The following is a 72,089-nucleotide window of genomic DNA, read 5'->3' as shown; positions in this document are numbered from 1 at the left end:
GCAAGTGGAGAGCGGCCGTTCACACAGCTACGGGTCTGGGAGTGCCGATGGTGCTCCAAGCATCTGCTTACATCTGTAGAAAACAAGGCAGTCGTCTTTTCTTTGGTCAGCCTTATTACACTGAAGAAGCCAAACATACATGACTGAATGTGGCTTTTCCAAACCAGGCATTAACGATACATAGCAGTAAGCTGCTGTGAAAGGGGAAGTGTGTGATCAGCCGTGGAAAGGTAAGCTGTACCATGAGAAAAGCTCTGCATTGGGTAGTAATCTACACACTGAAAACCACCAAGGAACTCTGGATTAAGTACAAAGGTGGAGAAACAGGAAAGAAGCATATCAGCCAGCATCACATTACAGAGTCTGCATGCTCTGTTATTCAGTTTGGTGTTTTTAACGAAGCAAATATCAACACATTTGTTTTGTTCCTGACTGTTCTAATAAATCCCAACAGTGTGACAGGAGTTCTGGCTTCTTCTATTCGTTACGTTATCCTGAAATTCACAATGATAAAAGCTCTGAAATGGTTGCCTTTCCATATAAAAAAGCATCACGGAGACTGATTGTGAATTTACTCCTGTGAGAGTTGAGAAAGAAAATTTAAGCAAAAAAGGCTTCCAGTTACAAGGCTAGGAGTATAATGGGATGATTTATCATGACAAATTTTTTGTTCTAATACACCTCAATATTAAAATCAATGGTTACCAGAGATAAAGATGTTCACTCTCCTTTATTTCAGAAATATGCCGAAATAATATCATCCATTTCTTTACACACCCCATCCTCTTAAAACCGTTTAAAAGGAGCTGTTGTCACAGGGTCTAGTGGCTGCTTTCTCTAGCCAGATGTTTTGTTCTGTGGTGTTATTGCATGACGACAGAGATCACTGCTATTGCATCACTGCAGAGATCACTATTGCTGAGTCTTCATAGCAGAGACAAAATTCCCTTATTAACCCCAGCACTCAGTTTGAATATCAAGTGTCTATAGCTTTGCATACTTGATTGCAGGAGCTGCTGGCTCCGAGATCTACAGGTGCAAGGAAAGTTATTAAGCTCAGGACTACCAGTGGAGTCACAAGGAAGGTTGAAATTAGCCTTCAGCAATGACAGCCAGCTGAAGGAAGTAAGGGACCACATGTTCTCCAGATGTTTTCTAGCATAAACCCACAAAGTAGAGTCTGATGGTGGTTCAGCAGGAGGGGGGACAAGAGGTGGCTACCAATTAAAGATATATATTCTACCAATTAAAGATATATATTCTACCTACCTCTATGAAAGTGGTTGAATTATTAGGTAGAAATTCAGTATCTCCTTCATCTGTTCCTCTTAAAAAACAGCATGTTTTCATTATAGACCTACGCCAATCTCTGTACATGGAGCAGAATAGAAAAGTTCAACAATGATAAAAGAAGTCACATGGGGCCTTGGCCAGAGAAGAATAGATATTTGATTTAGCAACAAGTAAGGGCAGAGAGAGGTTAGTCTGGGATGTGTGATGCATATCTTGCCATGCTGTGCCACCCTAAATCACTTAGTGCCTCAGTTACCTATGTGTTAGAACAAAATAACAGAGCCTTTCCGCTTCGTAGGGAAGAAGCAAGATGTGCCTCTCTCCCTGAAAGCTCTTTCCCTAGATTTGCTCAGTAGTAGAGCACCACAGCTCTTGGTGGGGAGTCCCATGAAGGGTTTCAGCTTGTTGGGAAACTGGAGGGTTTCTTTTTTAGGGTAATTTAATACAAAGGGAAAGAAAAGAGAGGAAAAATTCTCGTTGTTAAATACCAACCATTAAGATTCTAGCTGCCTATTCTGACTGGTCTTTTCTACAGGATTTGTGAGAATAACCATGCTGGGACCCAGCAGTAAGTAAATGTGCCAGGAGAAGGCTGAACTCACCCATGCCATTAACACCTCTGAGCAGACCTCTGTGAACACGGTGATGGGTGATGGTGTATTTCAGAGTGTGGGAACAAGTGACGTGTAAGAGGTAAACAAGGAATTTCTCTTGCAGAGCTACGTCCAGAGTGCAGCGTGTTCAGGCCAGCTGCAGTGAGGTAGGAGCTGGCTTGGGAAACCACATATAAACCATAGCCTGGCAAGTGTTACTTGCCAAAGGGACTCTGCTGTTATCCCCTTTAATGGAAATGACTGAATCTTCCTGATTTTTCACTGAGAGATGCACACCTAACCACTGAATTTACAAACTAGATTAGGAGATTAAAATACCTTCTTCTCAAGAAGAAACCGTCATAAAACTGGAGGTTCCCATCACCTACCTCACTGTCCAGTACGGAACAGGTTTCTGTCCTTTAAAGGAAGGATCTCCAGCAGTGTGGACACTTCTCACTTGGGGCAGTAATGCTATTTAGCACTGTTACTTAGGTAACTTAGCAGTGCACATGGGGCTGAATGACAGAAAGAATGTGACGGTCCACCTGTGCGCATTGCCCCTGCTTCAGTGGCAGCACCAGAGGCTGGCCTTTAAAATGAAGAGGGCATCAGCAGCTGTGACCCAGGAGCCCAGCAAGAGTCCAGGCTTTCTGCTTCCAGCTCTTTGCAGTGGGACCAGCAGCATGGAAGGCACCAGTAGCACAAAAGGGACCAGCAGCACTTCTGTGGTGGGACGAGTAGCACGAATGGGATTTGCCTGAGCAGCACAAGGGGCCTGTAGCAGCGGTACCCACCTGCCAGTGGCTTTCCTTTGCTCCATCCACACCGCCACGTGCCTGGGGGCTGACTTCTTCCCTATGTGTGCCCTGCTGCCGCAGCCGCCAGCAGCAAGGGGGGAGGCCACTGCGGTATGTTATTTATGGTGAATTTGGGCTTATTATTGCATGGCATTCCAGCCCACGGACTCCACTGCGTCTTGTGGGGAGATTGCTGCGTGATGAATAGACTGAGAAAGGCCAGGCAAACGGTATTATTATAACACTACATAAATATGTTTTTTTCATTTAACATTAAAACACCTGATTTCCTTTAACATTGTAAACATGTCACTTTATTAGGTCTGGGAGAGCTGATGAATTTAAAGTCATTTTCAGCGAACAAGTGGAAGCCTTTCTGCTTTTTAAATGGAGGTGAAGGAAAGAAACCTTTATCATGAAAACATATGGAGGAATAAAAGGGACAGGAGAAAGCTGTTGCCTGCTCTGAAGTTTCCTATAGACAGGGGAAGAGCCACCCAGGTGGTATTTGTGGAAAACAGTTAGAATATGGGGGAAATACAGAATATAAACTCCTTGAAACAGTTGGCACAGTGTCTATGTTTTGTAGCCAATAAATTTAGCTTTCAGGAGGAAATTCAAATAAGCTGCATTTACTAGGTTTAAGAATTAAAATGAATGCATTAATTACGTACAATGTTGCCATCTGCTAAAAGAGGTAATTTTGGCCAGGGCTTGGCAATTTCTTCCTGGACATGAAGTTTAAAAACAAGCCTTTTCAACCATAAAATTACTGCCCTGTAAAAGGACAGATAAATGTCTAAGCAAGCGCCTCATTACTGTCAGAGCAATGATTTGTTGTTACATTTTACTGTTGTGTTTTCCTGGTTATTAGAGTGAAGGTTGAGTCAGCCTTTTCATTATAAACTGCTTTTAAGGAACTGCAGCTTAACCAGAGAAGAAAACTTGCTCTGAGCATTTAGGTAAAGTGAAAAAATAAAAACACTAGCAAGGGCTTGGATACCCTTTGGGCTGAGTGGTTCTTGACTTCTTGAGGGCCCAAATTACACGGTTTTTTTTTTCCCTCTGCGAATAGGTTCCTCCCAGCTAGGACCCCTGTGCCATTGAGAACCAACTTAGTCTAAGGAGGGTGTAAAAACAACTCAGAGATAATCAGTAAAGCACCGGGAGCTGCACTCCTTGCTCCCTGGGGGCTAATCCCAGGGGCAATGCTGCCCAGACCATTGCCTTGTTCCCACTAGGATGGTGGCAAGCAAGGTTTCAGTGGGCAAGGCGAGGGGCCAGGTGAGTAGGCTGGGCGCCCAGCTTGACAAGGGACCTGGACAGGTTCGGCTCTTTCCCCTCTCAGCTGGCCGTGGGGGTCGGGTGGCTACACAGCCTCCAGTTTGGCCACCAGGCAGTTCAATGTTGAACATGGATATGTTCTTCATCAAGACTATTCAGGGCTTGCGATAAAACCCTCGTTTTAGCTTCCAGGGAGCAACAGGAGCAGTTAGGCTTTGCTAATTACCGTACCTCCATCAGCCACCATGTGTCAGTGTTCTGTGGTGATTGCTGAGAATAGGATCGCATTTCATAAATCAGTGTCCATATGCTGTTTGAGCGGAGCACACTTGGCTGTATTCCCCCCCCCTTTTTTCCCCCTTGTTGTGTTTTGCTTTAAGTCTGAGTGATCGTGAGGCACAGATGTCATTAAGGGTTTTTGGTAAATATCCCTTTGCATGGGCTGCAGAAGTGTAACACATGCTCCACTCATGGCTTGTAAGATAAAACCAAATCAAACTAAAAGTTTTACATGGGAGAAAGATAGCATTTGAAGCTGATGCACTCTTGTAAAGATAGCATTATCGGCTGCTCATGGGTTATGCTGGTGAGATATAGGCAGAGGTCTCCCATGGCACCAAACCTCCCCAGCACAGAGATGTGCAGCTTTGCTCTGGCGAGAGAGCTGCCCCTGGGCATGCTGGGGAGGGCGGCAGGGACAGCCTTGAAGCCCTTGCCCTCCCTGAACATGGCTCCTGAATAAAGCGGGTGGGATCAGGTACTGCAGGGATACACCGAGCTACACCAGCAGCTCCTCCACCCTGAGGCTAAAACAGGAAGAAAAAAACATTTCATTTGTGCTATCTCATTTCTTGCCAGCAGAAATGAGTTGTGTATGGAAGGACTAAGCTGGCAGCTTGACCAGCACCTCTAGTCGTGTCCAAAACCTTCCCTACGCAAAGCACAGTCCCAGGGTGACGAGGCAGGACTGCCTGAAGGAGATGGCACAGAGAGAGCCACGCAGGACCAAGAGCGATCCTGCCACCAGAAGCAACAGCTTTTATACTGAAGCAAGTTTTACAGGGCAATATGTATGCATTTGTCATCAAGGGGACAGTACTCTGAAGGGGTGGAAGAGAATATTCATACATTGTTAAAAACCACACTCAGAAGATATCCATTTCAGTTCCTGTTCACTACTGCCCATTCCCACCAAATAAATTGTTTATTCCAGGAGAAAAATAATATATATATGTATACACAAATAAATAAATGAAAACCATCTTTTTAGCTCATTAGTATGTTGCAATAGCAATGGATTAAATAAACTGCAGCTGATTGTTACTAAGGTTTCACCATAACAGCTAACTGTTTCCCAGAGAATTAATTTATTTAACTGTCCGCATGTGGCAGACATCATGAGGCTGTTCATTGCCAGGCCCTCATGGGCTGCTAAAAGCAAACACCTCAGTTGCCAAATGGCTGGGATGGCTCTTATGCACTTGGGTGGCACTTTTCAAATGGCCTGCGAGGTTCTCTGCTAAACACTCAGATCTGATGCCCTGGAGGTGGTGCAGGGCATGAGGAGTCTCTTGGGCACATGGGCATTTCAATGGGACCTCAGGCGTGCCTGGTGTCTCGGGGCAGGCGAGGTGCTCCTCTGCAAGCTGAAGCTGGTCTTGAAGGGACTGGGAGTGGGGCTGGGGCTGGGCTGGGAGATGGAGATGGGATGGGGATGGGGCAGGTGAGCAGGAGGCATGCATGGTGGGCAGGAGGTGAAAAAGTATGGCCATGCCTCACGTAGCCAGAGATCAGGAGTTAGACCTGCTGAGACCTAATCTGGCAGTTCTCCAGCAGCAGGTTTAATATAGCTCTGGGTGGTGGGCAGCAGAAGAAAACCCTGTGTCTCCCTTTGCTCTTCTGCTTGCAGTTAGGTCTGCGTGTCTCCTCCTGCTAAGACTTGTCCTCTTCCAGCGAGCTTCTGCCATTAATGAAAACCATGCAGAACTAGAGACTTGACATTGTGTCGGGGTTTTTTGAGATACACCTCTCCTCCCACCCCATTTTGGGTGCAAGGTGCCCAGGAGCTGGCAGTGGGGATGCTGCAGGGTGGCCTCCATGAGGAGAGGCCGGGGCTGCCCCGTGCCGGACCCAGCCAGTTCCAGCCAGCTCCAACGGACCCACCGCAGGGCACAGCTGAGCCCCCCAGCCAAGACGGCAGCGCCTCTGGGAAAGCGTGTGCAAGAAAGGACAGAAAACACCACACAGGCAGAGAAAGAGGGAACAAAAGAAGTGAGAAGCAGCAGAGGGAACGCCAAGGCCAGAGGAGGAGGAGGAGGAGGAGGAGGAGCTCCATGGTACAGCAGATATCCACACCGCAGCCTGCGGAGGACCCTGTGCCAGAGCGGGTGGACATTCCCTGAAGGAACTGTGGCCTGTGGAGAGGACCCCACACTGGAGCAGAGGAGGAAGGATCAGCAGAGAGGAACCACTGTGTACTTACTGACTGTAGCCGCCATACTCCCCTGTCCTGCCTGTGCTGCTCGGGGGATGTAGAGGAGTTGGCAGTGAAGGAGTGAAGCTGGGCATGGGAATGGGGAGAGGCAAGGTGCTGTTTTAACGTTTGCCTTTTTGTTTCCCACTACCCAATGTAGTGTTTAAATATTTATTTTAATCAGCAATAAATTAATTTTCTCCAGGTGGAGTCTGTTTTCGCCATGACAGTAATTGCTAAGCAATCTCCCTGTCTTCATCCCCACCCACAAGCTTTCTCATTACTGTTCTTCCTATTTCCCCTGTCCCACTGAGGGAAGGAGCGAGCGAGCGGCTGGGTAGGAGTTTGGCTGCCAACCAAGGCTAGCCCACAATGCTCCCCCCCATAAAAAACCCTGCAAAGAAGTCCTGCTTAAGTTCCAGGAGTTTGCTGAGCTATCCAGGAGGCTTACAATACTAGGCACGATCTTCTTACACTAACCCGGCAAGCTGTACTTAATGTGTTGCCCCCAGCTCCACAAAGGGGCACATCCATTCTTCCACAAACCCCTTACATTTATCTTTGTGGACAAGCCTTTGCTGCCAGTTTTCTGCTTCTGCTCCCACCCTGGAAGGACAACTGTGCTTGCCTCACGTCCTGCTGCTCTATAAAAGCATATTGCATCTCCTGCCTGCTCTTACAAGAGCGACAGCTGGTCCCTATCACGCTGGCTGTAAACAGTGGCAGAGGGAAGCGTTTGCAGCCCTGCCCACCAAAGGGAAGTGGCACGTCTGGCTGGGCTGCTGCTTACGGCTGGTCCCCTGTGAGGATCTCGCTCTCCTATAGCCCTGGTATCCCACGTGGGCAGGGAAGCAGGGCTGCAGGGACTCGCTCGCCTCTGTGGCCTGTGTAGCATAACACCACTGGAGCCCTCTTTCTTTTTCCTGTGAAAGCTGGAGCTGCTACACTTGAAAGGCTATTCAGGATCCTAGTCACAGACAGCAAAGGGCTGCAGCTGCAATGAGGTAACAGAAAGGTGTAAGACCAGAGAGAAACAAGGAAGCAAAGAGATCAGCCTGCAAAAACCCATGGACCAGAGTTGGTGGGACAGTTGGAGGGGGTAGCTGTATGGGGTAGGAGTTCAGAGCACAAAGAACACAAATGAGGCTGTGCTGTAAAACCAGAGAGGTCCACACACACTGTCCAGGAAAAATGCCCTTTCTGGTTGCTGGTCTTTTCCCATGTCTTGTCTGCCCCCCTCACCCTGCAGCCAACTGACCAACTAACCAGAGCTTCTCAGTTGCTAAATCCTTTCTGGGAAGATTTCTTTTTCCAGAACCCTTCACAATGGGCATAGTGGTTTCAGTGCTGGATAAGGAGGGAGATTTTTTTTTTTCCATTTCTTCTTCCCTTCCTTTATCTTTCACTCTCGTTTTTTTTTTTTTCCCTGATTTCAGAAACATTCCTCTTCACTATTGGGACCAAACTGGGACTTTTTTGAGTCAGAAAGCTAGAAACCAAGATCCTAACCCAGACAAGTCGAAAGAAAAGAACAGGGGCTTGATATGGCAGCTGAAAGCCATAGTCACCAGACTCCTGCAATGGCTCAGACTTTTCTTCTGGCTGATGTGTTGGGCTCCTGATTCACTCTTTCTCTAAACAGGACTAGAAATGTTCCATTCATCAACGTTGGTGTGTGCAGTCCCAAATCACATTTTGGTTTCAATGAGTCAACAATTCCTAATATTTTCCAAATAGCTCCAGTTGTTTTCCTTATATGTAGAAAAAGTGCGTTCTTCCTGGTGAAGGGCACAGTAGGTTGTATAGTAGCCTCGGAAACATAAATCACTTTCCATTTGCCTCTCCTCTGCAGCACTTCATTTTCCCAGACACTGAGAGCACAGCAGAAAAATCAAGTCTAATTAACCTCATTCTCCTCCTCATGACTCCTTGATATGATATAGTTCATTTAAATTCTGTCCTTCATGCTTCTCTGCTCTCTTGCTTCATGTTTATTGAAGTGCATATGTGAATTTCTAATAAGCTTGATGGATGCTTGATGACTAATTATCAGGCAAATTGAGAAATAGTGCTTTGTGCAACAAAGGATTTTCTTTGCTTGTCCACTTAAAAATCAATTTGTGAAACTTCCTGATGTTTTCTCCCTTTTCTTCCCAACCAGAAAAAAAAAATTCCTTCTTCATTTTTTATTAGTGGTTTCAAGTCAGAAATTCAGTTCTTAAAAAATCAAGCCTTGAAATTGGTAGAGAAACTAACATGCAAAAACAAACTATTGAGATGTTTTGACTTTCTCAGCATTCCTCCTTCTGCCTGGGCTTTTGGCAACTGAAACAATTCCCCCAAATTTATAAACATTTGCAAAATGTTTCTGAATCCATTATTTGTTTGGAAAAAAGAAAATGGATTAAACAAGTCAACCCTAAAAGTGCATGCCCTGGAGATAATATGTCGGCAAACAACGGACACGCAAATAATTCCATTCCGGTTTCCCTTGGGGATTCACTAGGTAATGGATAATGAGGAAGAGGTGTTTTTGCACCCAAATGAGGAAGAGTTATTTCTCCACCCATAAATGCTCTCGGTATAATGTTTTTACTTTAGTTCAGTGCTGTGAATCGTCATGTGCAGAACATACAGACAGACATTTCATAGAATCATAGAATCATTAAGGTTGGAAAAGACCTCTAAGATCATTGAGTCCAACCGTCAACTCCCCACCCACCACCATGCCCACTAAACCATGTCCCTAAGCGCCTCATCTACACGTCTTTTAAGTACCTCTAGAGATGGTGACTCAATCACTTCCCTGGGCAGCCTGTTCCAAGGCCTGACCACTCTTTCAGTAAAGAAATTTTTCCTAATGTTCAATCTAAACCTCCCCTGGTGCAACTTGAGGCCATTTCGTCTTGTCCTGTCGCTAGTTACTTGGGAGAAGAGACCAACCCCCACCTCGCTACAACCTCCTTTCAGGTAGCTGTAGAGTGCGGTAAGGTCTCCCCTCAGCCTCCTCTTCTCCAGGCTAAACAACCCCAGTTCCCTCAGCTGCTCCTCATAAGACTTCTTCTCCAGACCCTTCACCAGCTTCATTGCCCTTCTCTGGACATGCTCCAGCACCTTAATGTCCTTCTTCTAGTGAGGGGCCCAGAACTGAACACAGTATTTGAGGTGCGGCCTCACCAGTGCTGAGTACAGGGGCACGATCACCTCCCTGCTCCTGCTGGCCACACTATTTCTGATACAGGCCACGATGCCGTTGACCTTCTTGGCCACCTGGGCACACTGCCGGCTCATGTTCAGCCGGCTGTCAACCAGCACCCCCAGGTCCTTTTCCTCTGGGCAGCTTTCCAGCCGCTCTTCCCCAAGCCTGTAGCGTTGCCTGGGGTTGTTGTGGCCGAAGTGCAGGACCCGGCACTTGGCCTTGTTGAACCTCATACAGTTGGCCTCAGCCCATCGATCCAGCCTGTCCAGGTCCCTCAATTGAGTTTCTCAGCATTTTGAGTTTTCTCAGCACTGAGTTTCTCAGCAATGAGAAATGAAGCTAATGCTGTGCTAAAAATCAGACAAAAGCTTTTAAGTAAAAGCCCCCAATATCTAATTTTTATCCTGATGCGAGAAGAGAAAAGTTCTGAAATCTCCCACAGTTTTAATGGGGAGGAAAATCCACCTTTTATCTCACTCTCCTGAAACGGTACTGAATATTGGTTCCTCTTCTCTAGAGTCACATGCAAACCCATCTGGGAGACACAATGTTAGAACTACTGGGTCTATGGTCTGCTTTCTATGGGTCAGTCTGCTCAGTAGATGGGCCTTCTTTGTATTTTGTCCACCCTATGTTTGATATATCCTCCTTTTCATTCCTAAAATTGGAGTAGAAGGCAAATGTACATACAGAACAAGGCCAAGTGCTGCGTCCTGCACTTGGGTCACAACAACTCCATGCACTGGTGAGGCCGCACCTTGAATACTGTGTTCAGTTTTGGGCCCCTCACTAGAAGAAAGACATTGAGGTGCTGGAGCGTGTCCAGAGAAGGGCAACGAAGCTGGTGAAGGGCCTGGAGCACAAGTCTTATGAGGAACGGCTGAGGGAACTGGAACTGTTTAGCCTGGAGAAAAGGAGGCTGAGAGGAGACCTTATCACTCTCTATAACTACCTGAAAGGAGGTTGTAGCGAGGTGGGTGTTGGTCTCTTCTCCCAAGTAACAAGCGATAGGACGAGAGGAAATGGCCTCAAGTTGCTCCAGGAGAGGTTTGGATTGCATATTAGGAAAAATTTCTTCACTGAAAGTGTTGTCAAGGATTGGAACAGGCTGCCCAGGGAAGTGGTTGAGTCACCATCCCTGGAGGTATTTAAAAGACAGGTAGATGTGGTGCTTAGGGAATTGGTTTAGCAGTGGACTTGGCAGTGTTAGGTTAACGGTTGGACTTGATGATCCTCAAGGTCTTTTCCAACCTAAACAATTCTATGATTCTATGATTCTATGATCTTTGTAACAGACATGCTTTAATCTAACTCCTGGGAAAAAATAATCTACTATTTACAAGCTGTCTCTTGTGGTTGAAGTGCTGTGGTGACCAAGGCTCTGCCACTTGCTTTGTTCTTCCCAAGATTATAATGTCACATCTATGTGTGCTGATAGTCCTGCGGTCTCACCTTTGCCTTAAAGCCTGTGCAAGCAGACTGTGGGGGTACTGCTTCCTTCAAACCAAGGTCAGCACCTCACTAAGACATGAAGCACTGCTCCCAAAGACATTTACAAAGTTTCATGAGGCTCAGCTTCCACCGGAATGACTGCTTCCCTTCAGTAGCCCAGTCTGTCTCCTGAACCACCCATGTCCATAAGAAGAACATTAGCATAACATTAGTAAGTGAATTGGTAAGGGAACTTAAATGAATACACTATGTGTCTAGACCATCAAATGCGTTTGTTCTGTATTTTGCCCCAAGGACACCGCAACAAAGGTGTTAGTTGTCTCTCAGGCTGCATCTGGAGCAAGGCACCTGGTGTTCTTGATGAGGACCAGAGGGAGGTTCCCTCTAGCGGCTTCACCCTGCAAGGGGTACGCAGGTAAGCCAGTCTCTACCAGACCACATAGGCACAATGTTGCTCCAGGCATGAACCACAAAGGCAGTGCGGACATATTTAAAAAGAGTCCAAGGTCACGCTCAGTTCTCATAAGAGACATTGTGTACAGATGGTTTCAACCACAATCCAAACATCTTACAACATGATATAGTGCAGAAAATGACATTTCCGAGTGTATTTATTGAGAAATAGTAAAGATGTACATAATTTTACAAGCTTTCATTTAAATTTACATTTTCTTAAATTATGTAGGCCCTAATAAGCTATAATCTGCTAATACATGACAGAGACCCTTGGCTTCAATTACATCTCCAAAACGCTGCTATTGCTGGGATTTTGGCTCATGTCACTTCAGCTCCTCTTCAGAGATACTAAATACCTTATTCATTTAGAGCGTATGCCTGTCGTCAATCCTGTAAAGCAGAGATTACTTTTGAACCAAAACCCTGGATCTGGATACAGCCTCACAGCTAAAAACCAGTCTTTCTATTGTGGGCCAAGTCCATATTCTCCATAAACTTTGCAATTCCGATTGGCTGCAGGACTTCATCTGCCCCAAGATGAAGTGTGCTTGTATACAGGATTTTGATTTGGTCTCCCTTGTCAGTGCTTACACTGGAACATACTCTGCGTCCGCTTTAGATGCAAACACTGCTGCTCACAGTGGTTTCTAACGAAAACAGATCTGGGAGCTGGCTGCCACCTATATCTTTGCGCACAATCTCCATAGGCATCTAAAAAGAAGCATCATTTTTAGTTTTTCTTGTCTTCTTTTACTGATATACTGAACTGCACAGAGTTATATCTATTTAAGATACTACCTTGTGACTGCAATCACACCGTATTTGTATTCTGCAAGCTGACTATCCAAATGCCTGATGAACGTTCAAGTTCTGTATTGACTGAGAACTGCTAGAGCATCAGCAAAAGGCATTCTGTACTTCATTCGCCCAAAATACTTGCAAACATGACGTTGTGCTCAATCTTGGTTCTTGAGGAGAGGCTGAAGGGAAGGCAGTTTCTGATTAATGTGCTGTTGAATTAAAATGCACTCAATGTCAAAATGACCAGCCTTCAGTTTAATCTACTTAGGCCCATCTGGAACAGTCTGGCGTGACTATGTCTCTGCCTTGGTTATTTTCTCCTCTGTATTGTATATGCAGGAAAATGTACCAGGGTAATTTCTCTCTAGAAGGCAGGCATGTAGTACGTACTTCTATTTAAAGATATATAACAATTTTTGCTTAGCGAGAAAGTATTTGTGCTCTGAAATTTTGTTTTAGAATTTTAGTATTGTGAAGGCTTTTGAGCTAAATCCTTGAATTTTCTTTGGATGTACATTTTTGTGGATTATTTATTTTTATAATTAACTTCTGCAATGGTAGCACACAGAATCCAAGTTAAAATCAGAACTTTGTCATGCTCTGTAAAACTCCCCTCCTTTTGCCTCCATCCCCTCTCTAGAAGTCCAGTATATTAATTGAGCCATACCTGCCACAGAGAGCTAAGCACAACTCCAGTGAAGGCACTGCAAATCTTTTGTAAGAACCGACCGTTGTTGCTGGGCTATTGTTTGTTCTTACATCTGATTAGGAAAAGAGCACTGAAAAGCTGAACAAATAACTTGAGAAATAATATTGCTTCATGCATTTTAAATAACACTATGACTTGTCCAAAAAAAAAGAAAAAGAAAAAGAAGCTAGTTCACCGTACCAATTTTTGTTTTATAACAGCTTTTACGTTCATATTCTCATGCAGTGTTATGATGCTGGAACTTGAGAAGGGCTTTGTTTCACTTTTTTTCCTACTTCAGTAGAAACATTTTTTTCCCACTTGAAAAACAACAAAAAGCTGGTACCACAGCTTTTTATGAAAAATGTACTTCCAGGCCAAATTTGACGAGACAGGTACTGTAAATATAGAGAAGGTGCACATCATTTTTACTTGTTGGACACACAAATCTATCACCCGAGTAACTGATGTATAATGATTTCATATGTGGCAAGTCTCTTGTGATGGCTTCACACTGCCCAGTGATAACAAATCATCGTTAGTTTGTTGTGTAGTGACTTGTATATCCAATTCCAACACAACAAAGAAATCCCATTTTTATGAATTTATAGGAGTTTTGCCTTGGAGTTTTAGTGGCTCCAGGCTTTCACCTACCAACTAACTTTGTAGGTAAACTAACCTACAAAGTTTAAACCAACAAAGTTACTACCTGGTAACTAGACATATGGTGGCTTCACAGCACAGAGAGGGAAGATCTTCACCTCAGCGCTGACTACTGTGCTTGTGTGGGCATCCTGGAGTTTACATTTAACACCTTCTCTTGCACACACTTCTTCATGCAGTCAAAGCACAGGCAACCTCAGGTGTCCCCACGTACAGTGTTAAAAATCAAAAAGCAGTTTCCATCTTGTGCCATGAGAGACGAACCATTTGCTGTTGTTTCAGAGTGCTTGAGCCGCACGTGGAGCGCCAGGGACCCTGTGAGCAATATGGACCTTGCTCATTTTCCAAAGCTGAAAGGTAGCATGTTCGAAACTTGCAAGGTCATTATCACTGTATGGACTGTAATTTTTAATAGAAATGATGAAAATTAAGGTATATATTTCTCAATATTTCTTCATAAAAATCCCCTCCTTATCCTCTCCTCAGATGCCTATTGACATGCTATTGAAATTTCTGATTCAAAAACATTTAGGATTGCTCCTGTGTAATATTGTTGTGCAATCAAAAACGGGTGAGAAAAATCATGTTGACCCCAAACAGAAGACACATAATTGTGGAACAGAATGGAAAAGCTACCAAAACGCTGTTATATTTACCGAAGTGGACTGTGCTCCTGAAATGGCCAATGTCATCATGCCAGCAATTTCAGCAGCTTGTGTTGACCCTGAATATGCTAAATGTAGCATCATTTGTGCATCTGACTAGTCAGAGATTCTTTAGTAATTTTTCATTCCTAACGAACTTGTGTTTTATTCCTCATCTGGGCTTAACTTCACATTTTCACCTTCCAGTAATGCCACTTGCACACTTTGTCTGCTGGGTGGGAATTTGTTCTTTTATACACAGGAGATGCACTCACTGTATGGCTTTCAGTGGACTAAGTAATTCATGAATATGGCTCTTAGTTCTCTTGTCGGAGAATCAAGAAATGATGCTGAAGGTGTTAAACGCTTTTTTTTAGCTTTCAAGGTAGCGGTCCCCAGTATCAACCTCCCAACATACTCTTAACTTTCCTCAAACAATCAGTGGAATTATTCAGAATCCAAATAAAAACACAAACTTTCCTTTATTATTTTTTCTTACTGCAACAAATACTTAAATGCTTTGGTGCAGCCCTGCTCTTTGATTTCTTTGAATTTCAAATTTGGTCATGTCAAAAATTATCACAAAGGTTTTTTTGTTTATCTACATAGTTTTTAACCAAAATTACATTATAACACACAAACACAGTCTTCTCTTTAAGGCACAACACATCATTATGCACATTCTGTTTGCCAAACTTATAAAAGAGACAATATTATATAACCCTCTCCCTCCCACCCCCCCAAAAGAAAGAAAAATTGCATCCACTTCCAAAATCAGCTGCTAATAAAGTCACAGTAAATTATTTTCATCAATAATTTACACAAATTACACGTCTAGACAGGATTGTCATTATACAGTCTGAGTGCATTCCAATTCAGATTTTCTGGGTTAGGTAGGCTAAAGTCTGGTTCAAACCTCAGTGCTGAGAATATATCCCATTTTGAGGAATGTTGTTGAACACCACCTTGTCGGCTGAAAAACGCGTGTTGGTGCTTTGCCAGTTCGAGTCCTTTGTTCACTCCTGTCAGGGCTCACTTGGTGTGTACCAGCAACCTCCACAGTTTTAATTCATTTAAAAACGTTGCATATATAAGACCATAGAGCTTCCTTACGTAGCACTAATGTTTTAACTCCATTCAGCAATCTGAATTCTTCAATTTGGAATTTTTAATTCCAAATATTTCTTCCCTTCTTAAGACAATTCATATGTGTAAAGCCAGAGGCATTGAATCACACATAAAAATTCAGTGTACTTGAAATATATAGATAAAAAAAAAGGATCGCCAACTTTAGAACACAGTTACAAATACTCTAGTTCCAGTGCTTGATGGAGAGCCAAGAGGTCCGAATGACTGGATATCCTCCAGAAAGGCATGTTGTGCTGTGTTTGTTAGAGGGGGGAAAAGGTCAGGAACGATGAACACTGCGACACAGAGTGGTATATGACACACGAGGCTAGTCAGATTACCACCATGTATTTTACACCACTGTGCTTCTGGATTGATTTTTGCTAGTAAAGTACTGACAAAAATCAGACCAAAATAGATCTGAGCTTAATAGTTCAACCGATGTTAAAATAATTAGATAGTCTTTCTTAAGAGTTTCTTTGGAAAGAGCCCGTTATTTAGTAAGGGCTATTTGCTTATTGTTAGCATGCAAACCTATACGAAGGAGCATTAATAGGAAATCCCTTTCTGCTCCACTTACTAGATTTTGCAAAATACCGAATGATCATTTAAAGGGCTATAAGACTTCCATTAAAAGAGGCTTCACACACAACACTTTGAAACAGAGTTGAATTACATTTTTCTCCATCTAGGGGGAAAAATTAAATCTCTTTGGATAAGAAAATTTCTGGTTTAGGAAAAGATAATTTCTGTTGCAGAAAGCATCAGTGTCTGTGAGAGATGCAGATATATGCACTACTATCCTTCAGCAATTCATCAGAATAGAAAAAAACCCATACTTTCATCTTGTGTTCAGATCTATTTGTAATGTGCTACGTTCATCCATCTCTCTGAATTCTGAATCTATCCATGCAATATAGCCAATGTTAAGAAAAAAGCATGCCAAACTGGAAAGTACACAATCCAACCACCTTTGTTTAGCACAAACTATAAAAGACCCATCACCAGTACTGTACCTATATTAAGGAACCATTTGGAATGAGCATTTTGGTTATTTTCATTTTGTTTCCATTCCAGGTGCAACACTGAAAGGACACTTTATTTTGCTACGCCTAGCACAATGATATTTACATCACTTGTCCTGTGCAGACATCGTGAGGCAAAAATTTTCAATTTCTGCACACTTCCAAGGTTATACTGGGAAGTATGGTGCAAATTACTAATTAGATCTGTTTCTGAACACTGAAAACTCATCTGGTGAAATTTAGACTTGAATTACTATCATGAGAAAATTGAATATTTCTGAAGAAACTGTTCTTTTTTTGAAACACAGGTTTGTTGCACAATCTCTATGTTGTGTTCTTTTTCCTTTTGCAGATATGTCTTTCTTGAAGCAAATTGTATGTTCATCGTATTTGCTCCAGTAAAGTACAGATCTTCATCTATGTTAGCAAAAAATTTGTACAGCCCTTTAGATGGTTTTCCACATTTTCTGTAACAATTCTCTTGAAACCTCCCTGATTTCACCATTTAAAGAAAATCACCACCCAACCATCATGTCATAGCCCTTTCTATCTCTTCTGTTTATCTTTAAATTGCTTGAAGCTAGTCAGACATTTTTGCTGCAATCATTTTTCATTTATTTTAAAAATAATCTTGAATTTTTTTTCTTTCCAAACTGGAGCAAATGCTAGAATCCAAATGGTTCATTTTACTCTAAGTTTTGATCTCATCATGCTTTTGTTGCCTTGCATCTGTGGACTGAAATTATTTGTCATTCTGTCACTGTGCAACACTGACAGAAATGCAAACAGAAAGGCTTGCATTAGTAGCTATGTATCACACCAACATTTCAGGAGACAGGTTACCTTTTTTGCTGCCTGTTCTTCTTCTACACCATCCCCAATTACAACATATACTACTTTTCTGCCAAACCTTTGCATTATTCGTTCAAAGCAACTTTCTTTTCCTGGAAGATAAATGAGATAAGAGTTCAGAGTGAAGTTACCTGATTAGCTGCATGTTCCTCATCTCGGCCATCTCCAATCACAACATAAGTTATGTTAGTGCCAAATCTGGACACTATACGCTCAAAACAGCTCTCTTTGCCTGAAAAACAATGCACTACTTATTCAAGCTATCAAGTGAGTTACGGTGAAGCCCTACAAAGGATTATTGCAGTGATAAGACATTGTTGCTACTACTTTTTAAAAGTTCCCAGCCTTGGGATTTAGAGCCGAAACTGGTGAGAAGCAATTAATTCCCTTAGTGACACTAAGTCGTTCAGGTAAAACTAAATGTCTTTCTTAAGAGTTACAGGAAAGCCACTAAGATAAAGGAATTAGCAGCAGTGCAAAAATGAATAGATCAGTGAATGAATAATCGAATTTAAATATTTCCCTAGTATTGTAGTAATATTTTTTCAAGGAAAGCAGAAATTTTAATTCTAATGCATCTGCAACAATGAGTGATATAGCAATGGAAAACGTGTTCAAAGAACAATGGACAAGCAAGACAGAATTAGTTCCTGGGAGAACTTCCATGAAGCATTTGACTCTTTTGGAGAAATGTGGAAGCAAGCAAGCTAAGCCAGTAACAACAATAAACAGAATTGAAAGGGACCAAGCAAAGTCATCTACTGATTTTCTCATTGTACTGCAGGTTCAGTTTTACCAACAAATGTTTTTGCTATCAATCCTAAAACTGTCCTAATATGATGATTTCACTGTTTCCACAGGTGATCTCCATATTTAATTAGCCCTTTCCATTAGGAAGTTTCCCTTTGACATGCGACCTACACATGCCCTATTGCAAAAAAATCATCGCCTATTGTCACACCTCCCATCAACGTAGAGAAAGATTATGTTTTTCCTCCCTGCGACAACTTTTTACCCTGTTTGTTATTATGTCTATCCCTGCCCCAGGTTTTTCAGTCTCTTCTCACAAGCTCATGATTTCTAGATCTCCGATTCTTACTGCTCTCCTCTTGTTTTTTTTCAGCTGGCCCACAAAAGAGAGCTTATGATTAGGAAAAGCATTGTGTGTATTAACTGTTGAGTGAGGACCAGATTTCAGTGTGTGCAAGCAACAGCTGCAATTATAGTCCTGTGTTCAGCACAGTGCAGAGATCACTGAGATGAAAAGTAGAGAGAGATCTTGTACCCAACAGAGTTTTCTGTGCTCCCGACAGGGGTGTAACAGCGGCCACACTGTTCCTAGAAGGAATTCCTGGTGCAGAATTACTTCGACAGAGCCTCCAGAGACTGTGCTTCACTTCACCACCCCTTTCTGTGCTGTCGGCACTATTTCTTAATGATCCTTCCTTTGGTCCGAGTGCAACCTCAGTGACTGAATCCAACATGTACAGGCTGTGTGACAGATGACATTCATTCCAGAGGCTGCTCAGTACCATGTGGTATTTGGGATACTTCGTGCCTTGACTTAAGTTTTTAAAGTTTTTGAGGCATTTCTGTGCAGAGGACAGCTACAGCTAATTAAAGGATGACTGAGGTAATAGTTTTTCCTGACACTGTTAGAATATGCCTTGTTTTTTCACTTGTGAAAATCATTTAGGAAATATATTGTAATGCTTTTGTCAATGAAGTGTCACACTCCATGTTATATAAGGCATCATAGCTATAGAAATTAAGCATTCTTGAAATAATAATTGGTAAATCACAAAATCTGCCAAAATTATCAGTCATTGTAGGCTGTGTCACATTTCACAGGAATGATAACTCTTCTTGGTTATCAAGAAAATTTTGCATGCACTTTCCGAAAACCATAAATTTCCAAACTGTAATACACAAGAGGTACAAAGTTATCAACAGAATAGGGAAGTGCCCTTGTGGCATCCATCAACACAGCTTCTGTTGGTAACAGTTGTCATTATCATCACTGATGTACTATGCTTCCAGAAAAAGCTTGTGAAGCGATGGCCTAGCTTACATAGAGCTTACATAGAGCTGAAGGTCATAGCAGAGACTATTTTAACAGAAGTTCTGCTTAGATTTGAATACAAAACCCACTTTTATTCATTCTTTTCTACACATTGTTTGTTTTCTGCCCCATTCTTAGGAGTTTCTGAGGCTTTTAATCAGTATGGGGACCTTTATTTCTTCAGGCATCATTGGAAGTAAGCTGAATTTGGTATTTATCGACATAAACACATCTGAACATATGCAATGCCTAAATCTTACAACTAACACTGTAAGTGTCAGGGAAGTGGCTTGGAATCCATCCATTATTGGCAAAAAAATATTGGTAATGCAGTGTAGTCAGATTGGATGAAAGAATAATTTTCTTACCTATTTTGGTTGCACTGTAAATATTTTCAATAGGAAAAGCTCCTCCTAAGCTGTATAGCAGAACTTTTGCAAGTGCTGGGATAAGCTGGGTTGTTGTTACCAACACGTTTACACAGTTACTCCTAAAATGAGAGAAATAGTTTCAGTTTAAATAGTTTAAAACCATTACCCAAATGCTGATGAGGTGAACCAGCTGTGGAGAACATATTCAGGATTCCTCAACATTTACTTTCACTCAGACAGCAGTGCTGCTCGGCACCATCACTTCCAGAAAAATGTACATAAAACTTCTGGCAATATCCTTTAAAAAAATAGGCAGGCCTGATTTGTAGGAAATATTTCACACTGGTTTATAAAAAACAGGTCCTTGAAGATGGGTCCACCAAAATACAGACATTTAAGATCACCAACTATGTCTGAAAATAGGCATTCAAATGCTTTGAAAGCATTATTTTCGTGCTGGCAATTAATTAGTAGCTACCAGCCAAAAAAAGAGTTAGGAGAACGCAAAAAACATCATTTGTTACTCCTGTCTTGGGGGGAAATAAACAGCCAATATACATTTCTGCACAATGACAGCACTTTCTTCATGTTTTAAGAGTAAGAATATTTCTGAGAAGAGGGAGAGATAAGAACAATCATGTGAATAAGCTAGCATCGAATGGTGAAGATGAGGAGTTGAATGGAGAAGTTGTGCTAGCAGTTACACAACAGAAGACTCACAGCCAGGCTACTTTAGGCACTGACAGGCTGGAACATGAGCGTGACCATGGTGTGAACATGGAGCTGAGAGCAAATAGTAGTGATTTTTCCTCTTGGTTCTTCCACAAACGCCAAGCAAGACCTTAGGCTACTATTTCTGCCTTCATGTATCTCAATTTCCTGTCAGTAACATATAGGTAATGTTTAGCTGCCTCACGGGTAGCTTCTGAAGATTTATAGCTGTACTTTGAAGACAAGACAAAAGACTTATTTAACAGTCCTGAGTAACTGATAACAGTTTTCCAGACTCAACCCACCAATGCTCAACTGGCCTTCATTACCAAGTGTCTTTTTGAAGACTAGCAATTCGGAAAGAAATGCAGAGCTAAACACAATGGCTTACACAAATTTTTTACTTTTTTTCTCTCGAGGTGCTTAAGATACTGTTAAATAAATAACAACAATTAAGAGATAAACATATTGCAAAAGTTGTGACGTTTAAGATAAGTTTTTCACATTTTTCCAAGTTTGCTCCTTCCACTTGACACTGAGTCTTTTCCCAGACATGTTCAGAAGGCAAGATAGCTTAACATTGGTTTTTTTGTTGTTTAAAAAGCAGAATTTTTGCGGATTTCTGATGTGATACATATTGCATGGCTGACTAAGCAGCAGCAGTGTTCACAGTTTTATTGTTTCAAAGGAACGATATATTTTATGTCTTGTTACTGGGAACCCAGACTTCTAACTCAGTTTAAACAGATTTTTGCTCTTCTGAAAACTTAAATATATGCTGAAGCATACTGATTTGTCTGGAAGGACAGAGGAAAATGATTTTGTGTTCTAGGATCTATACAGTATTTAGGTAGCACTGTGAATAGGCACAAACATTGAAGCACAGAACAGAGAGACGTGGAGTTCAGAGGATGCTGCCCAGAAGATAATAAATTAAAGGCTGGCTCAGAATTCTACAATACCCTTTCAATGTACTCAGGGACATTTATCACATTTTAGAAGACACTTCCTACTATCTTTAGTAAATGCTGGAGTCACTGAAAATTAAATCACTTTCCATGGAATTTTTCTTATGCCCTATTCAAAAGTTGTATTAGACCTGTTCTGTTCTTTAAAGGCACTAATTTATTGTAACCTAAAATGTCAAAAAATAGCCATTACAAGTCCAAAGCTAGAATTTTTTTTACAGTAGACTCAAATACATACCTTGTGCTGATAATTGATAATGATTTAAGTGCATTTGTTAGCCAGGAGTCTGTCAGAGCTTCAATCTCTGCTCTTAATTGCAACCATGCATCTCTTTTAGCGGGACCCAGGAGTCCTTTTATGTAAAAAAGCACGAAAAGAAAAAAAAAAAACAAATTAAATTCTGTATTAGCTGGAAAGTATAGATTTTATGGTCATTGTTTTTATTTTCAATTCCACTAGAACTTGAAAAAACATCAAAGAGAAAATCTATTGTCTTCAAGGCTCAGTAAATTGCTCTGTTTTTATTTGCACTCCACTATATCAAGCCATGTCAGAGAGTATTGCAGATCCTAATAATTAGTCGTCTGATTTTTTTTCGTCTATTCAGACTACTTTACTATGTTTCAAAGTATACCCTTCAGAAATACACATTTTTTAAACCAATTCCTCACATACATCTTACTCTCTAATTATCAGAGGCAGTGACAAGGAGATCCATGCCATAGGGATCATAGGCAGAGACACTCATAAAAGAAGAGACTTCAGAATAAATTTACCTTTGCAGTATCTGCATATGTTTAAAACTGCCCTGCTTATGACTCTGTATATAGGTGAACCTCAGGTTACACATATGGAAATACATTTGTTTGCTGATGGCTTGCTCTTCATGTCCTGTTGTAGTTAGTAATGATAGCTCCTTTTATAGCATTTATAGCCCTGAAACAGCTGTACATCTTACGTTCTCATATCTCAGTTAATCCTTAAAAGCTCCTTAAAATCTCCTTTTGGAGATCTGACCATCTGAATGGTCAGATTTTTAAAAGTACCCAGCCTATTGAATGTTGAGACATGAGTTCTTTGAATCCAAGCTATTTTAACTTTAGATTTGGTCCTGGAAGAGCAGGGAAGCAGGTTTCATGACCTTTAGTACCCCTCTTCTCTTTCACACCCTATGTTTCCAAGACGTGGTGATGACTGTCTTAAGAAACCTGAAATGAAGCAACCTAAAAATACCTAGTTTGATCTAGCCTTCTGTTGCCTTCTAACAGCTATTTTGAAATAAATAGACACATATGTGATAAAAAGATTATTAAAAAAGCTAAGAAGTAGAGGATGAATGAAGGAACTTGCCCACTAAGGATGGAATATATTTCAGAAGCAGGATTTGTGGGAAAGAATAAAAACCTTAATACGATGCACCACATATCTGCACTCTGCCTTTGCAATGATTATTCCTCTTAGTGTGTTTCCCTACGCTGTGCTCTTAGACTTAAGCTCTTACTAATGTTAAAGGTTTTATGAAATGCAACAGCTTTAGAATCTTAGATGCCTTAGGAGATGTAAGAAAACCCAGTAAATGTTTGGATAATACTGTTTCCAGTATTCTTAAGATATAAAAACTCCATTCATGACACCAATGAAGGGCAAGGCAGGGCAAGTGAAAGCCAATCATTTACTATCACCTTTTGCTCCTATTGCTTCATCCTGTGGCAAGGAAAGACTTTGAGCTTCTAAGACGAAATATATATTTCAGGTTTACATAGTTTAGGAAATGATTAAGGTAATCACTAATTCATTGTCCATATTAGTAGTACTGTTTCCCATTTTTGAAAGACTGCAGGAAGTGAACACCAAAGTGTCTGGTTTTGCTGAAGGTGAGCTTTACTTGAGTTGCAGTTTTTGGTGAGTTTCAGGTTCCTTTGAAATAAATTTCAGATGAATTGAAAAAGCCCATGCTATAGAATGGGAGAGTGTTCACTTGGACTCCTTCCTGGTTGGGAGGTTGTCCTCATCTTATCCTCAACTGTGGCTGTTAGCAACACTTGAAGACTTCTAAATATTCCCTGTTCTCGCAGGCTCTTCTTGAGGGAGTCAGTTGACATATTCCCCTCCTCAGAAGAGGGCTGGCTGCCTCTGCAAGCCACACAGGACTCTCCAGGACAGATTCTTTCAGTTCTGCTGCTTGATTTTCTACAAGCCTGCTGGCATGGACATGAGTGAGTCCATGAATGAAAACAGTAACAGGAAAGCTCTGAGTCCAAACGAGACTCAGATTTCTTGCAACACAATTAACTGTGTAAGCCACAGAGTCAACAAAAGGGGCTAGTGGTATGGCAGTGCTAGAGTTTTCTTGCATCCACCAGAAAATAGACTAGCAGTTACCTAGCAGAGAATTTAGCAGACAGTATGTTGTTACCAACTAGATCATGAAAATGTAGGATGGAATAGACCAGCCACAATCAGTTTGTGCTGCGGAAACTATACAACCTCTTTCCTAGAATAACAGCATATTTGAGGTAGAATAAGTGGCTCAACCAATCAGTAAGGTAGGCATAGCGAGCTGGGACTGAAGGAGAAAAATGGGCTCTGTGGAAGCTAAATGAAGCCTGCTCCGTTTCCCCATCTCTGGTTCTCCTGCACAACAGCACAATGTTGGCTCTGCCATTACAGTCAGTAGCTTTCAATAGCCCAAGGTCCAGTCACATCACTTCCCATTCACTCTGTGGCTTCCAAGGCACATTCCCTCGGGCGGAAGTCTGTCGCCATGCAGTTTAACCTGATCAGCATTCTAAATTGGTTTTGACAATTAAACTCACCTCCTATGTTGTTCTTGTAAGTATTATACAACTCTTTTACTCTTCTGTAACGGAAAGCCAGCTTCCTCATCCAGTCAACCCCTCCTCTTACACCTGTTGGCAGACAAAGGTTTGCACTACTTGCAGCTGCATGGAAGCCATCAGTTGCAAAACTGTAGGTACTGCAAACACCCAAAATACAGTAAAAATAAATACAATGTATTCCTGTAAATGCTCAATTTATTTAATCTTTGAATAAAAAAAAAAAAGAAATGAATGCTCTATCTTACCTTAGGTCTTGTCCATTATCATCAGAAGAAACATCATCTATATGAACTTGATCACACTCCTGTTGAAAAAAAAAAAAAGAAAGATAAATTATCTTATAAGAGAGTATGCTCTCCATATGCTTAGTACAGATGTTGAAGAAATGATCGGTGCAGGCCACTAAGTGCACCAGAAGATGGCAGCATATGTACACTTACAGCTTCCTATTACCACCAATTTCTTTAAAATAATACATCTTTCAACTCCTTCTATACTGTATAAATTATTAGTTAAAATAGGCCTTTAGAAAAGCGATATGTAATTTTAGTGTGATTTTAGATTAAAATTATTTTAATTGAAAAAAACCCAACAATCACAAGTTTCATTTATAGTCTCTCTATCATACCAATATTCCAAAATCACCTAAACCTTATTTCCCCACTTCCTAAAAGCTAATGATGATGAACCTTCACACCATGTAATTTCTCTTAAGTCTCTAGGAGTTTGGATGCTTATCAGATTCTTTTCTTGATTTATCCAAATGTCTTTGGCTGGAAAATCACAGATAATCAAGTAGTGCTGGAGAATTTCATTATTTCGTGGTTTCGGAAGGGATGGAAGTAACTCCAGGGAACCAAGGTACCCTGGAAAACTGAACTCCTCTCCAAGCTGGTTTTATAATTGGATAGCTATCAAATATCCTTTTCTGCACAGTGTTTACGGCAGAAAGATAGGAAAATGTGGGGGAAGCACAAATAAATAAATAACTCAAGCCACCATGCAACAGTAAATATGAACAGGCATCGTATTACTGTTTTCTGTAGTTGCTAGAATTAACATCTTAACCCAAAGACACACCTGAAATTCAGCGTCCGGAGATTTTACTTTCCTGTATGTAAGTAATTTTTTAATATTTAAAATAGCTGCTGTTAACATAATCCTAATACAATTTATGAAAAAGTTGAAGGACGTATTTAAAAATTACTCCCTAACTAATGTTTTCAGATAATTTAATCTCATCACTAAGACAAAATGAGGCTGAGCTTTCAAAATGCACAGCTCTGTGCCTAAAATAAAAAGTCATCTGAGTCATCTACTTCAAATAAAGTTGCTGACAAGCAGCACTTAATTCAGACCCTCTGTGACATGCAGGAGTACACAGTTCTAAGTTTCCAATCTTAGTCTTGTATCAGTGCCACATTGTCCAGATAAAGGATAAATCTGAACAGGGGAGTGATTTTCAAATGTGTATGCCACAAGTTCCTAGTGTGAATTTGGGGAATTACCATCTCTTCTTTCTGTTTTGTTTGCTTTGCACCGAATGAAAACTTTACAGACTTCTACCCACATGCAGTAAGTTGCTAAAAAAAAAAATTAGCAATTTTTGTATCAAATAAATATATATAATTTTATTTTCAAATACATAATTTCATTGCATCGTACAAGCAACCACAATTTAAAATTTTGTGTCAAGACTAAAAGAATGGGTGGCCAAACTCTGCTCATCTGGCTTAATCCATTAAGACAGGCATGAAAGAGCTGCGTTCAAGGAACAGAAATGAAGCATTCTTCTCCCCACTGTAGAAATAAAATTTTTTGAGGAGATGATCTTGAGCTGTAGAATATTTTAAAGAAGCTGCTTTTGGATGTAAATAGCAGATGAAAAGAGAAAGAAAAGGGGAAGTGGCAGCTGAAATAGAAGATTCATTTCTTTATCCTTACTTATTATTTACACTCCAGAAAAAAAATGCAACTATACTGCACCCAGTGTAAGACAGGAACTTAAAAATCAGACAAAAAGTCCCACTGGGACAAATTCTAACTCTATATTTTGCAATATCTGAGTAATATATGGCTTCCTAATCACCTTCACAGATTTCCCTGGAACTGGTCAAAGCGTAAGATAATTTTGAAAGTTTAAAAATCAGTCCTGTGGATTTGAAGGTGTACTAATTAAATGGAGGGCACACAGAAGCCCTGATGGATAAGAAGGAGAGTCTGCTCCTGTTTGGGTTTTGTTAAGCCTTTCAGCCACATCGTTCCAGCCTTGAAAACTCCAGATAACTGTTCTGCAGGTAATTTCATTATTAAGTTAAATACGAGTGGGTGGCAAAGGCTGAGCTGTTTACTTTTAGTTTTTTATCTCACAGTTTGTTCATTGACTCCAGGAACAGGAGATGAGGGGAACATGCAGTTTTCTGATTCCTTGCCCCTTGACCCCGCAAGAACGCTCTTAAGTTTCCAGCCACATAAGAGGATCAAACCCAAGAACACTCTCCAGCCTCCTCATTTTCCTCCTTCCTCGTCTCCTCTCAGATCGATGGCCCACCTCCTCACCATACAGCAATACACATTTGCTGACCAACAACAAACTCATGTGCCCACTGCTCCTTGCTTCGTTTTACTTTGTTTTCTCGTTTACATATCTACTTCAACTAAAATGTTTACATTTTACAAATTCACTCATATGGTGTGAAAAAACTTTCCAGAAAAAAAGAAAAAGCAGGCAGTTTGAGCAGATTTGAAATAGTTCTCTACTTTTCCCCAACGAAACAGGAAACTGGTGGCACAACTCTAGGTCTGAGTTTGCCTGTAAAAGAGACCAAACAGTTGCAGGGAGGAAGGAAAGCAAGCAAGCTGTCTGTCACTTTAAATGTTAAGGTAAAATACTTTTCACATCAGCTACAGTACTGGCTACACTCAAGTTACAGTGGCTCACTGTCAGTGCAAGGTCAAAACTAAGAAAGATAAAATATATTTCCTATTACTGAGAGTACAGGAAAGTAATCTAGGTACAATAACTGGCTTTTGCTTGAAGCAATACTAATTTAAATCATATCTGAGTGCAGTCAATTCTTTGCAGCAATTTTTAGAGCCTGAAAATTTGAGAGTACAGAATCAACAAATCATCCATAAAAATTATCCTCCTGGAATGGACAGTAATTTCATTATCCAGTAAAAACACTGAGTCACCACGCTGAACACAAAATGTTATTGCTGAGGGGATATTCAGCACTATGCTTTCTCAGGCTATACAGAACACCCCTTTTTATGTATATGCTTCAGTCTCTGTTAAAACTAGTTTGACCTGCCTCCCAAATTCTGAGACTTACCTAAATCCTATTTTTTATTTCTCATTTCCATTTCTAATGAGAAAAAATCAATGACAAAATCTTATTTAAAATATGAAAGGGTTATCACAAAAATGGAAATGTAATTCAGTTTGTTTGAAATAAATACTCTTTTTTCTGCATCATCCGGAGAGTGGAGGGGGACAATGGAGTTGGAAGATTCATGTCCAAATTCCTGCTTGCGATTTGTAGAAATTGGTTTTTTTGCGTGCATAGTATGCCCTACCAACATTTCTAGAAGCTGTCTTAAAATCAATACTGAGATAGGGAGAAAAACTTAATTTTATTCCTTACTGGTTGAGAACAGAATGCATTAGTCTGGATATTATTACAGAACTGAGTCCCATCTCTAAGCATTGTTTAGGCACATGAACTTTCTAGCGCACCAGACTCCTATTTTCATGGCAAAACACCAGCTGCCCTCCCAAGCGATATTTCTCAAGCTAACTAAAATTTATACACTGAGAGTGAAATATCTGGAGAACAGCCTAGCCTGAAATAAAAGTGCAGCTTGGCTGATTAGAACATGGGTTACTGGGTCAGCGGGGAATGTCTCAGCAGATCGGAATTTCTGCATCAGCAGTCATTGTAGTGAGACAGATTTGCATAGAGGAAGGAAAACTTTATTTTTATATGTGATAACTTTCAATAACTTGGTTATTATTACTAGACCCTGGTATGCGGTGTTTGCAACCAAGAAAGACAGGGAAAAAAGAGACCTTAGAGGATGTAGTGACTGGAGTCAATATTACAGGAATATAGGTTCATTAGTACATTACAGGTGTCATGTCCGGAGCCACGAGGTTTATTGTGGGATGAAGATGAAAGCAAGACAGAAGGTATGGGACCTGATGGCTCAGCATTAAAAAGGTGAGATGATGAAAGGGTGAGTAATCTATCTAGTGAATAAAGGCCTATCTCACTTCCTCCAGTAAGAACTGAAGGTCTCGTGTCTTGATAGCCATGACAATCAACAGCTCAGCACTCACCTCCCCTCTCCTGGGGGAGGACGGAGAGAGGAAGACAGAGAAAGAGAGATGGAGAGAGGGAGAGATGAGAAAGAGACCCCAAGTCAGAATTGAGGAATTCTCAGAATTCATTACACATTCATTATGCAGATGCACTGTAATATGCAATAATGGCCATGTGCTCTGCAAACATATTTAAACAGACAGATTTATTCATCTGCATATTAAAGGATCCCTCTATGTACTTTGGCACAGGGTGCCATGCAATTATATCTTAGTCACTAAGAAGACAGAAAATTTTTGGTCCTCTTGCATATACCAGAATGTGTGCATACAGCTCATTTCAGAACAAGAAGTTTTGAATTTTGGTAATCTTATAAGAGATTATAAGATTATAAGAAACAAAGATGAATTCTGGGCTAGAAAATACTTAATTGCATATAGAAATTGGTTTTAATCAAATCAAATTGATTGAGTTATGAGATTCTCCAAGAGAGTCCCCAAGTAGCATTTTTTGATTTATCTAAAACTGAAAAGTGTTTGGATACTGTTCAAACTCTGGAATGAGTTGGACTATGAATTTTTGGGCAGGATATTAAAACCACCCTATGAAGAATATACAAAATGTGATGATCCACCTATGACAGCTGAACCTGAGATCTACAAAGAAAAAAAATAATGAGAGAAAGGAATGAAGCTTCAATGGCCATAAGCAAGAATAAAGAGGTATGGAAAGTGGGCAAAGCTCCATTTTGCTGAACTCTTCCGCTTGAACTCAGCACAAGACCGAAGAACTCTGGGCATATGCTACTGAACGGCTTAAAGTTCATTGGGTGCCACATGAAATCTGAACACGCAGGGGTAAAGGTCTGCTGAAAAGAAATGTAAGCAATGCTTTGAAAAATTGATTTGGAATTTATCGCTGGTACAGGGCACCAGAAGGAGAACATTCACCAAATGCACTTGCATTGTCAAGCGATTACTCACTAGGACTGCGATAAAACACTGACTGGCGAAGGCAGGTCCAGGGCTTTACTTTCTTATGTTTCTGCTGCTGGAAGGAGGAAGTGCAGCTCAGGTATAGGGTGAAGTAGATCCCAGTTTCTTGACTTAAAAAGAGCTAAGAATAAATGAGGTCTGCAAGGGGCGACAAAGACAACTGCAGCCTGGTACCTTCTGCTTTTCTTATTGCCTACAGTCGATGAAGGAACAAAAGAAGTGCACACTAGAAAAATCAACATCCCAGTGAATGGAAAAATCTCACTTATCCTCATTTTTTCTATTCACTCACCAGAGACCTTTCTCTGGCATTTTAAACAAAACCTCGAAGTCTTCCAACTGCCATTAGTGGCAAAATAGCTGTCCACAGAAGGAACTCTGGGATACACTCTGAGTAAGAACACACCTGATTTAGACCTGGGGAAGGTCTGTAAAGCCCATAGCTTAATTCAAGAACTGTTTTTCACCCCCTTTCTCTTGACAGACATGATTGTAAGACTGTCACTTTCCATGTTAACAGACCCAGACTCCCGGAGAGAAACGAAAAGTCTGTGAAGCCCAACTGATGGGCCTGCTTCCCAGACCGCTGTCCCTGCAGCAGTCCATCTGTGTGCTTCTGACAGGTGAGCGGTCCACGGTGGTCATTCCCTAGGAAAAGGTCTCTCCCTTTTCTGACCAGATGCCAAATTGCACACCCTCGGTACATCGTGACAAAACATGTGGTCTCCTGGTTACCTCGGGAAGAGACATCACTGATGAGTCCATCTATCATAGTCGCAGCTCTCTGATGCTGTGGTCTTTGAGGTAGATGAAGAATATTCTACCTTTGAGCAAGAAAGGGGGGCCTGTGGCCAAAAGGCTACTCAGGTATGTGAAGAGAAGAACACAGTCTCTTGTGGTCAGATGATTGAACCCATTGAAAGCAAATGCAGAGAACTTCAAGAGAAAGAATGGGAGGCACATATGTCCCCCTCCTGGAAATGACTGCAGACAGCTCTAAATCCGTGGAAACTGAAAAGATGGCCATGACCAAAAGATGACAAAGAAAGTAAAGGGTAGTTTGCAGATTCCCTCTTTCACCCAGTTTCATGGAAGGACTCTGGTGCCACAGGAAGTCACTGCCACCTGGCTAACCTCCCTCTGATTAGAGTTTGAGAAACCCACAGTCTAGATAGGCAGAAAATGTCACACACAACAAACACTAATGCATAGCAAAACCACTATGTTAAAAACCCAGGCATAACAGCGTTTATGTTCCTTTGATTCTTACCTCTAAATCATTAAAAAATAAATGTGTGTCAGCAAGATTAAAAATCATTTCTTCCATTCGCAGTCCAAGGGTCACTGCCATTGGTGGATCCTTGAAAAACAGAAAGCAAGGTTAAGTACTTAAATACCTTTAGGTTATATCAGAATTACTTTAAAAGCCGCTATATAGAAAGTGTTTTGAAAAATTAACACTGCAAGGAATTTCTCTAAAATCCTTTCAGGATTAAGCTGTTTTAATATAACACTACAAGAAGAGACTGCTGAACTTCTGTGAGAACATTTGGGGAGCTGGGGATGTTGAAACATCAAGTTTTTTGAAAGTCAAGGCATTTGTAACCTGGCTAAACTGACAGGGGAAAACCTGGTGGCCATATGTACACCTGCATAAAGAAGGCTGTAAACAGGGAAAGAACTTCTCACAAAAGATATATGTAAGAAAACCAGTATTTATTATAATAAGAATACACAACATTTTTCATCCCTGAGCCTTTTATAAAAATATATATATATCTTGGCTGTCAATTTGTGAGCAGAAAAAAGCTGAGTCATGGAGCAGTAACTAATTTTTCTGACCCAATGCATTGAGTCAGCAGCAGAGGTAGGAACGAAATTACGCCATGTGACACCCAGTCCACTGCACAATTCCTCTCATCTCTTGGCTTTTCTTCCCAACTTTTGGGCACACAGAAGTCCTCACCAAGGTCATGCTAAACTGAACTGAAGAAAGGTAGTCATCGCTGCCAAATGATTACTGTGTAAGCAATTATCCTGCACTGTGATAGGAAGGTATGATTTAAGAGGTCTTTTCAATTTCCAATGTCTCTGCTTTATAAAAGTACAAAAGGTAGTCTGAACCTATACCGTCTTCCCCAAACTGAGTTTCACTTTGGATAAATCATCACTGCCTTGCCTATGCTTAGGCCTATATCACTTATTTCCCACACTTTCTGCTACTCCAGTATGTATCCTCAGACGCTGCGCTTGGTCCTTCTCTGTCTCAAAATTTAATCTTCTTCCATGCAGGCTCTCACTGATGAATTTCCAGGCTCTCCTTTATGATTTTATTGCAGGTATTCATTCAACAAAGTGCCTGTAAGTGATCTTCTAAGTGTTCTTCAGTGTGCCTACAACCTATGGCACAATTCTTTAGGTGGTGCACAGGAATGGGAAAGCATATGTAAGTTTGTTTGTTTGCTACAGATCATCCCTTCGTTTCTGATGAAATACAGGATTCCTGTCCCTGGATGAGATTCATTCAAAATGTTGCATCTGTTCGCAGGTCAGCTTTCACACTATCAAATCACTCTACCTCAGCAAGATACCACAGATCTACTGATCTGCAATAACAGTGTGCCTGAGTGCATTTAGCGTTCAGTAAATGTGAGATAATTAATTTAACTTTGCTAGGCTTGCTAGGAAAGAGGTTAAGCCAATTTGCATTACCTTACATTTGTTTTAGAATAAGAATGCACACGGACAGTTCCTGATGCTTAGCTGACACCTGGTAACTAGTTTTATCATTGCCTTAATCATCTGCCTGAGTTTGTGGGTTCAGTTAGCTTTGTTATGCTTAATGTACTGCAATGGACTTTTAAAATAGATGTGATCCTCTTCTCATTAAAATAAGAAAAAAATCTGTATTTCATCATTTAAACTTTGATTAACACTAGCAAGTTTTGAGAAATCCTTTCTTAAATACCTTGAGATTAAGAGTCTAAAAGTTTACCAGCATCTGGCAACAAAATCACACAAAACCTCGTATGATCATTTGTTAGTATTAGGATCAAAGGCTTCCCAATCAGGATCAGACGTCCGCTACTCCAGGGCTTCGCAACGACAGAATAAAAGATGGCTTCTGCCCTCAAGCACTTAAAAACTAATGGTAAAATCTGAAACATAGACATATTTTGACCCTTGCTCATGAAAAAGTCAGACTTGAAGGGGAGAATAGTGTACAAGAAATTGTAATGATCCAAAGTTAGACCCAATTCTCTGGCAGTGAAAGGAAATATTTTTCTGTTGACCCTTGACCTGGTCTAGACTACCTTTCAGAAGTAAAAACCAAATGCAGTGCTTTAGTAACATAACTTCATCCCCTACGTCTTCTGCAGCCGTGTTCACTGGATCTGAAAGTCATGTGGCTGAAGGCAGCAGTAAGTGCAAAGGTCAGTTTTCCAAGGGAATGATTAAGGAACACACGTTAACAGATTTGCAAAAACTCCTGTAAGATACTTAGAACACAAATCATCAAAATACTCTGGACTCATGAGATTCCTCATCAAGCCATAATGCTTTTATCAAAATGTCATCACATATAAACATGTGTTTCTCTCTCCTTTCTCTAGCGTTTTTTTTCTGTGCACAGTAAATTATAAATTTTTCTTCCTAGATACAATATAATAAAGAGTATTTGCAATATGCTGCTTTACCTCAATTCTATGAACACTACGGCATGTGCATAACTTTATGCACAGGTGGTAACTCATTATTATTTATGTGAGTTAAGTTATTCACTGGAGGGCTTCCAAGACTGGAATCTCAGACTTTTGATTCTCAGCCTCTTTTTTCCCCTTCCTGGGTAGAAGCAGACTTAAATGCGGAAATTTGCTATAACATATTCCATTATAATCCAATTTATTTTTACAGAAACTACCAACTATGTATCACAATTTCCTGCCTTGCCTAGTATAGTTGAAAGATGTAAATGTGACAAAGCTTTTATGATTTTCTTATTAGTAGTATTTTTGTAACCAACTATGCCTGACTTTATTACTGTTAAAATGAGATTCCTATGTTCCTTTGACAAAGGCATGTGTAGGATATTGCTAGGTACTGTATGTAAAATAAAGTAAAGCAAAGAGAATTCATTTCAGTTTAGCATGAAACCATGCTGGGATTTCCCCGTTACAACTTCTGCTAACAAGAGTCACTGGAATTGAATTCTCAAGACATGAACAATTCTTCCTTTAATAAATTGGCCAAAACTTGCACTGCAACTGTTTAACAAGAATTAAACATCACGTTCCAGCTCTTCCTATGTTAAGTTCATTCCTTCACATACAAAAATAGACAGAGAAAGCAGATTTGTCAGGGTCTTGTGGTTTTATAATGCTTGCACAATGTGGAGGAACATCCCAATCATCGTTTTACTGTCTTTCAACTTGAAGCAGAAGTTGCAGGCTGACTCAAGTGGCACAAAGAACTGAGTGTTGAAAAGAAAGCAAGAAACATGTGCAGCTGATACAGATTTGAGCACAGCAAATTGAGAAACTGAATAAAAGGCAGACTGAACTTCTGCCAAAATGGTATTTTGTGCTACTCTGCACAAGCATGCACACAAGAGGAAACAATAATAAAAAAAAAAAATCTGGAAGTTTTCCCCAGATAATTTGCAGAATAAAGAAGCACAACTTTTTGGCCCTCAGAGGCATGATTTTAGCCAGATATCATTAGCGTGCAAGAGTCAAGACCAGCTACAGCACTTCTATATACCAAAATACAAATTACTTTAGTTACGTTAGTATGAAGGCACTAAACTGGAGCCAGACTGTCTGTCTGTGGACTTCTGTACTAGACTGGTCCATCCACTGGAATGCCTCCTGGGAGACTAGGTAAAAATATCCTGGGAGGACCAATACTTAAATGTTTTGACCAAGAGGAAAGTGACTGGAATAAAGCTCCAAAAGCTCAGTGTCCATTAGTGGAAGAAAGCTATTTAATATTGTCTTGGAAGGTCAGGTTTCAGCACAAGACGTTCAAAATAATTCAATTTCATGGAAAAAAAATACAAACACACCAAACTCTTCTTTATAAAATCTCAGAAAACAAATAGATAAATAGACTGTCAGGCAGATTCATTGTGACAGGAATTTGCATGCATGAAGCCTTAAAAATAAGCAAGAAAACAAGCCAAATGTATGAATAATATTGTAAGAATAGATTTTCAATGGATGGCTGACCTGAACAGACTTACAACAAAGTGGAAATGCTTAAGTTAAGTACCAATATTTTTAGCTTAAAGACTCTTCCCTACATTATGTAGGAATCCCAGATTTAAGTTCAGCCCTCACTCTCTCATAGGGGACACTTGTTCCCAGGAGAGCTTCATGTGGGTGGCAATGGAGGAAGAGAATACATCTCTTCTTAATAACCATATCTGGTGGCTGATGAAGGAAAACTCACGTACTCCATAGGGAGTTTCTGTCCCACGCTCTCTAGAAGGCGGTAGGAAAATGGACTCAGAGGTCTCAGACAACGAGGGAGCGAATGGAGAGGACAACTGGAGGTCATGAGAGATACACTATTAATACAGGCGGACAAAAGCATATTTATGAGTGAATTTGGGAATGTCACCATGGGTGCTAATGGTGACAAAGTTTTTCTGCTTAATGACTGGACAAACAGAGAGTGAGCAATAAAAAGCTTCTGAGCCCTTTCCAGAGAAGTGTACAAGGTTAACGTGGCCTCCGTGACAACTTTCTGTCATTGGCAATGCTACCAAAAATGTCCAAATGTGATCATCAAGTGTGGATTTGTTTTGATTTTTGCACTTGGAAATCACATTCTCCCCCTTCTAAGGTCACAAGGGACTTTCACTCTTTTTTTAACCAGTTGCACCTTGAGTCACAGCATTTATCTGGGCATCCTTGCCCTCTGGATTGACCTGAGAGAAATGAATGAAATATAAATGCTCGGAGGTAGACAAAACACTAGCTTAATCAGCCTTAAATCAGCAAGAATAACTGGAATGTAATGGAACAAAGAATATACACTGTTCACAGGGAATAAGAATGTACCTCATAAACTTTAACAGATGATGACATCTCCTAACACATGTCCTGTCACATCAACAAATCCTCACTTAAGAGCTTAGCATTGTAGAAAACTGTATCTGCCAACTGGTGCTCAGCTGCAAAAACCATCATCAGCCACACAAGTCACAATATAGCAGCTCAAATGCCAATGTTCATAATTTGCTACTGCAGTAAATCATTAAAAATAGAAATGTATTAGTTTTATGAAGTACGAAGCAGATGAGCAAATGAGCTGAACAATGAGAGGTACTCTTACTGCTGGGAAGCAGCACGGTCTCCCTGAAACCTAACAGAGGTGTAGTGTAGTTTTTATTCTCTTTTTATGTTAGCTCTGACCAGCCCAATACAGTAACTGCTACACCAAAAGTCAGACAGAAACACCCACAGGTAGAAAACAGCAAGACATAGAATATTTCTCTGGATAAGTTTTATATTTTAAATATCAAAGTGATGCATTGACCAACCTCTGGCCAAATCTCTCTCTTCAGTGGAGTTTACAGCTATAATCTACTGGGGTCTAGACAAGAAGGAGCAATGTGCCCTGTGTTTCAAATGAGATGCTTGCAGCTGCATCCAACAAGCTAAATCTTTCACCTCATCACTAGTTTTGTTTTTAACATCTTTATTATAACTGCCCTATATAATTCTGAAATGAAATGAATATCACACCGTGCAAAGTGCTGGACAAGTATATACCGAGGAGAGTGTCCATTCTCAACTTCAGAAATCCTGAGGTGTAAGTCAGAAATCTGATGTTCTCTTGACAAATACATGACCTGAAACTTGACTACTGAATCCAGGCCTTCCCACATAACCTCTGCCAGTGCATGCCCCCATTGCCTATCTCTTCTTCAGGATGCCTGGTTTGCCTTTCCCTTTTCTCTTCTACTTCAACTGCTTGTTAAACTGTAGTAATCTTCTGAAAGAGAGACTGTTTGTCTCCTGGAACTACTGCGGCTCTCAAGGGTTCCTGCACACATACATTGGTCTCTCCACTGGCCGTAACAGCGTGACGGCCACCTCCACATGCTGCACCTCCCCTCGCTGCATTTCCTGCGCAGCCTGAATTGCAGCAGAGCAGAGAGATTAAGCGACTCATTTCTGAATGTTCTGTTTTCGCCCGGTTACTGCAAGAAATAGGGTAAAGAGCTAGCGGAAAAGGGGGATGAAATTTTACATGTCAAGGAGTAGATGGGAAAGAACTGAAGGTGAATATCCTTGCCTGTCTGTATATTCACACTAGCTCTAAACCAGGTATCTCACCCCTTGAAAGTACAAAGTGAGCATACTTGGAATAAGAAGATGCCCTCCCTTAAAGCAATGTTCATATTAAAGACTCACTAATCTCATTTAGAATACTTAAAGATGGGGGAAGGGAAAAATTCTGGTTTCTTGTGAGATTTTTTTTTGTTTCTTTTTTGGGAGTAACGTGATTATGTTATACAAAATGGGCTCAAAAAATACAGGTGGAAGACCATAGCATGCACAGCTGAGCATCTGTGCAACATTACACGCCTTTATTTTTTAAAATCAGATAGCAAATCACCACAATTAAATAATTTAGCATCACCATTATTTTACACTACCCTGAAATTTTTTTCATCGTGAAGTAACAATTTTACACCACCTTTCCAGGATAAACAGCTCTCTCAACACCTTTGAAAGACCAATGTGCTCACAAGACTTCCACTGAGAACCTCACAATTCGTGGACTATTTACTCTCATAGCAACCCAATTCTTCTAACAATCCAGTCTGCAGTCTGGATTAAGACCTTGTTTACAGATGGAAATCATATGCAGAAAAGATAAGGGCCACAACTGCTAAACAGGTCATGCACTGAGAGACTGACTGAGGTCCAGCTGCGCTATCTTTCCCTTCTCCCATGTCTAACCTCTTAGGCACGTAGGCTCGGACACATCCCATCTTAAGTTCAGGCAACACTTCAACGACATGCAAAAGTTAAAGCCTACTCATGATAAGCTCTCCCTGTATTCGCTTTCCTACTGCTCTAGCCTCCTTGCAGTCAACAATATACATATTTGAGTTTCATTGGCAATTACTCATTACTTTCCCAACGAGTTCTTTATAAATACGGCAAAGGTAGTCAGGAAGGAAAAAGGAAAAGGTAGTCAGGAAGGAAAAAGTCTACTACTTTTATTTTACAGTCTCTGGAAAGAAACACATTTCCCTACTTGTATGGATGCCACCTGTCAGTACAAAAGAAAAAGGATTTTACTTAAGAATTCCTCTCCTTTTGCTTCACGGTTGTTCATGACATTTGTTTACTGATTCTGATCTCAGCAGTGTAACTACATTAATTTCACTTGCCCTTGAGATATTCTTAGTTTATACAAGCCAGCTTTATCTGCTGTCAGTACTACTGGCTGTTAATACGCCATTACTGTTTCTAAGGACTCTCTACAGAGAGTCAATTACAGCAGCAGATTGTGCTCTTAAAGAACAGTGGTACTGGGATTTTTCCAAATACCCCTACTCATAACAAAATGAAAAACCAAGAGGAATTACATTTCTGCTGCTGTCTCGAAGACAGTTTTCAAAGTTATTCACAGATATTTGTGAGCTACAAAATGTGCTCTGATTTTTAAAACTTTGTATTAAAGCGGACTTAGACTTTCCTCATATATTATGTGAGATGGTGCATGAGATGTAAACATCCTAAGGGCACAATCAAAAAAGGATGAAAGGAATGACTACATCACTGGGGCAATTCAGCAAGTTCTGTGGCAGTATATGGGCTACACTCAAAAGTGATATAAATGTTCATTTTCAGCTAGGTTCCTCTCTTGTTTTGATAACCATAAGTTAGAAATGGTTCTGACAGTCACTGTTGTTACAGTGTTTGAAAAACAGCAGAAGAGGAGTTTTTGACAGAGTACTGAAATGTGCACTGATTTGGCACTGTGAAGCTGCAAAACAAGCAAGGCTGTTTTTCACAAGACATGAATCACTACCCTTATCTTAGCATTCCAAAAATTCAGATTTTTGTCTGGGCCTGTGAGTTTTCCTATTAGCTTTCTCTTTTAATAACCACAAACAGCTGTCTCAAAACACAGAAGACTGGCCCATCCGTAGTTATAATTCACAGATCTAGTTTTGAACATTTCTACCCCACTGGCTGGGGAGGTGTGTGTGGAAAGCATTTCTCTAATGTACTGTTTTTCACACCCTTTTCTTGAGCATCTGATTCTGGCTGGAATAAAGAGGCAGGAAACTTACGCTAAATGAGCCCTTTGTCTGACATAGTATGGACGCAGTTATGTTCTTAAAAAGAATTACCTTGTATTAATTACACTTGAATGGCACAACACCTAGTAAACCCACATCCACCTATGTACATACCAATATTCTCCCTGCCCATTTTCTTCCTTTCCATACATTTGCCCTAATTTTTTGTTTTATCCAGGCCTTTAGCTCTACCCCACCCAGCAATCCGCTCCTGCTGCGACGCAGTGGTCTTCCCACCCGTCCCTTCTCCCCTTGCCCAGGCACCCTTCCCGGGGCTCCCACCACCAGCCCAGCGGGGCTCGCCGCTGAGTCAGCAGGGCAGCTCCCGCTCCTGCAGGCTGCGACTGCCTCTCTCTGCCTCCCTCGCTCTTCCTCCGCTCTCCTGCTCGCTGCTCTGTGACCTGAACTGCTTTTGGATCTCATCGGAGGGGAGAGGATGAGTACATCTGTCTGCTTGGGAAAGGGATTCACTCCCCGGCATTATTCACCCCAGAGCCAGCCAAGGGAACCGAAGATTCAACGGAAAAGATGGGGAGTCAAAGAATAACATCTGCAGCTGGCGTTGAAGCAGGTCTGTCTCTTCCTTGCTCATTCTGATTTATCAAATTCCCCATAAATTCACCCATCACTCCAGTTTATTTCTTATTTCTTCCGCTACGCATCCAAATAGTCAGTTATTTCCATTTGTCCATTACCTCTATTATCTCCCTGCAACGTCTCTTCCAATGTACCTCAGGAACTCACCCTTGTTCCTCTATAAACTCTTCCCTCATTTGCAGCATCTGCTTCAGCCCTGCCTCATATATTGTGCATAGGGTCTGTGTCTCATTTCTCTCCTTGACTTTTTCACAGTAACCCTCTGAAAATGGGGTTTACTGTACACTTTCCCCCTACCTTCACCCAAGCCATGATGAACAGGGAAGGTGAAAAACACATACATGTGCAGGCCAGATCATTCTGATACAGTGAATCAATGCAGAATTCATGGTTCACATACCTTGCCGTACTTCTGTGCATAGGATCCTGTGAGCAGCGAATGAAAAACTATGATTGTTTCATCCAAATCCCAAACAAATACACGCTGAAAAAAGAAGTGGGGACAGTATTATTAAATAAATAACATCAAAATCCCACCACCATCCCATCCGGGGGGCTAACAGTCAACTCAGTCCTAAAGTTTAACTAGTTGCTTAACCAAGCAAGTTTTCTCTGAAAATCAGCAAGAACAGTGTATCATGTATGGTAAAAAGTCAGAAAGAGAGTAACTTCTGAACTCTTAAACCATTTCTTATTTGTCCCCTAAAAAGCTTTTCAAAACAGCTGTGTAACACAGATTTCAGAAATGTGATGGGGGTCAAACATAACTGTTAACTTAAGGATAAACAGTACTCTCAGATACTTCTCTGCAAGTCTTACTGATTCAGGGCTCTTTATTTCTCTTGCATAGCTCAGATTAAGTCTTGGGTAAAAGTGCTATATGTCACATATAATGTCATACAGAATTTAAATAATATTATAGGACAAAACGGATTATTCTAACTCAAAAAAAAAAGGAAAAAAACCCCTTATATTGATAAAGGGTTCATTTTCACTGGTAAACTATGAAAGAAGCAGGGAAACTGAAATGTAAAAAGTTAGTGTCTTTTCACTGGAAAGTTAAATCCTTTGAAAAGCAAAAAATGTGTAACAGTTTCTGCATAAAAGCAATGGCATTTGCATTCAGTGCCTAGCGCTGCAGCCCACCCTGCCACCCCGGGAGCGGCTGGGCGGCCAGCCAAGTCCCAGCAAAAGTCTCGTCTTCTGCTGCACCCGGAGCTGGTCAGTGAAGGCACAGCAGTGGGGCTGGCCAGGCTGCTCGCTCCCAGTGCGGGTGTGGTGGCAGCAGGGGACACACCGCACCGGCGGGCAGCGTGTTCCCCTGATGCCAGAGCTGGAGTGTTTCACACACACACCGGCACTCCGCTTCCTCCTCCTCCTCCTCCTCCTGTCTCTGTAAGGCAGCGCACTGCTAACGCAGGAGTAGTAAGACTATAATTAATCCGTTGCTAAGAGGTCACTTGTGTTTTAAATCGTCACCCCATATATTAGGCAGATATATTTCTTCACTAAGGCACTGATCTTGCGCATACTTAAGTACAGCCATAACTTCACTGATGTAAGCTGCCTCACTAAAATCCACTGACGTTACTTACACGCACAAGGACAAACCTGTGCCTAAGTATTTGAAAGGCTATGGCCAGATGATCCTGCATATTTACACTGCATTCATAAATACATGTAATTAAGCTGAGCAATATATTTGAGATTTCCTATTCAAAAAACTAAAAGAAAATGTGACAGTTTTGAATACAGAAGTCTCACAATTTTGTGGTTCTATTGCATGAGAAACCGAAAGACATGCAATCTTAGAGCTAAAAAGTGCAAGGCTAAATCACATTTACTTTTCTGCCTAACTTTGTCATACAGAACGGTAATGTCTTATTGCACATCTATGTTAAAACAGCAACTAATATCTGTTATATTCAGTTAGTGAGACCGAGTCCACGATGTTTTCTAAAACGCTTTAAGCTATTTCCACAGCTGTAGTTTTCAGAATTTACTTTTCGTCAGAAGAAACTTCCACATTACCATCCATCAATTACCGCAGTCATACCTCCAAGTCACTGTCCGGAGGGGGTGATGGATTATTCTTCCGCCCTCTACCCCGAGACTTTGACCCAGAACTCCTACATGTTCTCTCATCAAGATCTTTGATTGGCGTGGAGGGGCTCTGCACTGTGTCAAACTCCCCTGTAAAGTCAACCATTCATGGCAAAATTAGTGATGGATTTTTAAATAATAAACTTTTTCTTCTCAAAGCTAGACATGTCTGTATGCAAACTCAACCACAAGATGCACCTAAAAAAGTTGTATAAAATGAGTGATAACGTGGTTTGTCTTATGTAGACGGAATCTGCAGATGCCACATACACTTTTGACTTTACCAAGGAAACATTATAAACCTTAGCAGAATAAGAGACTAAGAAGAGAAAGATATACGCATGTGCAGACATATATACAAATACACATGAGCCCACGCAAAACATTGATATACCCAAGGAAGATGTATTTTAGAAGTCACACTAATGACTTCTCAAAACATGAAGTGCCTTTTAGTTAAAGTTGTTCATTTCCCATGTTTGGAGTTCAGCTAGACTTCTTTCCGAGTCCTGTGTTACTTTTACCAGAACACCCTTTGGCACTCGTCCACGCAGCAGAACAGCCAGCCAGCTTCCTGCTTCATCTCCTCCTCCCATGTCACCTGCTCTTTAGTAGAGTTCACTTTTTTTTTCACCTTACCTTTGCCCATAAATTGGCAGAGGAAAGTCATAATATTAAATGCAATATTCCGGTTACTACCAGAAAGAGGGTGAAGTCGTACTTCTTGTATTCTGATCATCTTTCTCTAAGTATCAGCTATTGTCTGCTGTCAGAGAGGAGATGTGCTGGAAGGACCTTTGATCTGGCATGGCGTAGTTGCTCTTAAAACTCAGGCCTACCCCTGACTTACCCATTTAATCTACTTTGCTTCTGCTGGTAACAACGGGCTTTGGAGGTGATCACAAACCAGGAGCTATGTAAGACAGACAGACTGAAGAAAGTGTCTCCAGGAAGGATGGTGTGGAACTTCCCTTTTCAAAGTACTTTTATGCCACAGCTCAGTCAATGGAAAATATCCTTTTCTTCATAACACAGTACCTTCAGCGCCCCTTTAAAACTGCTAGCAATAAATGCAGTTTGGCTAGGTTCCCAAGTGCTAAATGACATAAATCCTTCTTCATCATCTATCCTGTTAACGATTTTATTTTTCTCCATTAAAGAAGGAAAGGGTACAGCTTTGATCTGACATCTACTACAGAGTTTGATTCAAGGGAGTCCTTGTGCTGCATGTGTGCAGTCCTTGTGTGTTTCTAGGCCACATTGGTAATATTTGTTAAAAGTGCTCATGATGGCACATCTGCAGAATAAATTAACACTTGGTACAAACACTTCCCAAGAATCATCTATGATGCATCTGATTTTGAGCTGGAATCTGAACATTTTTCATTTTTACTAAAGAGCATCACTAAGTGGCCAGCAGATCAAGGAAAGTGATTTTTCTGCTCCATTCTGAACTTGCAAGACCACGTCTGGAAAAATGTCTAGTTTTGGGTCCCCAAGTAGAAGGGAGATATTGACAAACTGGAGTTAGTCCAGGTGAGGGCCACCAGGACAGTTAAGGGGCTGAGCACGTAGGAGGAAAGGCCGAGTGACTCTTCACAGAGGTGTGCAGAGAAAGGACAAGAGGCAGAAATTACAGCAAGGGATATTCCTGTTAGATACAAGGAAAAAATCCTTCACTGTGAGAGTGGTCAGGCTGTGCATTCTCCATCCTTGGAGATACTCAAAACTCCGTTGGACACAGCCCTGAGCAACATGATCTAAATTGGCTTGTCCATGAGCAGGTTGGACCAAAAGACCCACAGAGGTCCCTTCCAATGTGAATGATTGAATGTTTCTGTGATCTTCCCTGAGTCATTCACCTCATTCTTCCTCCACAACAAAGGAAAAAACAATTCTGGTCTAGCAGGCTCTAAGAAGAAAAAATAGACTGCAGTCTCAATTAAGAGTCTGTGCATAATGTAACACAATAGTTAAATTCTTAATCTCTTCCATCATTTATTTATACCTTACAGTGAACCACATACAGAAGATTATTAAAATAAATACACTTGGAGATATATTTATATATCTTGACTGGAAAAATACTGTTGTATGTCTTGGAAGAATAAGATTTAAGCCCATAATGTCACATTCCTGAATGGGAGCTCTAGACATTGTGAGGAAAGAAGTCAAGATTCAAGGAAAGGGGAGACTAAGAAGAAAGTTAGTTCCCGAGCGTATTGGTTATGACATTTACTTGGAGAAGGATATATCTAGGTTCCACTGCCTTCTCTGGGGTACACTTGTTTATTTGACTGAATGACTGATATATATGAAGTATATAGACATATTTTCATGGCCCAGAATCCGCATCCCTGTATCCCCAAGTGGAAGGTGATGAATCCTCCATGAAACATGAGGAAATCAAATCTGTCTCTCTCACTTCCTGGGAAAGTACTCAAATTATTCTGCTATCACCTGGAAGAACATACTACTACTTTTTCCTCGAACTAGGTGATGACTACTTCAATGTCGCAAAACCAATGTGCTTCTCTGCTTGTGCAGAGCAGGGCCAAACTTTCAGGCAGCAGCTAAGAAGAGATTTTCAAAACTGCAATTTGAGAATTTATTCCAGATATCATTTTAGATAGGTCTGTCCTGATTTGGATAAAGATCATATGCATTCTACAGTAGTTTCTCTTTCAGCAAAAACTCTTATTTGCCAAGAAATGACGGGAAAATTATGCAGCAATAATAATATCTAATGAATAATGTTCCCATGGTGTTTTCACTTGTCCCCACAGAACGGAGAGAGTTCTTGTTGACTAATCATTTCTATTCCCAGTTCGGTGTTGATGTCAATAAGGACACTGCAGGCAGTGGAGTGATCAATAAGGTCACATTATCTTACTTCTTTCCTCCTAAGAAGAACAGCAAAATGTACTTCAGTATATGTACAAATGTACAAAAAGATGCTTCATAACCAGAATCCTCGTGCAGCAAAAACCTACACTGGCTTCAAAAGAAGTTCTGAGTGTGCAAGAGTTCTGTATGTAAACATAATTTCCTAGTTTTTTCTGACAGAATGGAAAAAATGTCCCCAAAAAAAACCCCAGAAATGAAAAGGCAAAAATTAAATAAGTGAAGATGAATGTTTACATTCTTACCACTAAAGTCTTCATATTTATAACATTTCAACATTTTACAACAAAATCAAGACTCATTTCTACAGTAATGTATTAAAACATCTGTTCTCAATAACTGTGTTTACTCTAATCTACCAAAAATAAAATATAGAAAAAGCCATGTTCTAAATCTTCTCTGAAAGTATCCAACAACTGAAGTAAATAACTTCAATTTTCATTTAGCATTAGCTATTACCAGTTGCCCCAGGCTTCTGCTTGGGTCAACGCTGTACATGATTGCATAATTATCCATTAATCAGTACTGTAACTAATCACTGTACCTTGTAAGTTCTAGATATTTAAAGCCAACTTTATTTCATTACGCTAATCTCTAAATCAGAATGAGCAGCTGTCTCTTACTTGAACGCAAGGTATGCATCTATTTTAGAACTGCAGAAGTCAGTAGTGCATGTTTTTTTGAACAACTGTAGGCTTAATTGCTTGATTTGCTTTTTACCAACAGCAGGCTAAAGGAGCAACTGCATTTTCTTATCCTCCGTTTCCTTTAGAAACAAGGTCAATGCTGATAAAAGGAAAACTTATTAAAAATTCAGCCATATAACATAAAAGAATGTGAGAAATTCTAGTATAAAAGAGCACTGAAAACATTACCCTCATGAAGAGTTCCTACTGCAGCTCATATTAGACAGAAATTTTTATTGCAATGTTTGAAATTTTTTAGCTTTTCCAATATTCAACAAATGCCTAATAAATATACTTCATAGCCTCCTCCCACTGGAACTATGAGCAGCATCAGAGATCCAATAAAGCAAGAGGAAAATGTTAAAACCAGAACATGGAACGACCACTTTATCACAGATGTTCATACACATACTCATACACTGGTTCATGTCCGGCACGAAGCCTTCCATGCTGCAGAGACCTTGCAGCAGCAGCTGCAGTTAGAGGACAGGGAGATCCAGCACCACCGTTACAAATGGAGGTGGTCTTTCATAGCCAGAACGTTGTTTCCCACCTCTGGTTTGACATGAACATCCCCTCCTCCCTGTTAAAACACAGTTGTACCACTTAAGCAGGAGAAAAGAGATGTGGGCACAGTTTGCATATAGACCTAATGCCATCTCCTGGAGAAGCTGCAAAGGGTGACTTCATTGTGGGTACCAAATTAAGAGACACCAAGCTCTGCTGCCTCCTAGTAACCAAATTGGAGCTAATATCCTATGAGTGATTCACCTCGCCTAACTCTGGACATATGAAAGTGAGGTGCCTAAACATGAAGCATTTACCCAGGCCTATTTTCTCTGCTAGAATTTTATCTGCCCTAGATGAAATGTACTCATGTACTCATCAAATGTACTCAAATGTACTCATCTCCTGAGACCTCATCTCAGGATTCATCTGATTTATCCCAATTTGAGATTAAGTGCCCTTGGAGATACCTATTTGCCTCACAGATACTCTGTGATTATGAGTGCATTTTGAAAAATCTTAATATAGGGCAGGCACAATACAAGCTCCGAAGAGAAGTTCACGGGAAGTTAAGGAGCTGAGCCTTACAGAGATGTGGGATGGATGAACTTCTGAGCCCCCTCATACTCTCCTTATGGATTGAGTTTTGTTACATATTCTTACCAGACAGAGCAGCCAGAAGATGGCTGCGACATTACAAGCCTTTTTTTTCCTGGCTTGTAATGTGTTATTGCTTGTTATGAGTAGCAGAAAGAGTAAAGCCTATTTCAATTTTCATCTCATTTTCTTTACTCAGTCAATAAATAAAATTGTAACTGATATTAACTCTTGATCTGATGGGGCTTTATTATGAAAACAAGAAATCCTGTATGTGTGGAGAGTACTAGAGGCTTTGATTAGTTATTTGAATTAATAGCTAGCAGAGATTGCAGGAGAGCGAAGTGCCTTGCTGTGTTTAATCTCAGGTTTTAATTGGAGTAAGTCTTAAGGACCGAGCAATAAAGGCCTGTTAGACAGCAAGTGAACACAGCGAGTGCTGAAGCTCTACAGTATGATCTACTGCATCTGAAGTGATCTCCAAGACACTGCACCCCACTGATGGAAATTTATTTTTACAGTGACGCAGAAGGGCACAGGCATGTCATGTATTCGCGAAGTGGGTGTTTCAGTCTCAGCAGAGGGTCGCATGATCAGTGCAACACTTCACAGAAATAAGGAGTGTGTGGGCAGATTTGTAAGTTCAGATGCACAACCTACTTATACAGGAAAACAAGTTCATGTGCTTAAACAACCCACAAACAAGAAAAATCCTTACTGTTTCATAGATGTGAAGCCTTCAATATTTTTTCAACCTGTTCAAGCTATGTAAGATTCCTTTTCTTTGCCAATGCTATTCATTACTAAGGGAGTTTGTAATACATGATAAATTTACACAGCATTTCTAGGAAACACAGATACACAAGGGAGAGACAATATGGGAAACACTGACTGATTTTCTCAAATAAGAATATGGAGGAATAACAAAGGGACAAGGAAAAGTACACAGGACATGCGCAGTTATCAAAACACCACTTGTGAGTACTCTTCACACTCTTTTAAAAATAGTTTACATATGATTTGTGTCTGTTATGGATGTCCTGCGACTGTTGAAATTTCACTTGATTTCAAGTTATCTCTTAGCTTTTTCTTCCTAAATTTGCATTCTGAAACTACTGAATAACGTCTTACACTTTCATCAAAAACCAAGGGAATGTGTATCTCCCCATATCCATTCCATACCACAAACACGTGCATGCACACACACACACACACTTTAAAAATCAGCCTGAGGAAAACAGCTGGCTAGGAAAAATTTCAACTCATGCAATTAAATTTCCATGTTTTTAGTAAATTTAAGCAGCTTATATGAAGTATGAAGCTTTAGCTTATACTTTTCTACACAGTATTAACCTTCCTTTGTACAAATTCATTATTATAATACATTAGTTTTTCTATTATACTTTTCAGTGAGATGGTGCAGTTGTTAAGATGAGAATTAGGAAGATTTATGCAATGAGTCGATTTTGTGACTAAAGCACATTTCCCCCCTATTCAGAGCCTAATCCAAAACCCGCTTTGTTAGTCTTTTTAGAAGTGCTCAGTCTGTGGGTAAGGCAGATACTACCCATGTTGCATGAGTGAAGCCAGTGTCCCAGGAAGAGATTGCTCTAAGAGCGCTGAGCCAGGCGGCTGGCAATTGATAACCTCTCCCATAGATGCTCTTCACAGACTTAGTAGGCTACTTAGGTTATGAATATATGACATAATATTGTGCCAGATCTTTAAGAACTTCTTATATAATAGAAACAATACAGGAAAGTGAGCATGAAAAAGCAGGCTCTGTTCACCCAGTAAGGATACCACACTTGTCTGACTGTGGCTGTGAATTCCTAAACTAGCCCACGAAGATCTTCATAGCTCTGCACTATACTATGCACAATTTCAAATATATAATTTTAACTTATCTTTACTTTAGTCCCATTTAGATTAAATGGGGGAAAATAAATTGGTGAGATGTTCAGGAACTTAGAAATCTAACATGAAAAAAAAAGAAGAAATCCGTATTAACATTTGTGTTTGCAGAACACATAGAATGGAGCAGGTAAATGACTGTGAACTGGGTTGTAACGATAATGAGAAAAAATGAAGAGCTGCCATTACGCAGCAGCGGTGCCCTAGGAATACCCCTGCGTAACAAAATACTGCGTGGAGGTGGATGTGCACAAGGGGGCAGAGTTGGGCAGGCAAAGCGAGTCTCCTGATGCCTCCTGAGAACTTTCTTTTTGCAAGTTCAACTACTTCAGTGCTATTTCATTAAAAAGACTTGTGCTAATAACCGATCGCTCTATTCTTAGTTACCTAAATTTGTGAATTAGCAAGCACGGCTTGTATACATTTGAATAAAGCCCACATACTCTTGCTATCATGATTGGGGCATAATTAAATGAACAACAGTATCTTGTTTCAAATTCTTTACAGCAATACATCAGAACATATAGGTGGATACAGGAATGTTCCACTGTCAGTAATAGGAGAGCTCAGTGAATTTTTATTTCAAAATTCGCTAAAGGTTTGTTACCGTACGGTTGTTTTTGGTACTAACAGATCCCTACCGGACTGCTGTAACTTTTTTCAGGTCTACTCCTTCCACAGACAATCATCTCAGTCTGCAAAGAGCTTTATTTAGCTAACCAACAAACTAGACAGGTTTCCTAACTAAACAAAGAAAAAGCTTATTTTGGCTGGTTTGCATGATAAAGTTTTCTGGAAGGCATGAGCTTAAAATGTCAATATTCAAACAAGGTGGATGTGGAAATCTTGTCTTTATACAAGTAAAGAATAAAATACAAAAATTGTTTTCACCTGAATGTAGATCTGTACCTGGTTGACTAGTCAGGCCAGGGAGAGAGTCCTGTAACTGGTAGGTTGATGATGATGAAGTGCCATCAGCCGTGTTGTTTGAGGTCATATATGCACCATATGTTGATGCTGAGTAATACTGTGCATATTGATTTTGGCCAAAAGCTGTATATGATGGATAATCCTGAAACAGCAAATGCAGCAGAGTACTTAATTAAGTAGAGTAACGAGTGATTCTTCCATTAAGTATTTCTAAGAGTGCAATCATGTGACTTTTGCAAGAGTTTTGGAGGTTTAGTTTAGTTTTTTTAAAACTTAAGGATATTTAATATTTTTAAATTTAAGGATATTTACTAAAAGACTACAGGGAGGTTGCTGAAGTATTTAAGTGCCAAAAGATGCAGCGAGGCTTCCACTGGGATTTTGATCGCTTTCCACAGAAAATAGCATTGAACCATAGTGAGCCTAATTCAACATAACAGATCTAAATTAAAATAACATGCTATCATTGGAGTTATATAAATCCTTTTGTAACTGATAAACAAAAATGTTAATATTCATACCTGTTGTGAACTACTGAAGTTTGTAGAATTTGAAACAGAATTGTTTGCATAAATAGTGGACGATGGTGTAAAACTAGAACCTAAAATTAAAAAATACAATTAAGTGTGAGAACTTGCTTGTGAATCAAAATAAAATTCTAAATACAATATTCCATGTTAAAATATAGACAAATCGGAGAACAAACAACTTTTATATTCTGTTTAAACAATAACACATTGTAATGAAACTTTAAAAGAAATGAAATGCTACTTCCATGCATACAGGCATACATTCCTTTTCACACCATGCAGGGAAGGTATTGGCAGTAACTCATTACACCGATGGAGAAAGCATTTTTCAATTTATTGCAGTGTCTCACCTCTCCTCAAATATTGTTTTTGTCTTTTGCCTTAATTTCTAAGTTCTAGCACTTTAGTGTATGATCACTTACGAAACAAAAAACTTTTCAAAGAATATTTTAATGATCCAGGTGTTTTTAATCGACCTGTAATGAGTCATGTCCTTGTTTTCAACATGTCAGATGATTCATTGTAATTTGTAATATTTAAAAGATTAACTGTTGTATAAGAAGCTTAAAAATTATCCAAATAAAACAGGTTATCAATGACCAAAGGGTAACAAGTGAATTAATAATTGAATAATAAATGAAAGAATAAATATGAATTAAGGAGAAATTCTAACAAATTATGTTAATCCAAAGAGAAACTAGTATCAAATGATGTCATACTCAGACACACGGGAACAAGGAAAAGTGACTTGTGTACCCTAATAAGCACAATAAATGCTTCCAGTCCTGCCATGTGATTTCACCCCATAAGAAAATGGAGGTGCAAATAGGGACTGCATTGCATGACCCGATCTAAATTAACAGACAACCAAAATTAATACATATATGCATATCAGTACTGGAAAAAAATACTTTGCTTTAAATTTTGGAAGTAAAAGTAGCTGTCAGTGACAAGTGTACTTGCCAGAGCTCACAAAATGAATGGAAAATATATCATAAATGTGAGGGAAGAGGGGGCCATCGGCAGCAGCGGGATGGGATGAGCCCTGACGGTGGTGGCTACTCACCTGGCATCTGATAAGAGTAGGGTGTTTGGCCTGGCTGTGGGGTGGAAAACCCTGGGCTGTAACTGAGGCACCCGCTCTGCAGTGGTGATTGGGTCTGCGAGAGCCCACTTTCTGTCTTGATGCCTGGCAACATTACACCCAAATCTGTATAAGAAATTAATTTTCAACCGATTCTTTAAAATATTTTCTTACAGTTGGGAACATAAAAAAGAAAGCGAAAAACATTCACGTCGACATTGCTCTTACTTCTACGTAAGGTGAAGTAATAAGAGGTCAAATACCGTAAGTGGGTAAGCTGTACGGCTGTCCTGTCTGTGAGTAGGCTGTATAGACCGCTGGTTGCTGCATTCCTGAATACTGGGTTTGTCCGGCATAGGCAGACATTGTTTGAGCTGCTGGTGTAGAAAGAATGTGTGGATAGGGCCTAAATATTAGGAAAAATAGCATTACTGTGGCAACAAATACTTTGTATGTTGATTCAAGCAATAAAGTAAAGAAAAAGGTTTAAAGATGTCCAAAGGCAGTTCATTATTCTGCCAACTGTTCCTCTTCTGGGATTTATTCCATCACCCACTGAAATAAGCTGAAAACCACTCCGGCTCACATTCCCCAGGGCACAGTGAATATTTTGTGCTGTCCCATCACTACAATTTAATTCTCAAGCTACTGTGTCCAGCTCCAGGTGGACTGTGCCACCGCTATACAGCTTTATATGGATTTGACCCCTTTGAGCCAAGATCAGCCTGCTTAAATCAGAAAAGCCCTCATGCTTTTTTAATCCAGTGGAGGGAAACTTGGACTAGAAGACTAAAGGAAATACAGAGGTGAACGTTAAAGCTACTACATTATGTCCTCTGTGTACGGTTCTGCTTCAACAGACATCTAGCCTCTGGCTTCAATGGGAGATGGATCGTGCCCATTGAGAGCAGCATGAAAAATATTGATGGCAATACTTTGGTAACCAGATGGGCTTTAACCATTTGGAAAATATGGGCTAGGAAAATAGAATGGAAATAAAAATGGTCTTTTATTTATAAATACTGGGGTTTTATAGAGAGATTGAATAAAATCAAGTTTAAAATTTTTGCCCTCCAGAGTTACAAAAACACACAGAGAAACATTTGTCTTGGATTGTATTGTAAGTCAAATAAGACTTTATGGACCAAGAGTTGAATAAACACACTCTGCAGAATTACACTAACTGAAACCTGACCATTAAAAGCCATGACTAAATTTCAGATTCTAATTTTTTTTTTAATTTTTTCTTTCTAATTAGTTCCGTACAGTTGGCAGCAGTTACTATCAGAAAAGGATTACTCATTAATTTAGATGCCAGTAAATTATTACAGTAGATTAAAAATTCTATTAAACCTTGTAATGTATTTGGCCAAAAGTATCGGATATAGTTTGCCAAAACCTGTTTTAAGTGGAATAAGGTGGACTGTTCTTAGTTCAGGCACCTACTTTCTGTATCAATAAGTATTGGTTATCATGATATGAATACAAATTTGCTAAAGAAACTTGAAAAAGACTAATCAGCTACAGTTTCAACGTTTTCTCTGTATCAAAGTCACATAGGTAGTTGTATCAAATACACGGAAACAAATAGATGGCATACTGGAATCAAGCACCCTTGTGCACAACACTGATTGTAGGACAAGCAAACCAACAGGCTGCCAACCGCAGCAATTTCATACAATATCTTCGGTGCTTTTTCCTAAAGTTCCCACTCCTGGATTCATGTGATTGCCCAAGAGTCTGTTTTCCTCAAAAAAAAGTGAAAGAAATTTTCTATTCCTAACAACACCCATTGGCTTAAAAATTAAAAAAAATGAGACTAAAAGCTAACCCAATGTATTTGATTTTTAAATCTTATGATACGAGAGAAGGAAGAGGAAAAGGTGGTTCATGACTGTGGAATGTTTGGAAACGTTTGGCAATGCTGGTGCTGGGAGGGTCTGTGCAGGGTTACCCCTCAGTACGCATCTATGCACATGCAATTGTGATTTCTAAATATAAACTGTCTTCTTCAAGATATGTCTATATACGTTGCCAGCACTGTTAAGATGCTGATGTCTGAGGACATAATAGTCTGATTTTTTCCTTCTGTTGTATGCAGATATTCAAAGGTATTTCTTGTGCAGCAATACTGTACTGCAGAGAGCAGGATCTTACTCTGCAGCCATGTGAGGAAAAAGAAGTTGGAGAGAGAGCTATAATGGAGTCAGTACTGAGGCTTAAGTATTTTCCTTTCTCTCTGTTTCTTCTGAACTGATGAACACTTGTTTGCAACAAACCACAGAACTGCCTACAGCCAAGGTCAATTCCCTATAAAAGACTAGAAGAGGTGCAGACACTAACTTGGAGGGATATATCTGCGGAGAGTACTGGTGCGCTGATCTTGGGCTGTAGCCACTACTTGTTATTACTGCAAAACAGAAAACAAGAGTACAGTTAGAAACATCACGAGACCCATACAGCCAAACAGTCTGAATACTAATGCAGCAACATTAGCAGAGAAACTCATTGAAATGGACAGCTTTTCAACAAAGTAGATGTCACCTGAACTGCAACACCTTAACACAAAAATTAAAAAACTCCCAAATCATTCATTGTGTACAGAACTCTCTAGCTGGTGTGGGTATGTCACGCTTTTTCAGCTTGACTGGCATGTTTCTGAATGCATTGCACAGGCAATTTCATACATAATCTGATCCACAACCATAGATCTTTCAAATTTGCAAGTTGTATTAAAATTAGTAGTTAAAAAGAATGTTGTGATTTAACACATGGTATTGCACGGGATTGAAATAACATACACATACTTTTAAGTCTCACATTAACAAGTTTAATTTTAATACTGGGTAGGAAATATATGTTTTATATGGGTGTGGTTAATTTTAGTCAGCTTAGGTGATGGAAGATACTGATTGACAACTGGAAAACTAATACCATTCCCTATCAACAGGCCGACTAGAACATAGCCACAAATAACAATATTTTTATTTCAAAAGTAAGCATAAACAGTCCTGTCCAGTAGCCATCAAAATTGCGTATGTCTATACTATTCACAGCTGCATTTGGCCAAGAAAGCTAACAGAACAATAGTCATATCCCATTAAAATTTCATTCAGAAGCGGTGCTCACACTGGATTAATTCCAAGTGTTTGGAAGTTTCTCTTTCCTTTAGCCATCTGTCTTGACTAAGACAGATGTATTCCAAATATATGTACTCTAAAGTGTTGAACCAATCCCTTCAGAGCAAATCCATACTGGGCAAACATACAGAGTGTCTTTATTAGGCCATCTGCTGTTCATTCACTTTTCAAAAGATTAAAGTAGTACACAACGAAGCACTGGAATTTCTTTAGTCTAATCAATCATAGTTGTACTTCAAAGTGTACCCTCTTCCTGAGTTGTTCGTAATGGTAGCAGAAATGAACTTTCAGAATTATACAAGTGACAAATAGGTTTAGGTTCTAACTATTTTATGAAACATGATGTACATCCAGGCCTAATTAACGTCTTTGAGATCTACTGCTTTGAACGTATGCAGAACTTCATATTTTTAAAGCTAGTTTAAATGCGTTTAGAACATGAAGGACTTAAAAGGAAAACACAGTAGAAGAAAAACAATTAGCTTCTTTTTCAAATGTGCAGTTGAATACGGCTTGAAAATAAAGAAGAATTGAATAATAACTTTTGGAACATGTGCCACCAGATTTCATAAAAGAGTTGCTGAATGAAAAGACATTGAGAGTTTGTCTGTGCTGGAAGTGTCCTGAATTTAATTTTGTGTGGATATTCTTTTTTTTTTTGAGAATGCCTTTCCGTGGTTTAAGCTCAATCCACAGAGTGATTCACTAGGTGTGCATACAGTTATTCCCAGAGCTAGACAAACCTATAGCTGTATATATCAACATAATCAGTCCATAGAACTCTAAAGGATGCTCTCAGTTATTTAAGGCTTGAAGAGTAATTAGTCTTCCCATAAAGATAAGCAATAGCTAACAGAGTGACCTCGGTGATTCTCAGGGCAAGGAACTTTTGTGCTCCATTATTGACTTATAGGATCTTTTTTGCCTGTACTTCTCCACTTTTCGTCTGATCATTTGCTGGATGACAGCTCACTTGATTAATCAGTTTAGTTAAAGCACATTTACCATTCCACCACATCTGATGTAAACTACAAAAAATGAATGACCGTGCATTTAAATCACTTGAGCTATCAAAACCTAATTTTTTCAGCAAAAACTGTCCTGCCTGCTTTTTTATTCTTTCTGCATAAACCTTATTTTAGCAATTCAGACAAGAATATAAAATACTTTTGGAATGTGTCTGGTTTTAAATTTCCTTTTTTTTTTTTTCCCCTAATTTCCCTGATGATACTACCGTGTGCAGGGAAGAGAGAGAAAAAGAGGCAAGTGCCCCCAAAGTAAATTGTGTACCTTTCAAACTAAAAGGTCTGTTCCTTTCACTCTTTCTCTGGTAGCTTGTTCCATTGATTTGTGCGCTACATTTTAGACTGTGAGATGTTTGAGAAACACAGGCTGTAAGACCTACCATAAGAGAACATGACTGAGCAAAGCCTGTGGACTACGCTTGTATCTCATAGATCAGATTGGTAATTCTAAGGGTTATCAAACTTAAACAACTTTCACTGCTGGATAGCCTCCTAACCCTGAGGACTCTTGGCAATGGAGGAGATGGTGAAGGCAGGTTGTTATGGTTTTTATAATTGCGCCACTTTATATAGCCATTTACGTGAATGGGGCTAAACACTGTTTTATGTTGCTTATATTAAAAAAAAAATCAGAACTGTTTCTTCTTGAAAAACTCAAATATTTCCAAGACGTCACTACTTGAATTAACAGAGGAATGCTCTTCAGGGCAGGTATAAGACCCTTGATTTCTCAAGTCTCACTACAGCGCTGAGGGCATATTCCAGTCCCCACTAACGTTGATTCACGTTAGAGGGGACAAGAAGCTGACAGCCAGCTCTCACCAGTTACTCTGTTAGCCCAACTGGCCAAGGTGGCTGTGAAGAATTTAAATAACCATAAACTGTTCTGATAGCATGTGTTGGGTTCAGTATATTAACACAGGCTGGAATTCTGTATTTTTTTGCTGGAAAATTCTGTGCAAAGAGGTTAAACGGATCTCATTTAAATAACAAATCACAATGTCTACACACAAGGGAACCAAACATAGGTTATACAGCAGTGGCGTTTCCTAACTTCGCCTTTATAGCCTTCAGAAATTGTTTTCTATATCCTTTTTGTGTATAATAAATACTAAGTAAAAAGGATGATGAGAACTTCAAATGTCTCTCTCTCTGCTCCATTAAAATGATAAACAGTTCTCAATTAATCCAGCATTGTAAGCAATATAAACACAAGAATGCATGCACTCACAGTACAGCAGCTGCAGCAAATTCACAGAGTATGAAAATGCTCAGTTCAAGGCTGTTCAGCTCTCCTCATCCTCTGAATACCCACCCCAATGGGAGTCTGCTGCAGGACCACAAAGCTTCAAATCGAGTATACCGATATTAATTACCAACCCTCATTCTTTGAAGAAAAAGGAGGAGGAAGAGGGGTGTGCAACGTGACTCTCCACCCGGCTAACCCTTGCTAAGAGGCACAGTTTCTCCCAGGGGCAGCTCTGCAGGACGGAGGAACCGGAGCCCTGAGCGTGAGCTGCCACATGTGAGCTGCAGCCCGGAGCAGGAGCTTGCCCAATGGCCTGGGCAAGGTCACTGTCGCAACTGTCACTCTGAATTCCGGACATCTATGATGTGCTTTATTTTTCAACTTTCAATCAAAAATTGAGGTTCATGACAGTTACCTGTGAAGCCTAATCTATGTCTTCTACCCTATACCTTGCACAGTCTGTTTGACCATCGCTTCCTGTGTTACAGCTGGTCATTAGGGACAGAGCTGGCTACTTTACACCCCACAGGGCTCATTCAGCCGTCTGCTCAGCGCCAGGACACGTCACGGTTGTGATTGCCCTTGGAGCATGGAAATCAATTTTAATGGGTAGAATATTTGAAGAAGAGGATTTCTGCATGGCAGACTCTCAAATGGGTCTCAGCACAAGGATTTATCTTTTCACCCATGTCTCATTTCATAAAATATTTAATAACATACCTAAATCCCTCCCTACTCAACAAAGGATGCTTGAGTCCTTCTGACCTATGCTTGTATGAGACAGAGTAGGTGATATCCCTGCTAGTGGCCTGTATGCCTAGGCATCCTCATGAAATGAGCTCACAGGTGCTTTTGAAAGCTGCAGGAAAGTACTAGCATTATCACCTTGTCACCGTTGGGAATAACACATACATGTAACTGATTATTAGGAAAAAACCAAACTGTTCGGTGTTGGACTTCGTTATGTATTTTTTTCAGTTGCAGCTGGTTTGTCTGAGATGACATCTTTCTACCAGTCAGTATTTATTGTCTTTGGCAACCCATTGAACTTCCCAAATAACCAGTTAGGTTAAAAAGTCAGAGAAATACTTTTTCGGTGAGTTTTTATTGTTCTTTAGCACTTCTTCCACAAAACTGAGCCAACCAAATTGTCCAATTTGCAAGTACCAGTAAAAGACAAGTGTGAAAGTAATGGATTTACTCTTATGAAAGGCTCAGTGCTTTACCAAGGCAGCTCTGCGTCTCGCTCTGATGATGAAGACTGCACATCACCCAGACAGGCAGACTATTGATTTCCCACTGTGACTGACCATACTCATTTAATACTTGAGTTTGTGGCCTAAACTGAGAATCAGGTTCATATTTCTTTTGAGTATGCAGGTGGCTAACAGACAAAAATTATTGTGTAAGGCTCAAATTCCTGCCTTTTTTTAGAGGCACCGGTTGTTTCCAAATCTCTGAAGTGTAGAGGTCTCAACGCTTCTTTTGAAGTCAGTGGACGCTAACGGGTGAGTGGCACCTGGGGAAATCAAGCTGTTACTTAGCTATCTAAACCTGAACTGGAGGCTGCAATTTTTGGCACCCCTTCATGAAAATGTTGCCTTAGCCATGTTTCACACATGGAATGCAACTCAGATGTCTTAAATACATGGCAGAACCTGCTAAAATTTCACCAACAATGACAAAATCATATATATGGTTGGACATTTTATAATCTGTAATCATTACTAAAGTAATTTTAGGGTAGAGTAACAACAGAGTGAAAAAGAAAAGCTAATTTTTAGCCAAGACTATTAATTTTTTTATGGAACTTGTAAGACTTTAAGTTGTTGGGGTTTCTTTCAATATAATCATAATGAGGACAATGTTTTCATTTTTTCTAATCAGAAATAGTATATGCTTGCTTTACATCTCAAAAAAGACCTTTTCTGCAGGCACCAAATTTGTTACAAATACTTTTCTGAATAACCAACTTTAGGCATTTACTGATGCCTAAAAAACAATTCCAGAAACATAAACTCAATTTTTAAAACATTTTCATTACACAGAAACATTATGATTTCCAAAATATTTTAAATAGGGCTTGACTACCTCAGTCTACCAAAGTAATAGTAGTATCCGTGTGGAGTGGCGATTCCTGGCTTCAGTGACTTTCCTGTCAGGCCACTACTGAATTGGTATTTCAGATGCAAAATTTATTCTCCCCCCTCTCTTTGTTAGTATTATTATTAACAGGATTCAGCTTAATGATTAGAAGGCAGATTATCTCTACTTTTCCACAGTTCATCAACTTTTAATAATTTATAGGAATCTACTTAAAAATTGCTGTTTGGTTGAATTTTTTAAGAAGAAGTAACTGAAACTTATGATTATTTAAAGTAAAATATAGACTTTATTTTCATGGAAATAAAGCAGCTTATGGCAATCTGGTCAGTGTTTAACACACTGCTCATAGGAATAAAAAGATTAGCACTGAAATATAACCCTTAAGATTTTAAACTTTAAAAATTAGAATGGCTGTTACAAATACAATTCCTTTTTTTCTTCCTAAGATCGTACGAGACTAACACCGAGAAAAATCTACAGTACAATAATAACATTATTATTATAAGATTTTTGCATACAGGAATCATCTCAGGCATCATTAAAGCTTCTTTAAGATCATAGCTCATGAAAACTGTAGATTTTCATTTACAAAAATGAAAAAGCTATCATCATTATTATTATTATTTGGTATTAAAATGTTACTTTATCGTAGTTTTTTAAAGATTGCTTCCATGCAGTGAAATGTTCATTAGTGAAGGTTATTAAATGCTCTATTAATGTGCATCTAATAATACGTGATCTTATTATGGCTTTACCTGACCCAGTAAAAGTGTCAAGCGATCCATCTCCAGTTGTTGTTGCTGTTTCACTGCTGTTCATGGGTTCTGTTTTGACTGCAAGAAGAGACACTACATAGAAGAATAAGTAGACATGAGATTTTACTTCTAAATTTATTCTGGAATCTTCATGCCAGTCTCACTAGCAGTAGTCCAGCTAGAACAAGCATGCGGTGCAACAGCTTCAACCTTCGCTCTACCACCGTATTGAGACAATCTACACTTGCTCCGTCTGGAATGGCCATGCATCTACATAACTTTTTATCTGTGCATTCATCTATCTATCGGTTTTAGCAACTGGAATATCTTCTGGGGAGATTTCAGCCTAAATCTAATTGATTCTAACAATTCCCTAAGAGTAGCAGAGAGGAAGGAAACATTAGCTGTCAAGGGATGTAGCACATAACAAAAATAGTTTTGCCTGACAAGTGAAACAATAATAATAATATGGTTTCATGATCGTATAGAAGCAAATGACTTTCACAGTGCCAGCATTCTGCCTTTCCCTTTCCCCTTTTACAGAGTCTGTGGGGGGCTTTTTGAGCTAGGTCACCAGCAAGTAATTTTCCATAAATGAAGAGAGAATTTTAAAAGAAAAAAAAGCAAAAGAACTGGAGTAGGATACAAACAACAGCCACGACAAGTTAGCTTCTAACTCAGAGGTTACCAAACATTTGGCTTCACTCTGAACTCAAATTATTTTTTACGGATCATCATGCACTCTTGCCATCCAAGCTATAACTGAAAGCACCACAGAGGCAATCTAGATTTTATAGTTTAATATGTTACCTGAACAAACCATCTGGCATGGACTTTTGTAATGGAGTTTGGGACTCACCCTTCTAATTGATGTGGTAAGAAAGAGCTTTTATTAGATGTTTGACTGGCAAATGTGGAAACCATCAACATATTATCACAATTGCTTTGTGAAGGTCAGTTAGGGGTGTGTGTGAGCATTTATTACATATATATCAGCAACTTGCTTATAGATACCACAGGCCCGTGCAGAGCGAAGTGGCAATGAGGACCTGCATGGGCCACTACCCTGGTCATATGCCAGGTAGGGAAATTCCAAGGACACAGTCCGGGATTTGTCGAGAAGCCTTTGCTGTGACAGGCAGGCTGGTAGAGCCCCGCCAGCAGGTCTAACATGCCAAGAAAAGGCATTTTTTGCCAGCTAGTTACCTGACGCCTCTGAGGGACATCAGCTAAGCTGACCAAAGCTCTTGTCTGCCAACATCACTGCATCCATGTTTGACTTCACTGGCGATAGTAAGGGGAGGGGGGAAGTTTCATGTTCTGAGCTGGCAACGTATTATAAACTATGGCTCAGATTCAAGTCACGTAACTTAAGCATATAAATCAGGTGTATACTAATCTCCCTTTATGTCCACTTGAGAAAGAGGCGATTCAGTCCAAATACAACCTGAGCTGCCCTCAAGTTCACCATCCCTCTTACAGTCTGTAGACAAAAAAGTAGTGGGTGAGCTAAATAAAGGATTTGGTTTTCTCATGGGAGAACACCACCTACAGAACCATACTGCTCTTCCTCCTTGTGTCTGTGAGCACAACGAGGAGCTCACCGGGAACTGCAGAGCTATCAATACAGCCGCCTGCGATGGGCCCTGCGTCAGTCACCCCTCCTACGGTATCACACCCGATTTCCAGTCACACTGCTTAAGGGATCTTACTGCAGTAAGTCAGATGGGATGCTGCAGATGTCTACAATTGCACAAGTGACCTACGCTGAATTCAAAGGGACACCTGTCAAGTAGGGAGCACTTGAGACATCGGGATGTATTTGTCTCTGTGACAGGGAGGGTGCCCTGCAGGGTCGCCGGTGCCCCAGCGCTAAGGAAACCAAGCAGCACTTTCTTACACAAGTTATGCGGTTGTACCTTTCCCTTTACTGTGCGAGATTAAAAAATATTTGAATGTGTGCCTTTTAAATGTAGACTTCTTTTCATTATTGTTTCTCTTTAATAAAACTGCCCCACCCATATATTCTCCCTGCAAGCAGCAGGATATTAATTCAATATGAAATCATCAGGGAAGAATTTTAGCCACATTTTTTCAAGCTGCTGTGTACTCCTTGTCATTTTGCAGGCTATTATCTTCTGATTCAAAAAAAAAGCGGTGACAAAAATTATACAAAATGAACAAAGTAATTCATAAGAGTAATCAACCATCCCCATTTCTCTATATAAATGAGGAAGATGTGATTTTATTTTCATCAGATCAATAAAATATACATCAAGAAAAAGCTTAAGGGTCATTTGTCACAAAACAATTGCTTCCACTGAGCCTTGGGCCTCTCAGCCATGCGGAACATGTATTGTTGCCCGAAGCATGAAAAGTAACTAAATTGTTTTTCTGCTTACTATATACAGATGTCTGCATGTACTTCAGTAGGAGAATGAAAAATCATACTAAGTTGGAAAGACTTGTATTTTCCCCTCTGAAGATCTTTGGTCATATTTTACTTATAAGATGACTGTCTTTTCTCTGCAGAGTATGGACATTTACCTACATGAAAAAACCTACTTTTTAGTACCTTTATCTGTTTCTATTCAAGACGGTATTCCACTATTGCCCATACCAAGCTACAAACCTATGTTCAGTATTGCATCCGGCAAGACACTCCAGTATGTGCCTAACTGTTTTATTTAACAAAAACTTCAGTAATGAATTGAAATGTTTACTTTAGAGTTGTGTCTAGTTCTGGTTAATGCCAGCTGCAGTGCGCTTCCATCAGCACCACTAGTCACCATCTTTTTCTCTCCCTGTCAAGCAGAAAAGGATCTAAACCAAAAGAAACTCTCTCGTGTACTTAACTTGAGGAAAAACATCATATTGGCACTGTGTTTTGTTGAAAAATACACGTAGAGAGTATTTTTATATGTGCTTGATTTTAAACAGTTCTACTTCGTTACATTCTGATTTTATCACAGTAAGGAATTCATCAAGGTCTTTCTTCAGTATAGCTAGACATTTGGACTATTACCTTTCTTTCTTTATGATGTTGCATATCATTAAACCAAGAAGGGAAAAAGCACAAAGCTAACTAAAAAAAAAAAGAATTCTAACATCAGATCAAAAACCCAGGAACATTTAAAGCTGAAATCAAAATAAAAGCTGACACCAATTAAAAACACAGAATCATCCCTACTTTTCCCACATGCGAGATAAAGCGTGGTTCTGATACTACTATGGCAACTGCTCTAGACATAATGCAAAGACTAAGAGTTTGAACCAGCATTTTGGATGAATATTTTGAAGTCTATACATTTAATATTCTATTTTTTAAAGTGTGGATTAGTTTGGTTTTTTTTTTTACATATTGAAAGAGTAAACATGACATGAAAAGCAATCTCAAGCTGGAAATACATTTGAGTGTTGCTACCAGTGAGGACTGCACATGCTAACAGAGCAGAGCCACCACGATGGGCAGGGGCTGGGGCATATGATGTACAGGGACAGACAGAAGAAGCTGGGCTTCTCTCAGCTGGGAACAGAAGGCTGAGGGGAGAGCTAATTGCTGCCTGCAGCTATCTAATGGGAAGATGCAAAGAACAAAGGCCCACTCTTCTCAAAAGGTGCCCCGTGAAATGACAGGAGGCAACAGACACAAGCTGCAGCAAGGAAAAAATCCAATTAGATGTAAGAGGAAAATTCTTTGCCGTGAGAGTAGTCAGGCCCTGGGACAGGTGCCCAGAGAGGCTGTGGCACCTCCACCTTGGAGATATTCAACACTCAACTAGATGCTGCCTTGAGCAACATGATATAACAGCAAAGCTGGCCTGCTCTGAGCAGGGGTTGGCCCAGCTGACCTCCAGGGATCCCTTCCAAAATTAATTACTACAAAGCAAACTCAGAATACAACTCCCAACAGGCAACAGCTCCACAACATAAGTTCTTCACTTGATGAAAGGACTTAGCAGACCAACATGACTATTACTCTGCCGACTTCTTTTTTTCCCTAAAGAACCTCTTAAGTTAAGGACTGAAAATGAACACAGAGTTTTAGGGGCAAGAGATGCTACTACTACGCATGAAGCAGGACAAGCAAGTACAATAGCTATTAGAGCAAACAAGTCTGACTGAAAGCTCACATAAAACAATAAACCACACAGCTTGTCATAGGAATGATTTTCCTCTTTCTTTTAGCAAGCCTTAAGGGTTTTCCCAGGAATATGCTCAACTAGAAGCACAGATCTAAACGTTCTACTGCCTATGGAAAATCAGATTTAATGCAAGTAATGCAAGGACTTTCACATTACATTTCCTCAATACTGATAATCAGTACTTAAATTATTACCTTCCACATTTATCTGAACATGCTGAACAGTTAACTGAGGTGACAGACTAAGTTAGCTCAGTCCTTCCTTAAACTTAAATTCTTGTAACTGAGCAGGAGCATTCACATGGAATCAGTTATTCTCGTGCAAACGATCTTTTTGCTCAAGTCTGAACTTTTTTGGGGGTGAATTCTCTCTGGATATGAGGCTTACAAATGGCAAGCTAATTCTGAAGTTTTTTTTAAAATGAAACTCTTTGATCTCTTCCTAACTTTAGCCCAAACCTGCACAACTTAAGCACCTGTGTAATGGCTTGTAGAGAGTCATGGTGACGCATGTTTACACCTATGATTAATCCCATATGTACTGCAACAGTGTCACATATATGTAATTATTATTAATCATTATAACTCATAACAATCAATAACACATGAGAGGGAACTCATAAATGAAAACAACAGCTTGGAAAATTTGGCTGAATGTTTGTAAAGTGGCAAGTTACATGCAGTAGCACACTAGACACAAGCTTTAATTAATAATGAATTAGTAGGAGTAGTAACAATAATGTCAACCTTGATTTGTGCTCAGGTAATCATGCAATGTTGCACCTAAAAATAAAAGAAAAACAAATGGGCATTCTGTGGAAAATCCATTGGTCTGACTTTCAGCAATGCTGGCAGTTCCCAGCAATGTTGATCACCACGGGGCTCTCCCAGTCTCTTAGAGCATGTAGACAGTTAAGCTAATTTTAAGTGGGTTAAATTCTCCTTGCTCACCAAATGACTTTCAAAGTCTGGCAAGATAACTATTTATTGCAACTTCCTACCAGTTTTCTGGCTGTGGGACAGGCCTCTGAGAAGGGGTGGAGAAAAAGGGTGGGGAGGAACCCCATGAAAATGCTCAAACCGCATAACAAAAGAACAGAGCAAACCAAGAGAGGTGTTACACAGCAGTCTCGGAGACACACCACCACACACATGCACTGTACCAGGGTCTCTCATACTCGTTGCAGAAGAGGGAGTACTGCAATTCAGCAACCAGTCTGCAGTATTTAACACAGTCATGTTGTCTCCTGAGAACAGGAATGGTATAACGGTTCATTGTCCCAATGTCTGTTCAGGGTACGTGAATAGCCTTCAAGGCAAGTCAGTGTTTTTGCACTTTGAGCCAAGTCTTTTAAGTGCACTGTATTGCTTTTATGAGTATTATTTTAACCGGTTTATTTATGCAAGTATAATATAGAGGCATCTAGTTATTAGTGTTCTTTAATGGTATGCTTGAAGTTTTCCCTTCTCTTTATGCCGGAATAAAGATTCTATTTAAAAATATAAATAGGTTGAACCTTAATGGTTAGCCCTTCTCTGCAGAGCTCTGTTACCCTCACATGCACATACATTTTTTATTGACATTGATGGATATGGTTTTTTTAAATAGGGATAAGTGAATAAAATGCTTTACATTGTGGCCAGAAAGAACAAACTAAAAAAATTTTCTTGCTGCCAACTGTTAAAATAGACAGCAACGTATAATCTCCAAAAAAGAGGGCTGAAACTCTAGCTTGACTTGTATCCATGGTGTCACTCTCATGGACACTAATGGGAACAGGGCTCCATCTCAGAATGTGGTACCCTGCCTCCCACTGATCCAATTCGGCTATGGCAGAATCTATTATCTGAAAGCACTGGAACATCTGTGTTGTAGCTGCGTGGTTGTGCTGTCCCTGCAGTAATAGATACAGCAGTAATAACCAATTACTTTTGAGGAAAATCTAAAAATCTCTTTATGACAAACTTTCATTACCTGCCAAGAAATGGAATTAGCATGTTCATCATGTAAAAAAATTACCTAAGCCTAATTTTGATGCACTTCTTTTGACAGAGATTTTAAATTAACCTAAATGTGTGTAGCTCAGAATACAAGAGTAAATTATTACTCAGCAATGAAGCATGACGCAAAAAATACAATCTATTCCAAGTTACCAACAGGTATAACCAAACCTTTAACACTTTGTTCAAATCAACCATTCCAAGATTTTCCGTGGTTCACCTTTGCACAGTTCTGCCTCTTACTTCAATTGGTGCAAATCGAAGAAGTGCTGTTGGAATTAGTAGATTTACACTAATGGTATGACTGCCATTTTTTCGTAATTCTTTCTGGGCTTATAAATGGGTTCATGCTCGTCCTTGAAATTATGTTAAAAAATGTATATGACTAAAAACTAGCCAAAACTTTCTATGTGCCATCAGTGTCTTATACTTACCTCCTGTTCCATTTGTTGTAACTGATGTGCTACTGAGATTAGGTTTATCCAGTTTGGAACTACCCGGCGCATCACTACTTCCAACAAGATTATGAGGACTGGCTAGATCTTGCATTTCCATAGACCTGTTAAAGAAGAAGGTGACAGTATTTAAATGCAATGTGATATTATCTATAATATGCTTTTTCTGTAACAACTTTTTTTACGTGGAGAGTTTGTAATGCAACCAGATTAACAAATCAATACAGGTTCCTTTAAGGTCGTCTTCGCTTTTTACCACACCTAAGAAAGTAGCTAATAATTTGATGTGAACAGCAACAAGGCCAGTATTTTTCACTTTTCCATTAGGTATTATGAAGTAAATGACACAGGCTTATGAAACTGCTCAAAGAGCTTGTAAAAGATGTGCATGAGGGAGTGCATATATATGGATGGACAGATGGAGGGATAAATGGACAAATGCACATATATAGGTATTTCTTAGAAGAAAACAGAGAAATGAGTGAAAAGTCAGTCATTACACAAAAAGTCAGAATAGGAACTTCTGCCTCCCACTATCTGTATTCCAACAACCATAGTCATTGCATCCACACTAAATCATAGGAACAGACCATACAGGTGAATGAACAGAACTTTCATGTACATCTGGAAGATTCTTCACTCTTACAAATGCATATATTCTTAGTAGCTCACTCGATACTTTTTTTCTTCTGAGTCATTTCTAGGAAACTTGTAAAATTTCAACTGGATTTAGACCGCAATGGATTTCAGCATCACAGTTATACTGGGGGACTGTGGATGGCTTTCATTCAGTGACAACAGATCTGCCTTTCTCAGGCAAAGCAGACAAAGCAGACAAGGAGCATTTCTTGTTAGACCGGCAATTGCAATCCAACTTGCAGTGTGTGCTTGCCTTTTCCTTGCTTCATTTATAAATTAATTACACAGATTTTTTCCCCAAAGAAACATTTTTGCTATGTATAAGCAAAGTTGCCAGCCCATCTGTGACTGGAGAACCATTTACCATATGTATACTACAAAGGCCAACAGAAAGATTGTCTTACAGAGCTGTAAAAGCCCAATTGCATTGTAGAAGACTGAAATGGCTAGGAAAGAGATGAACAGTTGGGATAGTTCAGTAAGAATAACCGCTCCTGTATATTGATATTCTGGGCAGAAAGAGCAGCGGCAAATTGTTAAGGCAACACCCAGTAACTTAAATATTTATTTCAAGTTTCACTTTGAAATTGTCTACCTTCTGTGCTCCACACATCCTCCTCTGGGGGAAAACAAACAAACAAACAAACAAAAACCTACCATCTTTCCATCAAATATGGGTCTGCTGTCTGAATCTATTTTTCTTCTCCAAGATAAGGAAAAGAAAAAAAAACACAGAACAAAATTGTCTCCCATTTTGTGCCCCTAATTCCATTGATCTCCTAGATGCTTTAGCTTGCCTCTCGTTTAACCCAAGACACAGATTTAGAGCTCTCCTGTCTTGAGTATCTTCCAGGAAATGTAGGAAATACTACATCTCAACTGGGAAAATGCACCAAGGCCTTACCTAAAGGCACATGAAGCCCCGGCAAAGAATCTCATTTACTCCAGTAAATGCTTGAATCAAGCCTGGGATGCACCAATACTCCACTGGCAGAGCAGCCTCCCAGCAGCAGTCTGGATGAGCAGGGGAAAACTGATATTGCAGCAGGTCATGTATCAGCAGGTAACAATTTTATAGCCATATTCAAGGAAATGCAAAGGCATAAACTGAGATTTGAACTGCCTTGACCCGGATTTCTTCATCTAATTGTATATACTTTTCTACACATCTGTCAGCAGTGCATTATATTTATTGTCTACTGGAAATGTGATCAGTGTTAGATGAAATAAAATGAACCCAAGTGGTTTACTAGTCCGTTGGTTTCTGTTTAGTAGTTTCTGTACAAGGATGGCAGCTAAAGGTTAAAAAAAGTCTGTGAGTTTCCATCTTGTATGTATTTAAGGAAGCAGGAGAAGGCTACACAAAATAAACAATGTGTGTTTCATTGCATATACAGTGTAATACTCCCCACGTGTTCACTTAGCAGTTTAAGTGTCATGATTTCCTGTTCAAGTATGATCAGCCCAGAGATACCTAATAGGCAGTTCCAGCTTAGAAAGTTCACACATGCTTTTTTTCTTGTTTAGCATGAAAATTACAATAATTTCTTTCCAGACAGGCATATATCATGACCACAGATGCAAATGTTTCAGCAATATTTCATAAGCAAAATCATTGATTTACCTAGCTAATATATTTAGCAAGTATCCATCTCAAGCACTTTTCACACTCAAATGAATCAGATTTTCTTAATCAAATCAGACTTTCTTAATCAGAAAACTAAGTCCACTGACTTTCATTTGCTTGGCAAAGAATGTAAACAGTCAGACTTTGTAAAAGGAGTAGGTTTTGTTCCATACTAGTATGAAACCTTTTGTGCAGAAAGTATTTTATTTGCCTTACATTTGTTTTCTATAGCAAACGGCATCCCAGTCCACAGACACGGCAAGTTAATTAACTAATACTATTTTAAAAGCAGTGTATTTACAAATAGACATTTTCTCTGCATGAGTGAAAGACGTCTTGCACATATTGCTAGTCTATTAAGGATAAAAAGGATATCCAAACCAATAAAAAGTTTCACAAAACCATGTGTATACATTATACTTATCCTGGGTGCTCTATCCTGTGTGAACAAGTAAGGGGATTATTTTAATATATCCCTATGTAATTTATTTATTCAAGTGCACGCTACCTTCTGTGTAACAGATGTCATTCAGTTCACCTTTCTGGATGCATTTAGTTTATCTTTAGCCTAAAAAATTCTCGGGAAGATGTAACAGATCTACTAAAATCTTACCGTTTCAGTGAATGGAGGATTCAGGAAAAATGCTTAAAAAATGGATGAAATAATTCCAACATCTTGAATTCATTTTGTCAAACTAAATGTTTATCAGAGTCCTGCTTTCACTGACTTAATCAGAAGCAGGTTTGGGTTCAGTATGTGTTTTCATGCACTGAAAAAAGTAAAAAAGAATGATCTCCGAAGGACCAATTAATACTTCTAAGTTTTTGCAGTTATTTATTAAAGACTGTTTTCTAGTAAATGCAGCGTGTTTCAATTTAGACAGAATAAAGTCTATTATTAAAGCTGCTTAAAAACCAACATCGTACAACTTTATTTTCCATTTTTTGTTTCTCTGCCAGGCACGTAACTGTTTGAGCTTTACTTTTCCCCTTCTTGCATTGTCTCAGACTACTTTTCAGAGCAATTAAGTAAAATGCTAAATTGTATCAAAAGGTAAATTTTGAGACAAAACAGATTACTTGGTAAGAAGATGTTTTAATTTTCTCTTGACTGTTTGTTTGAAGAACATTAGCATGATTCCAAGCTCCTGAGCAAAAATGTGAAAACTGGCAAGATGGATTTGCCCTTTATTCTACTTTGGCTGTGCTTTAAGTCTTTGAAAATTGGTATTTGCACATGCTTAGTGGATCATTTTAGAGACTTACTAGAAAAGCCTCCAAAACATCCCATTCGCACAGAACAGCCTCCCAGATCCCTGTAGGTTTCAACTCCAACCTGGATATGGACAACCCCAACAAATTGAAGCGGGTTTGTATCAAAACGATGGCTGTGCGTGAATCCTGGGTCTTCCAGATTTTGTTCCCTGGCTTAAAGTGACGTCTTTTCAAGAGTTAACCCTCTGTTCAGAAACGGGTTAAGGAACAGCATCCAAAAAGAGAAATTTTCCCCCCTGTCTTCACAACGGCAGATGAACAGAACTTGTGATGCATCCCAGACCACTGGAGTGCATAGCCCAGCATCATAACCCAACCTTGCGTAGGAAGGTTTAACTATGGCTAACTATGGTTGCCCAATTTGACAACTGCATCACTGTATTTCTGTATAGCTTTTGTTTGTATTATTTTAAAGGTAAAAAGTTCAAGCCTTGCTTCTAGGGTTGTGTTTTTAAAATTCCTGTTTTTTTTTTTCTCCCATTACAATCACATATCCATTTGTGTGCTGCTTTTCTTCAGCAGAATTAAAATCTATTTCCAGAAAATCTGAGTTGTTATAACTCTGTTATCCATTTGCATTCCCAATTAAAATACTATAAACATGGACTGAGAGCTGGGTCCTTCCACAACTCAAAACTCCATTGATTATTAATGAATTCTACAAGTAGATCATATTTAGGTAATTTTCTTCTTAGAGAGATCATGTTTTACAATGTAAACTTTTTGCTACATAATCTACTTTTACTGTATTTCAAAATTTTTTACTAGCAAGTTTGAAAATATGAAATAATGTGTCAAAGATTCATAGCAGAATAAGTATTCTAATGTGAAAACAAAGTACTTTGAATCCTAGTCTAGACAGAACATTTTACAAATAATAATTCCTCATTGTGCAGCATTTGCAGCAAATCCAAAACAAAAGGGAATTGAAAGAAGGATTAGCTAAAGGCTATTAAAAATTGAATAATTTCATTTAGCTTATAAATTAATCAGAACAAAATTCTTTACAAGTATTTAAAAGGATTTTTCTTTTTGAAATTTTTTAAAAGGAAATTCTCTACATAATTTTCTTTAGCAGAATCTTTACTAAACTTCACTGTGGCAAAAATCCACATTATCTGGGGGTTTTGTTTTGGTTAGTTTTCCCCTGCTTTTCTTACATCCCTCCTGTTGTAACCCCAGTTCTTACATATCCCAAACTTTCTCACAGAAACCTGGAGCCTTGTCCAATTAAGATGTCAGCTACCTTGGAGCTTCTGAATTTAAACGAACAGGGAATTTCCCTTTATTTAAAATTAACTTCTAGAGCAATATGAAAGTTGGGTAACAGATCTGTTCAGACTCGGCTAAATCTGTTTCCTACTGCTGTCAGCTCAGCTCTCTGACCCACTACACAGCTTTGAAGAAAAGTGGGGTGGTTTTTTTTCCATTTCCCACAGAAATTTTTTTAGCCAGATCTTTCAGCCATGTTCTGGACATGACTATTGAGCCCACCTCTCTTCCATATGCAGTCTGAACTAGTTCATACAAGCCTTTCATTCCGACAAAAAAAATTAGAATGGACACATACACAAATGTCATTAGTCCAATAAAATCTACATAAAATCTGCAGCAAAGTTTAAAACAATCAATAACAATAGATACATCATATTTATGTTTTTTTTCTAGGTTTTTTTTTAGAAAACTGTATTTTACACATTACATTAACAGTTAGACCAGGGATTTTTCATGTTTACTTGCACCTACACAAACTGTAAATAATGCAATTAAAAAGAAGTTACACCAGCACTTTAACAGTCCTCAAAGACCACAGTGGGCAGTAAGAAAGGAGGCGGAGAGGGAGGAATTCTGGATGAGGGACAGGTTTCAAGAGAATACACACATGCATACAAATACATGTACACTAACACACAGTTACATGCAAACTTTTAATAATTCTTTGGTGCTAAATATACACACACATATGTGTATAAGTGTATAGATACATAATAAAAAACTTCCCAACATCTTTCCACCAAAGATTTCCACAAATAGTGTAACACAACACACAGCCTAAAAACACTCCTCAAATAAGTAACATTTCCAATCATTACGCTAACCCTAAAATACAGGTGAATAATGTTTTATTTTCCAGGTGCTTTTACGCTGTGTATGGCAGCCTTTGTCATTTTTTTGCCACTGTAAAAGGTAATGAAGAAACAGCGAAACCGATGAGATAAATTTGCTCCATTGAGATGACTGCCTCTCTTGTTTTCCCAGGCTCATCAACCCCTGCTGTGTATCTTCTCAAGCTTAATAGATGGCCAAAATAGCAAATCTTTTGCTATTCTAGGCACAATCTCGCAAAAGCATGCCCCTCCATCATGCGAATTCTGGGAGTCTGCCAGAGATTTAAAAACAAGTAATACTGCTGGACACTAGCAAGACCTCCTTTCCACTCTCCTTGAGGCCTCATTTCTTAACTTGTAAAGTGATCTGATACAGTGCTAAGAAGCAGTAAAAAATGTCATGTTATAGGGATAAAACCAGCAAATGCTCTTCAGAGTTTTATTTTATTACTTTTTTTTTTAACAATCTAGAAAACAAGTGCTAAACTTTTTGCAACCATTTATGAGAAGGTGGATTCTAGCTATATAATTTCTGTTTCTCATGGTTTTGTAAGTAGGGTGTCAACTTTCATATTAAAAAAGTATCAATGCCACATTGATATTCTCCTCTGTCAATCTACAACCAATGTCAGATAGAGGGTATCGCAGCAGGGAGAAAACCTTAGTGAAAAGAATTGCAACGTTAGAGTTTTCTGCCATGTTTATAAATACCAGAGAGTTGATAAGGAGCAAAAATATTATGAAGTTCACCTTTGCAG

At 39.6% G+C, this 72,089-nt stretch overlaps 1 protein-coding gene across 11 annotated transcripts; it reads right to left on the bottom strand.

Moving 5' to 3' along the window:
• Window positions 1-15,647: 15,647 nt before the first annotated feature.
• Window positions 15,648-65,782, bottom strand: EYA4 (EYA transcriptional coactivator and phosphatase 4). 11 transcript variants are annotated; one of them, XM_075148100.1, is made up of 17 exons: window positions 65,662-65,782; window positions 64,405-64,473; window positions 59,083-59,175; window positions 53,151-53,217; window positions 51,071-51,213; window positions 50,790-50,933; window positions 49,715-49,794; window positions 49,155-49,335; window positions 41,609-41,745; window positions 39,953-40,036; window positions 30,895-30,984; window positions 24,550-24,608; window positions 24,281-24,441; window positions 21,702-21,816; window positions 19,782-19,903; window positions 17,483-17,583; window positions 15,648-15,728 (listed from the first exon to the last, which is right to left on the bottom strand). In XM_075148100.1, exons 1-17 carry the CDS (start codon window positions 65,780-65,782, stop codon window positions 15,648-15,650), a joined length of 1,848 nt encoding a protein of 615 aa, XP_075004201.1. The 11 variants fall into 11 exon arrangements, with proteins under 11 accessions (XP_075004201.1, XP_075004204.1, XP_075004206.1 ...); XM_075148103.1 differs by lacking the exon at window positions 17,483-17,583 and adding an exon at window positions 17,343-17,443; XM_075148105.1 differs by having other exon boundaries at window positions 49,173-49,335.
• Window positions 65,783-72,089: the final 6,307 nt, after the last annotated feature.

The sequence above is a fragment of the Calonectris borealis genome, chromosome 3 (genome assembly GCF_964195595.1).
Source record: "Calonectris borealis chromosome 3, bCalBor7.hap1.2, whole genome shotgun sequence".
NCBI lineage: Eukaryota > Metazoa > Chordata > Aves > Procellariiformes > Procellariidae > Calonectris > Calonectris borealis.
The sequence above is the reverse complement of the archived record's forward strand: the minus strand, read 5'-3'. Positions and strand labels throughout refer to the sequence as shown.

Bases quoted from the DNA above. Each gene is read 5' to 3' on its own strand.
- EYA4 (XM_075148100.1), bottom strand. From the start codon at position 65,782: ATGGAAATGCAAGATCTAGCCAGTCCTCATAATCTTGTTGGAAGTAGT. The intron at 50,934-51,070 runs GTATTTGACCTC...TTTCTTATACAG, and splicing joins GTACAGCTTACCCACTTACG to ATTTGGGTGTAATGTTGCCA. The intron at 24,609-30,894 runs GTAAGAATCAAA...TTTTTTCAACAG, and splicing joins TATTTTTTAATGATTTAGAG to GAGTGTGATCAAGTTCATAT.